Source organism: Helianthus annuus, chromosome 5 (genome assembly GCF_002127325.2).
Source record: "Helianthus annuus cultivar XRQ/B chromosome 5, HanXRQr2.0-SUNRISE, whole genome shotgun sequence".
NCBI lineage: Eukaryota > Viridiplantae > Streptophyta > Magnoliopsida > Asterales > Asteraceae > Helianthus > Helianthus annuus.
Window position 1 is genome coordinate 42,973,712 of NC_035437.2, and position 65,495 is coordinate 43,039,206.

General features: G+C 37.1%; 1 protein-coding gene and 1 long non-coding RNA gene across 3 annotated transcripts; one reads left to right on the plus strand and one right to left on the minus strand.

Annotated features, from left to right (window-relative positions):
- The first annotated feature begins 6,680 nt into the window (after positions 1-6,680).
- LOC110939915 lies at positions 6,681-9,442 on the plus strand. Of its 2 annotated transcripts, none has more exons than XR_002592599.2 (2): positions 6,681-8,432; positions 8,875-9,442. It is a non-coding gene; the product is annotated as an uncharacterized LOC110939915 (long non-coding RNA). The 2 variants fall into 2 exon arrangements; XR_004893765.1 differs by having other exon boundaries at positions 9,127-9,442.
- Positions 9,443-39,421: 29,979 nt separating this feature from the next.
- Positions 39,422-59,884, minus strand: LOC110942624. The gene is made up of 5 exons (XM_022184399.1): positions 59,742-59,884; positions 59,147-59,200; positions 56,741-57,872; positions 39,886-39,939; positions 39,422-39,580 (listed from the first exon to the last, which is right to left on the minus strand). The coding sequence occupies exons 3-5, from the start codon at positions 57,870-57,872 to the stop codon at positions 39,564-39,566; spliced, it is 1,203 nt and encodes a 400-aa protein (XP_022040091.1). The 5' UTR covers positions 59,147-59,200; positions 59,742-59,884; the 3' UTR covers positions 39,422-39,563.
- Between the last annotated feature and the right edge of the window lie 5,611 nt (positions 59,885-65,495).

Here is a 65,495-nt window from a genome sequence, read left to right on the forward strand (position 1 = left end):
TCGAACACACTAGCGAAAGAAACAAGTTATCGGAACAAAAACCAACTCACCGGAGTACCTACAACTCAACGGAAGCCGTATCGAAGTCGCCGGGGACATACGGAATTCGCGACGGAAACCGTGTAACATTCATGTTCGGTATACATTCCTTCCTCTTCTTCGATCTTAGTATTTACCTCTTATGTTAACTGTGAAAGCATATTAATCGAAAACATATTATATACAAACACTAGGTTCGATTTTTTGTTTTCATAAGAAAGAAGATGAACAGTTCTGGTATAAAAAGAAGAGGATGTAAATGTATTAAGTTGTGTTTAGATGGAAATGATGACTACTAATACTTGTTAAATGAATTCATAATCACAGTTTATGTATATGTTGTTTTTATAATAAAGCATATGAACTAAACATATGGAAACTATGAACTAAAAAGATGATCAATGCTACTGTCTTTTTTTAACCAATTCAATGACGAAGCTTTAAGCACTTGTTTATGTATAATACATACTTATAGCACAAGGTTTGAACATAGTTCAGTGGGTTTTGTTTTGTCATTGTTCTGATCCTCTGTGTTTGTTTGTAAAAAAAAAAAAAAGAGAAGAAGAAGTAAGTTGATCGATGTTCTATTTATTAAAAAGGAGGAACTGCCAACCTTTATATACAACTAATAAGAAATGGTTTCATCCCAATTAACAATTTTATTATTATTATTATTATTATTATTATTATTATTATTATTATTATTATTATTATTATAAATTCATTTTCCTTTATAATAGACCCATTTAAACTAAACTATAACATAAGTAATAAATAATTTAGTATGATTCTTTTATAAACACTAAATGTTAATTATTGATATAAAATTTTAATGTTTAAATAATTAGATTAAAACCTTCAATATTAGAAATTTTACTTAACCTTTTAGTAATCGCCTCTCGTGTGATATTTCACATCTAGGATAATCGCTCCCGCTCGTTCTCTTGGTTTATTCTTCATCCTTACTCGTGCGTTGTTTCAAGGAATTCTTAAACGCAGTCAATGTGAGTATACTCGATCCCTTTTTCCCTCTTTACATTTTGGGATGCAACATGTATACCTATTCAAAACAACTCTTATGCTTAAACAAAACATACTCTATCTATGAACGTGACATGAAACTATTGTGAATATTTGCTATGCTCGTATGCTCTATGAACGATTTGGAACGTTATATGCTCATTAACTTTGCTAGCTCACCTTAACAATTATAGCGCTATAGGATTAACGCCCCGCCCGCTATTCTATTGGGTATTGTTAAGTTAAACATTACCACCCCGCTAAACTATTGGGATTAGGCTATTTTATGCGTTGTATTCATGGGTTTGATCATATAGTACGCCAAAATTGCATTGCTAGTAAATTTATTCACTATGTAACATGTTGGATATGAGTTTTTATTCTATTATGCTATGTAGTCAAACTTGTATACTCGCCTTTGCTTTTGCATTGAACTCTATTTTAATACATGTTGCAGGTTAATTATTGAGATGATATTCAAGACGAAACAGGATTTAGGGTGGACTAGATACACACCTAGATTAATCTATCTTTTATTGTTATGTTATGTTATGAAACAATGTTGTTATTTCTTTTTGAATCTTGTATGACATTTAGTATTGCAATGAAATTTGAATTTAATTAAATATTGTCACATAGTGTTATGACGTCTCTAGCAATCTATACACACTTCGTCTCATCCCGATGTTTCCGCCATCGGTTGGGTGTGACATTTTTCACCTTTTTCCTCAACCTGTGGCTCCTCTGACTTTGTGGAGTCAGATTCATCGCCAGAAGATAGCTCCTCTGATTTTGATGAACCAGAATCATCGCTAGAACTATCACCAGATCTCTTAACAACCCATTTCTGGTTGTCAAGTTTTGCCCTTTTCTTGTAAAATCTGTTCGAACATTCACCAATTTCAAATTTTGAACTCTTGAAAAGTTTAGTTCTCCCGATTGGTGGTTCAAAAACAACCTCTTTATCTTTCAGTTTGCGAGACACTCCCTGTTTTGATTGAATTGCCTTAGAACAATCCTTGGCAATATGACCAACTATGTTGCATTGGAAACAGGTTCTCGTTTCTTTCATCTGAACAACTTTCTTCTTAATCTCTTCTTGCTTCTTTGCAAGGAATTCTCTGTTTGACTGTTTTCTGAATAGATTTTCTTTCTCTTCTTCAGATGATGTACCTGAAACAAATAACATTTTTGATTTAAAATCTCGAACATATTTTTCATTTTTCTGATTTTCTGGTGGAATACATCCTAATCCTTTCTTTTTGAAATTGCCGTTATGGTTTGGTTTCTTTCGATAACCAGAACCAGAACTGTAACCTTTTTTCTTGTTTTCTCTTTGTTGAACTCTTGAGGTGTATTTTTTAGGTTTTTCCAAAAGATTTACATCTTTTATTTCAGAAATATTAATTTCTGTTAGTTTGAAAATCTTTTTGATCAGTTCGGTTTTGACACCTCTTATTGGAAATTCCTCATCAGAATATAATTTGTCAGAATCATTCAAAGTATATGCCACTTTAAATGTTTCATCATTCAAATTAGATTTTGATAACAGGAACTCTTTATTGTATACTCTTTTTCCCTGTTTGTTAATTTGACTCGGAGGGCTGGACTCAGACTTTGACTCCGACATAGACTCCGACTTTGACTCCTCCGTTTCATCGTTATCTAACACATGATCCACCACTTTCTTCATTAATTGAGATTGTTGATCAGTGTCAGACGATGTGAACGTGACATCAATATTTTCTGGCAAATTGACTGAAGACTCTGACTCCCACTGTAAGTTTGTTGCCTTTTTGACTCTTTATGAATTTGGATTTCTTGGAGAATATCCATTTCAAGCGGGGGTGGACACTTGTTGTAACTAACACCTTGTTTCTTACCAGATGTCTTTACTTTAGTATCCTTCTTCTTTTCTTTCTTCTTTTCAAGAGTCTTTTCTTCAGAAACTTTCTGTTCTTCAGTTACTTCATCATCCTCAAATGCCTTCATGCCTTCAACAGTTGGATAAATCCTGTCAATGACATAAGAAGTACATGAGTAACTTTTTAATAAACGATTAACTCTTTCTATTTCAATTCTTTGAGTCTCCAGTTTTTGTTCTAGAGCAGCACACTTCTCGATGTAATTGTTCACAACTTTTTGCTTTATCATGAACGCTCCTTGAAGTGTCTTCATTGCTATTGCCTGTTCTTCACTTGTTTCATTGTACATATTCATGGCTTTGTTCAGCACATCATAAGATTCTTTCAACCTGTTCATGTTGTGAATCAACGTACTATTTTGTTTCTTTACAGCTTCACAGTTTTCACAAATCACTGGACTCTTCTTTGCATCCGCTTCTTCATCAATCTTGAAAGTTGGAACTTCTTTCACTTTTCTTCTAACCACCGGAACATCTTCATCATCACTGCTGACCGGTGTTTTGACATTCTTCTTTTTCTTTTTATCTTTCTCATCTTCACTATCACTTTCTGCCATCTGTTTCAAGTGCTTAGCCATTCTTTTAGCATAATAATCAGTACCATCATCACTATCTTCTTCAATCCGAGCAACAAAAGCTTTGTGACTTGAAGTTTTGTTTGGATCATAGTCATCCCAATTGAAATTTTCCCAGCTAAACCCTTCTAGTAATTTTTCATCATCTTGATCTATCAAACATGCTTTTCCATCAGCTGAAACATATTTGTCCCAATTGAAACTTGTTGAAGCTGTTTGATCATCTTGATTCACCAGACAAACTCTCTTTGAAGATTCTTCAATCACTTTTCTACCATGTGCCACTTGTGGTTCTTGTTGTTGTTGAGCAACTTGATGATATATGGCCTTCCGGTAGTAATCATTGTTGTTGAACGGATTTTGAGCTCCACTTGCTTCACGATTAGTGCATTCCCTCTTGAAGTGTCCTTTTTCCCTACAACGAAAACAAGTAACTTTAGATTTATCAAAACCTAAAGTAGAAACATTAGCTTCACGTAAATCATCTCTTCCTGTGATCTGCTTAAATTTTTCAGCTCGTCTTAACACACTTGCCAAACACCATTTAGTATCCATCAATTCCATTTCCTCAGCATCGATCTGATTGTAATCCTCTTTTGTAAGCATTGGATTCCCGATCCGACCAGCAACAAAACTACCATACGACTCCAACCACAGTTCCTAACAAAGAAATATGACTTTTGGCAAGTTCTTCATAATATTTCTGATCATTTTCAAGATTCAATACAATGTTGCATTGAAGCTTCTTGCCATTTTTCTTTGTTGAAATGTTCGGATCAAATGATGGATATGATGAAAAACTTGTGTTGATGTTTGATCCTTTGGATGATCCACCAGATGAACTCTTTGCATTGAATGTCGTTTCAACCTTTGGTGACATATTGGTAGATTTGTCATTCAATCCTGCTTTGTAATAAAGCCCAATGTCTTGCTCACCATCGAAATCTTTCATTCTTGAGATCTTTCTCTGCTCCATCTCTTGAGCCTCAATTTTTTCAATGAACTTGCTAAGTGTCAGATTGCTAAAACCTTTCTTGTTCCTTAGCATCATGAGATATGTGCCCCAAGTCTCGTGTGGCAACGCATCTGCTAATTTCTCAATCAACTCCTCATTGTCCTTATTGATGCTCACCCTCCTCGTGTTTACCAACAAATTGCAGTATCTTTCAATTATTTGTTTTGTACTTTCATTCTTCAAACCACGAAACAGATCAAACTCTTTTTTCAGAAGCGATTTCTTGTTCTTGATCATTTCTTGACTTCCAACAAACTTAGATCTTAATGCTTTCCAGATCGAATATGCACTCCCATTATGTTGCAATAATACCAAGATATCTTCTTTCACAGCTTGTTGCAATAGACTCAACATCATTTTTTCATTCTTGTATTTCTTTTTATCATCAGTACTCATATCTTTAATCGCAATTTCCTCTTCATCGTCATTCGTTGGTCTAACATATTTCGTCTCTACACATTCCCAAGCATCCAAATAATTTTCTTGAACCCAGTTTTCAAAACGTCCTTCCCAACCTTTATACTCCTCAATGTTCACGAGCTTAGGCAGTTTTTGCATCGTCCCTGTTTCATTTTCCAACATTGTCTGCTGAGTAACCGTGATCGGGGTAGCAAAGGCGTTATAAAATTCCTCTTCCATGTTACGGATTTTCAAATTTCACAAAACAGTTCTTTCAAACGGAATTACTCTCCAAACGAAATCACCTAGTCCAAACGGAAATAGCTTTGAAGCGAAATTACACAGTTCACACGAAATACCCTAATTTCGTTTGAGATGACACTTTTTCAAACGGAATTTCTAATTCCGTGCGGAATTATCAAACAAGATCAGACTTTTCAAGCGGAATTACTAATTCCGCGTGAACCAACTCAAACGGAATTATGTCACAGAAACGGAATCACTAATTTCGAGCGAAATTACCCAAACGAAATTACCACCAGAAACGGAATTACCTAATTCCGTGTGAACTTTCAAACGGAATTAACTTTCTGGAGCGGAATTAACCCTAATCTCGTGCGAAATTATGCTGATGTCATCCTCTCGAACTGAAAATTGTCAAATTGATCAAGTTATAGGCCGTTTTTAGTTCTGAAACTTTCTAGGGTTTGTTAAAACAGTAAAGCGCACATGATGTTCAAAAATCAAAGCATTTTGACCGTAAAAATTTGTTTAATTTGAAAAAGAAGGTGTAGAAATCAGAATTTGCAGCTGAATTGGTATGAACTCTTCCTCCTGAGCTCTGATACCACATGTAGGATCGTTTTCAGACCCGAACGAGTCGATCAGAAGAGTTTATACTCAAGACGAAAGGCGGAAACAATCGTTCTGAGGTCAATTCAGCACAATATACTCATTAACTGTCGTTTTTATTGATTTGATGACAATTTACAGCGAGACGACACTTCGGCAGCACTTCGTTGCACAAACCGGAAAAGTTCTATCTAATTTCGCTTGGAGGGGGGTATTTATAGCCCACTGATTCCGTTTGAAAGGTTCCAAGCGGAATTAAGATTCCAAGCGGAATTAAGATTCTGTGCGGAATTACCTATGCAACTTTCAAACGGAATTACATCTCTCAAGCGGAATTACATGTTTTCTCGAACTACGTGCCCTGATCTATCATTCTAAGACAAGACTCGATACAAGACGAAGTCGACAGACGCATTCACTAACAAGAATTACAATAAACTATAAATAGATATACATATAATTGGGATAACTAAGATGGTTAATTGGTTATATGACTGACTACATAGAAAACCGTGATAACCAATTAATACATATGTGTAATAACTATAATAAGATGATAAAATAACTCGTAACTGACTCAAGTTTTCTCTCGCATTATACATAGATAATACCACAAATTAAAGTTTTCTCTCACGTTATACATAGATAATACTAAAAATTCAAATGAATACACGATTCCAATTATTATTTTCTTATGAACCGTATCCCCTGTAACAAATATAGTTGGTCATAGATACAACTAATGGTAAAAAAAAAAAAAAAAAAAAAAACAAATACTGTGACAAAAAAAAAGGTAATTCAGTTGTAGAATGAGTAAACCCACTATAAAAAGTCATTATCTTGTTGCATCTAGGGTTGGGGCAAACACAAATAACTCAGACAACAAAGAAGAAAGGAGGCAACGGAGGGAAGGGATGTTCTCAAGGGTGGTTGAACCCTCTCCGTCGCCTATGATTTTCGATTTTGCCCCCTCTTTTAACCACCCTTTTCCTTTTTTTTTTTTTAACGGCAAATGTTTTAACTGCTACTACTACGCTTTGTTCTCCAGTCATCACTCATATTGGATCCTCCATCTATGTAATATCATCCTACTCGTACTACGGCAAATTACCTTAAGTGGTCCTTCGGATATGCTTTTATATATAGTATAGATAATAGTACAACCTTACATGAATTCATACATATACTCACCCAAGGAAGGGTAGGGTATGATCCTCAGGGACGAATTATGTAATTTACTCTTTATAATAAAAGGGGCGATGATGATGATGAATTTCTAGTTGTCTGAGTAAAATCGGTGCAGCCTTGAGATATTCCGAATCTTGGCAGGGCAATTTCATTATTGCAGCCATGGAGGTTTTATCCTATTTGCACTGGTTGATTGTTTCTACAGATCTGAGCCTCGTTCTTTTTTTTAACAAAATTGTTTTTAATTATTCACGGATCCGAGTCATGTTTGTCACATTTTTTTTTGAGTAAATTTATTTTTGTGTGTGTTTTAATGGTTTTAGTCACTTGAGTCTAAAATAAAAAAGTTTAACGCTCTGAGTCCCTAACCACTCATTTTATAATGTTTTGAGTCCAATTTGTAACATTTGTACGTTTTATTTTGGACTCAGGTGGTTAAAAGCGCTAAAACATAGAGACCCAAAACGTTATAAAATGATCTGTTAGGACTCGGGCCGTTAAACTTTTTGATTTTGGATTCAACTGGTTAAAGGGCGTTCCCCTTTTAACCTCGGATGGTTTTTGAAATGTAGTATTTATCATTGGGTTAGCAGTGTTATTATTCACTAGTTCTGTGACCGGAACTGGACAGGTAATTGACCGAACCAAGATACTTGTAACATTACCTATGGTTGAGGTGAAATTTTATATAAGACCCTGCGCTACTATGATTGAGGTGAAAGATACGTGTATCGTATCAGTAGGAAACAATATCATGGTGCTATTGCTATACATGATTTTTAATTAAGAGTTGTATTAATTCCCTAACCATAGAAAAATGCCTGAAAGCACCCACACCTGGCCTTAGTTTTCCTCATTGCATCAGGGGAGGGGAGATATTGACACAGGCTAAAGCAACCTTTAGGACGGCTAACATCTGGTCTGAAATGGCTGGTGATGTCCGACTAATGGTGGAGTCAAGTATTTGGTCAACCTTAGGTTTCTCTTTTGACTTGATAACGAATATGCATTAAAGATTCATGTGAAGTCTTTGAAACAAGAAAAGGTACCTAAAGAACATAACCAAAAGAAGTGCAAATAAGAAAGGTTTCATTTACTCTTTGAAAGGTCGATCTGACAATCACTTTTATATCTCCAATCTGAGGATCATTCAAGGAACTGAGCATAACAACTTTACAAGAAAAAGATCGAGGAAGAACATAAAAAAAGAGTTCCTTTCTTCGTTAATTCATACAATATCACTTGTCAAGGCATACAAGTAGGGTCAAGACATTTGCATTTTGTTGCTTATAGTTTATTTTCCAGCATTTTAAATCTAAGTTCTGTTATGATGAAGATTGAGAGGTGGTATATGCATAATGATGTGGGATCTGTGAATAACATGAGTGAGCTTGGTGAAGATCATACACTCTTGTAGAATGTAAGATTTCATTTTCATTTCACTGTAATTTATTCTTGTAAACATAAAATTTCTTTTGAGTTGTTTCTCTTTTACAATTCTGACAAGCAACACAGTATCTCAATTCTCCCTGGGATATAATCTCTTGCAATAGTTATTCATTTTTTTTTTTTTTTCAAAACTTGAGACCTTAATGCCTTGAGATTTGAGTCAAAGTATTTCAATTCATTGAAGTCTATTTGCAAAAATTACAGTAGAAGAGTTTTCTTGATGCGCCAATGATCATCTTTTGCATTTTCTTCTTGTTAGATTATTATATATAGTTCATCCTTTTAACTTATTGGGTACAAAACAACAATTTGGTAGTTACTCTGAACCCTAAATGGACTTATGACTTTCTCTTCTTTCAACTTTTCTACCACTTCAACATGTTAAGTCGGAAGGGCTTTCTTTGTTTTTGCAGGGTGATGATAAATATGTTCCTTCTTCACATAGTCAGCCCTCTTCAAATTGCGACTACTTTTTCAAAGTCGAAGCATTTTCTGCATCTATTTTTTGAACTACAAGAATTCGTTTGGAATATGAATGAAACCTATAATGTTCAAGTCCTTAAAAAAATTCAAATTTTGATCTTTAGCGTTTTGTTGAACAAACAATATTGAAATTAATATATTCTTCAACCAATTGAACATACACTTTATGGTGTTACTTTCAGAGGAGATATTCTTCATGAATCTACAGTAAGGCAAAGAGGCAGAGGCGCGATGTAACTGGTACACCATATAGTTGTAAATTGTTGCCTTTATCTAAAGGACTCATCTGGGAGTTGGGTTTGGCAATGGGAAAGATGTGTAGTAGACTCTTACCGACATGGCGATTTTGTCTTCTCTTGCTTGATTATATAAAACATAGCATTATAGCGGAACAACACAGATTTTTGAGTTTGGCTTTTTTAGTTTAAGTGGATTTGATCCATATCCTATTGAACACGGATGTATGTATGTTTATGGAATGGGTCGGGTTCTTGCTAACTTGGTATGGGTTGACCCATGTATGTATCAAACTATTTAAAATGTAATAAATCAAATTGATTGGATATTTAGTGAAATGACAAAGGGTTGATTGATTGAAGCAAGTTAATGGATGATGAAGAAGTGAGTCACGAGGGAAATAGCAAGTATTAAGTTATGTACAAGTCTTAAGGTGTGAATCATTCTAGAAATTATCTGTGATACGAATGCATTAATCAATTGAATATGACAACGACAGAAGTGGCACAATGAAGACTAGAGAGTTGATACAAGATCATTCTTAGACCAAGCGTAATGGGGCGTTTTTTTTTTTAAAAAATTGCCCGAAAACGCCCTATAACGCCCAACCCCCCATTACAGGGGGCGTTTTCAGGCGTTATTTTCGAAAAAAAAGGGGGCCGGTGTTTTAAAAATAACGCTTAAACATGTGGGGCCACCAAAAATCCGACCGTTGTTCAAACGGTAATATTCTTTATTATTTTTTTTTAATTTAAAATAATTCCCACTATATATATTTACCCCACATTCACACCATTTTTTATACAAAAACTCACTATCTCTCCCACTTTCTTCCAACTTTTATAAAAAAAACCCACTTTCTTCTTATTTTTATACAATCATGCATCCTTTCCGCCCTCCTTTTGGTGTCCCCGCTAGACCCGCAAACCCGAACACAACCCAACCGCAAACCCCATTCAACCTTCAAGAAATGGACCCGAGCTTTTTAACTTACGCGGCTTACTTAAGTGGCGCCCCTCCGTTTGTTCCTCCAACTTTCGGCTATGGTCAAGCCGGCGGGTCTCAACCGTCACAACCCGAAGCCGAACCCGATGTGGAAGTCGTACCGGAGACGCAACCCGAACCGGTGCAAGAAACATCGAAACGCGGCAAAAGGTCGCATAAGAAGAAAGATAAGGACGCACCGAGGCGTACATAAAATATAATCAAATGGACGAAGGAAGAGGAATACGCGTTGACTCGGGCGTATGTCGACATTTCGGAGGACGAAGAGACCGGTAACTATTTTATATAAATATTATTTTACTTACTTTGTTATTTTATTTTTTAACAAACAACTTATTATTATTTTTTTTTTTTGTAGCAAACTTTCAAACGGGCCCGGTTTTTTGGGATAGGGTTCGTGCACTCTTCTTTAGCACGTGGGGTCAAGGCGAACATCGGGACAAAGACTCAATTTCTAGCAAATGGACCGACATCAACAACAAGTGTCATGGGTTTCAAGAAGTCTTCCAACGTAACTACGATAATCGCCCGAGCGGTGAAGGTGACGTGGGGGTTTTAACGAAGAGTTTGGAGGAGTTCGAGAGGACAAAAGGCCCTTTCACGTACTACAAGTGTTGGGAGCTACTTCGAAAAAGTCCAAAGTGGGCGGTAGTTAACCCAATGACGTCTAGTAGTAGACGTCGGGCTAAAAGGTCAAAAACATCATCCTCCGTTGACCCGTCAACTCCGACATCGGATGCCCGCAATGTTGATTTAAACGAGGCGGTGGACGAGGGCATTCAAGAAGAGTTGGCCCGAACCGGCGGTAGAAGAAAGGGAGCCGGGAAAAAAACGCTCGAGTCGTCTTCCGATCTCGAGTTAAAGGATGATTTCGAGGAGATGAACCGTCGTCTCCAAGACATTCGAGATCTCGGCCACCAACGTTATGAAATTATGAAGGAACGAATGGCCGAAACAAAAAAAAATTAACGAGATGCAAGAGGCGAGGCAAATGGAAAAGGACATCGAGTTTTTGTCCAAACCTATCGACCACCTACAAGGCGATGCGTTGATCCTTGCGCAAATGCGTCGCCAAAAAATTAAAGAAAAATATGGACTCTAGATCATATTATTTTTTTTATGTTTTTTTTTATTTTTTTCAGTTTTTTTTCGTTTTTTTTTTATTTTCTGCTTTTTTTTTTTACTTTCGGTTTTTTTTAAGTTTTTTTTTTATTTTTTTTTTCAAGTAATGTAATTTTATTTTTAAATTAATGAAGGTTATTTTATGTTTTAAATTAAAAAAAAAATAAATGTGAAATGATTGTAAAATGATTGAATGGGGCATTATGGGGCATTATACCACTACACCACTTTTGCTATAATGCCCCCTTGCTGACTAGGACGCCATATGGCGCAAAACGCCCCATGGTGGGGGCATTATAGTGTTATACCACTACACATGGTTGTTACAAGCTGAACTTTAACAAGCGCAGAAAGAGAACATGATTATTATACATGAACTTGAGGTAAAAAGAAGTGAAGCAGCATCCACCAAATGAGGAAGTATATGAAGCATCCACCAAATGAGGAAGTATATGAACATGTGATGATGGGTAGTAAGGATGTGAGAAGCTATGCCCTCGAGTATGGTTGATGATGCATCTATGGCTTACATATTGAGAGTAATAAAAACAAGGGTTAGGATATAATAGGAAATTTATTTGGCTACGAAGGCTAGGAAGTAATCTTGACCATCCATTTAGTTAATCAAGTGCTAAGATTAAATGAGGGAAATTGAAGGGAAGAAAAGAGGAGCGTGGGTTTATTTAGGGGCATTCTAGTCAATCCAAGGTAATAGTTTCTCTCTCCTCCAATTCCCCCTCATTATTTAAACGTTAATAACTCTTTCATACGACATTAATTTTTTTATAAAAATTGCACCAAAAAACGAGCGTTTTTTATCTTTAAAACGAATATACTATTGCTATATTTTCGATTTTTTTTTAAAACCCAGTTACGTAAAACGCAATGAAAAAAAAAACCTAAAAAATGACATTTTTTTAAAACGCAATGCACCAAAAACAAAAAGAAATGTCTTATTTGTAAAACGCAATGGCCAGAAAACACAAAGAAATGTCTTATTTCTAAAACGCAATAGTCTAAAAACACAAAAGAAAGTGTACTTTCTAAAACGCAATGGACTGAAAACACATAAAAATATGTTTTACCTAAAACGCAATGCACAAAAAACACAAAGAAATGTCCTATTTCTAAAACGCAATGGCTAAAAAACACTTAAAATGTCTGTTTTCTAAAAGCAATGGACTGAAAACACATAAAAATGTGTTTTACCTAAAACGCAATACACCAAAAACACAAAGAAATGTCTTATTTATAAAACGCAATGACTAGAAAACACTTAAAAATGTCTCATTTCTAAAACGTAATGGCCTAAAAAACAAAAGAAAGTGTTCTCTCTAAAACGCAATGGACTGAAAACACCTAAAAATGTGTTTTACCTAAAACGCAATGACTAAAAACACTTAAAAAATGTGTTTTTCTAAAACGCAATGGCCAGAAAACACATAAAAATGTCTTGGTTCTAAACGCAATCCTAAAAACACCAAAGAAAGTGTTTTCTCTCTAAAACGCATTAAACCAGGACAATAGTTTTGTCTGTGAATTGTCTGAACCAGGAAGTAGGAGATCAAAAGACTGTCTACGAATGCAGTTTTCCAGAGACAATTTACAGAAAATTAAATTTCCTGATGCATTTTTATTAAAGCAATTTAATCGAAAAAATCAACCCCAGCCAGGGGCTCTGCCCCTTGGACCCCGCCAGGGGCTGCCGCCCCTGGGACCCTGCTACCTAGGGATGGCAATCAAACCCGAACCCGTTGGGTAAACCCGAAACCCGACATATTTGGGACGGGTTTGGGGTTAGTTAATCGGGTTTGGGACGGGTTTGGGAATATTTTTTATTTTTTTCGCGGGTTTGGGACGGGTTTGGGATTTAGTGATATACCCGTTTACCCGAACCAATTACCCGATAAAGTGTACCCGTTTACCCGATTGTATACCCGATATATTTTCTTTTATATTATTAAATATGTATATATATGATACATCCATTTTTACACAAATAGGTATTCTATTCCGTATACATTGTAGTTATTTGATTTATATTTTTATAATGACAATACAAAATGTAACCGGTTAGTAGTTACCCGATAGATACTCAAAGGGTTTTGAGATTAGTATACCCAATGAGTAATCTTTTTAAATTAACGGATTTACCCGAAACCCGTGGGTATACCCGATACCCGATGGGTATTTACCCACTAGAAACCCGACGGGTTTTGGGACGGGTTTGGGACAAGCTTATCTAACCGGGTTTGGGTTTGGGATTACCTAAACCCGTCCCAAACCCGACCCATTGCCATCCATACTGCTACCAGAGGCGCTGCCCCCGGGCCCCCGCCAAGATCGTAAAACGCAATGACTAAATCAAAAACCCAGATAATAAAAATGAAATTAAAGAATTTCTTACATGGATCGAAGTCGGTTTCTTCAACGATTGACGAAATTTGAATGATTGAAATACTTATCACAGATCGAATCGAACGGATCGAGTAATTATCTTCAAAATCACCGGAAAAAAAACGAGATTTTGTATGAAATTAAACTGGGTTTTCTTCAAAAAAAGCTGAAGAACACGTTGATCGGGTGTTTGAATCATTGATTGGTGACGAAAATTGCGCTATAATGTAGTGATTATTGAGATAGAAAGTGAAGAAATGGTTGAAGATGGTGAGTTTTGATGGTTACTGGGAAGAAAAGGAAGAAAGATTGACTAAAATACCATTTTTCTTTATTTTAAATTTTGTCACATGTCCTAATTCTATTGTTTTCTATACTTTCTAGCCAAAATAAACTTTTTATTTGATTCTCACTCATAAAAACAAACCAAAGAGGAGTGGTGAGAATTAAAGATAGAAAGGAGAAATATGTAATTAGTCATTTAATAAAATTAACGTAACATAGGAATTAATAAGAGTAATTTTAATGAAAATAGAAATATGTAATTCATATGGTTTAGGAGAGAGAAATATGTAATTTATTTTTTTATTGAAGGAAATATATAATAAATCCTTTTGGAAGGGGTTCATATGTAAAAAAACTCTTATTTATCTAAATTCAATTTTGTAAGCATTATAGTCTAGTGAAGAAATGATCGGGTGATTCCGTTGATGACACAATAATACTTTAGTGGTCCCTCAGTGATTCAAGTTTACCGTTTAAAAAGTAAAAATAAAAATATAATTAGTTAAATAAGATAGGGAGGTGATGGTAAACATGTAAATAAAATTAACAATAATGGCAAAACAGACATGATAAACTGAATATAAAAAACACTCATCTTGTTGAATCTAGGGTTTGGGGCGAAGAGAAAACCTCAGACGATAAAGAAATGAGGTAACGGAGGGAAGGGATGTTTGTGAAGGGTGGTTGAACCCCCTTCGTCGCCTATGATTCTCGATTTTGTCCCAACTGTTTTAACCGCCCTTCTGCTTTAGATTTACATCTATAAGAAATATATATTTTTTTTAACGGCAAATTTCTTTTAATCTATGTAATTTGTGGGACTATCTGTGTAGTTAACTCTTTATAAAAGAGGCAATGATGATGAATTTCTAGTCGTCTGAGTGAATCGGCAGTAGTTGAGATATACCGAATCTTGGCGGGGCAATTTTCCGGCGGTGGATATATCCAATGTTTTAAAAACCGGTTTTTATACTGTACGGGGTGGTTCAACGGGCTAGATACATTCGTTACCGCCGTGATTATTGCAGCCATGGAGGTTTTATCCTATCTGTACCGATTATTTTTACAGATCCGAGCCTCATTCTATTCAACAAAATGATTTTAATTATTCACGGATCTGAGTTTGCTATGTCCTGTTACTTTATATGGTTTTTGATCTGCTTTATTAATCAAAATTTTGATTAGGATTCATAGGTAGCAGGCTATGATATTGTTTTTAAGTTGGGTTTCTTGTACATATCCAAAACTTTTACCTGTGGTTGTAAAATTCACGATTAGTCTCCGATTAATCGTTAATTGGAGGTTTACTGATTAATCGTTAGGCGGTCAATGGCGGTTCTATTCTAGCCAAATTTTGACCAGATCCCAACCAAATTTCAACCAAACCTTATAAATTCCCACTGATTACTTAAAAAATGGGTAAATCAGGGATTAAAACATATCTATATTAAAAAAACTACATATAAAAATGTGAGTGTATATATATAACTAAAAATTATATATAAAAACCACAATTCGATTAATCGCTATTAATCCCGAATAATATTGACCGACTAGCGATTCTTACAACACTCCTTCTACCTAAACAATTATACTCAAATTTTAAATAACAATGTTAGTTTTGCTTGGTGACGAGGTTCAATGAATTTAATACACTTCGATGAATTTCTGCCTGTTTTTTGCTACACTTTCAAGTTTTCTTTCTTTTTGTACCAGAAATCTTTATGGTTAATACAACTTTATGTGATTTCTTGTTTGTTTTCTGTAAAATTTTTATTCATTGAACTATGAAAATGTTAGCTCTTCATTTGATCTTTGTAAAACAGATAGATGAAAACAAATATATTGATCAATTGCAGAGTGTAGCTTACTTATTTTGAGTTCTTGTGGTATTTTCAGGATTGTTGCATTTGGTCTTTGTAAAATAGATAGATGAAAACAAATATATGATGTATATAGAGTGTTACTTGGGTATAATGAAATGCTGTAGTTGTAATGAGCTAATCCCAGAATTTGGAAGGAATGAAACCAATTCCGCTCTCACCAACTCATCGTATTTCATTCTCCATGGTGTTGTTTAGCTGGTATGAAATGGAGATATGTTTTGATTCATAAGTAAAGTGTTTGGTTAATATGAACTTAGTTTACAAATCAGGTTTTAAACCTGTATAATTCAAAGGATGATCTAAACCCACCAAGGGATGGGATTAAAAATAATAATCTCATTTTAATTAAATCCTGTAACCTAGCTAGTCAAAATCACAGGCATTTATGCAACTCTTAATAGTTGTTTAACTTCCAAACCTTCTTATATATTTATTCTTTCTATAATGGCCTTTAACGTATTAAATCACTTCTCCTTGCTATTTTTTAGTGAACAATTTGAAGCAACCAATGTTATTCTATCGTGGATGTAATCGATGACTAAGTTATACACTGTGGGTGTGGATCAATGGTGTTTATGCCTTTCTATGCCGCACAAACCACACCTTCGACGACGTTTATTGATGGGGGTGCAATTCTCCACCGGCGTTGTGAATAAATGTGTGTCAACGTGGCGCGTTATGAATGTGGTGGCATATAGCCGTTGAACCACAACAATGTTATTTAAAAAAAAAAAGATTTTTGACTTAAAAAAAGTATTTTACCACATCTATATAAAAACTCAACACTTTTCACCATTTTCACCTCATTCTCTTATTCACAACCTTAATTATTATAAAAACTAGGTTATCACCCGGGTGCTACCCGGGTTGGAGAAAACTATTAAGATAAATATCAAGTGTATAAATAAAATAAAATACAAAGGTTGATGTTGCATAAATTAGTGATAGAGTGGATATACAATTTAAAGAAAGTCGAGTCCCTTTGAAGATGCATATCCTTCGAGTTACCAAAACCTTTCTCTTGGTAAATTGAGTTATCTCTACAAAAAAACAACCAAATTATAAGTGTTATATACGTTTGTGTTTTTTAGTAAGACTTTAACTTTCATATGTTATTTTACAAAAAAAAAAAAAAAAAAAAAAACGGGTTGACCGGCCCGGGTTCACCTAGGTTATCACCCGGGAACTTCCCGGGTAGGAAAAATTAATTTATATTAATCGAATTATGTCACGAAATAAAATAAAAACACATGTTTTCAAAACCAACTGGAAAAAAAAGGGGTAGATGCACGGTACCCCCGACCGCGGAAGTGATCCCACTTCCCAAGCTAGCGACCCGGATATATTCATCTAACTATTCTCCAAAACATGTATGTTGTGTTCACCCTTATATTAAATTTCATCCACAATACTTTTTTTCTTTGAACCAATAACCAAAACTCATCTTCTAAACAGTGCGCTAATCGAAAAGACGAACGCCACTATGCCATCTTTTCACTTCATACAGTTCATGCCATGCTTGTATTATCTCGTCAATGTCGAAACCTAATCCTGAAAAGAAAAAAATAACAACCTTCAAGGTCTAAAATTGCTTCCAAAATCTTTTTGAAAATTATTCTTATAAATACAGTTCTTGGGGCAGCTCCATATATACCCCTAAAAACGTGCATAATATCAAATTTACTCAACCCAAATAACTAATGTCGAAAATTCCCGTTCAAAATACTTCAAATTTCATATATACCCTATTAAATCAAAATCATAATATGACCATTATACCCTTCTCTTTCTCCTTACACTCCAAACTCTTAAATCCTAATGCAAATTCAAGGAAAGGATATATATATATATATATATATATATATATATATATATATATATATATATATATATATATATATATATATATATATATATATATATATATATATAGGGTAGGGCTATATAGAAAACCCTATATATATAAAAAACCCTAGAAAACCCAACCTTCCGACATTTTTTATACATGTTTTTAAGAGTTTTGGGCCAAAAAAATCAAAAAAGCGCCGAAGGGATGATTTAAAAAAAAAAATTCAGCAATTTCTGTCTTTTATGCCTAACACATGTTAGGCAACCAGACATTGCTGAAATTTGTTTATTTTTTTTTAAATCCCTTCGGCGTTTTTTTGTTTTTTTTGGCCCAAAACACTTTCAAACATGTATATTACATGTGTTATTTTTTTCAAAAAAAAAAATGTCGGGAGGTTGGGTAAAAATGGGGGGAGATTTGAGTTTCAAGAGTTTTCTAAAAATTTAAGGGTTTTTTGTCTAGCATTACCCTATATATATATATATATATATATGTCATAAATTTAAAAATTTTGAATATTTGATATTATGGATTTTTGTTGGGTAATTATGATATTATACCAAGTTTTGAAGGGGAAATATGAAATTATCCATTATCTTTGATATATTAAAAAATGTTGACAAATCAGCCCGACATGATTCGAGTAGTATAAAAATTTATCTATTTTGACCTGTTACCTAACATGCTCGTTTTGCCACCTATACCCATAAGAATGTGGTCAAGAGTAGTGTCCATTTTTATACAAAACCCGTAACCCGACCCGAATTTAAAGCCACTCGAACCAGAATTAGAGAATACCTGAAAAACCCAAACCCGACCAACCTAAACCTTCTGCTGGTTGGTTATCATTCCCAGCCAAAATCCCGTACAACCCGACCCTAAAAACCCAAAACACGAAACCCGAAAAATAACCCGAACATTTATTGTCTTTTTTTATAGATGTGTTTTGGTTTGGAGTCTCTAGTATTTAAAACATTCAATTTTGAGACTTCTTTACATTATAATATATTTGAATTTTGATGATATTTTGTAAAAAAAAACATTTATTTGCATTTTATATCTAAACCAGAAAACCAAACAACCCGAACTCGACCAACATACACTTTAAATTGGTCGGTTATCGGGTCACTTTTTCCTAACCCGAAAGAAAAACATAGAACCAAAACTATAATCTTCGGGTGCAACATCATGCGAAAAGTTCTCTTCAAAGTCTGCGCGTTTTCTCGCTTTCGACATGTGAACATTTCCTACATTAAACAACGCCAAGGCGGCCATTTCTTGAAACTTATCGGCCGCATTGTCGAACAGTTCTTGCGATTCTTCGCTTGTTATCGTATCTTCCATCGCGTCGGTGTATAGCTTCATACCGACTTCGTACAGGTTCGAATAATCGTCCGAATTGAACCCGACGTAATTCTTGAAAAGTTGTGAGAATTCAAGAATCCAGTCATCGATACAAGATGAAGATGTTTGAAGCTTTTGTTTCTGTTTTTGCCTTCTAACATGGTCGAAAAACGGATCTTGCTCCAGGTTGACTTCCACGATGTACAGTTTGACCGAACCCGTTTGACCCGACGCTGACTCGGTCCATCGTAACTCTTCGTTTGTGGTTACAGTCACCATATCGCCTTTTTGGTCTCGGTATTTCATTAGAACAGCCCTTGATAACGGAAATCGATCGGATATTATCCCTCTTAGCGATAAAACATCGCAGTTATAGGGGATTTTCGCCCATCTTATATCGTCCCCGTATACTAACTTAATGTTCATTTTCGGCCTGTTGTCGTTGCTAAACACGTTTATCTTCTCCTCCACAACCAACTTATCTTCAGCCTCTTTTTCGTCATTTTCGCCATTTTCGCGCTCGATTTCTAACTAATTTTCTCAATACTTTCACCAAAATCTTCCTTTTCATCAACCCGTTCGCGCTTTTCACTATGCTCTTCTCGTGTTTCTTCGTTGAATGTTTGAGTATTTGACTTTTCATTGGTCAACTCTTCCCCCATAAGCGGTTTCAATCTATTTGCACTCTCAATCGCTAAAACATTCTTCGGCTCCATATCCAACGCGACGGTAACGTCTTTCAAAGCCAAATCGACCCTATTTAACGCCTCGTAACACCTAGCACGTCTTAGCAATGCTTTACTATACTTCGGTGTGACTTCAAGTGCTAAGTTGGACTCGTGAATAGCCCTCGGGAATTCGGTTATACCCATTCGCATATAACACGCTGCAATGCTTCCATGAAGATTTATATGGTTTTTTGGAAGGAGTTTTAGAGCTTTTTCGTATTTTGATATCGTGCCTTGGTAGTATTTCTTTTGAAATAACTTGTTACCTTCTTCTTTGTGTTCTTGTTCCAAAAACCCGAATTGCAAATTTTTTTGCTCAAAATTGGTTATTCGTTGTGGCTTCAAATAAGACTATGGCTGCAATAGTGAAATAACAAATATGCAATCTCTTTTGCATCATGACAGCCTCCCAACGACCTAAGTGAATATGGGTTGGCCTGGTAATGGTAGAAATTACTGTTTAAATTTCATAAAATACTCCAACTTCATAAAAATTAAAGTATAATGTTACCTTACAAAATTGTTGAAGACCCTACTTCAACTCATGGTCATCATCAATATCTGTACGCAGAAAAACACAATCCAAGTATGCCCAAATACGAAACTGGTATAGATTCTATCAAATGTGGACATGTAATCAAAAGGTTTCTGATGAACTGAGTTCTCTTTAGAGGCTCTTGTCCTAATGGCTTTGGTTATAAATTTTGCTTATTAGTTTATAAGAATTATGATAATAGATTTTTTTAAATAAAATATATCAGGGAAAAAGGAGGATTTTAATGGTAGGGGCCTATGTGAAAGCGTACTCAATACTACACAACTTCGTAAATATAAGGTTATCATGGAATACTTATATAGGAATAAGCACGGTACCCGTTCGGTACCGAAATACGGAGAAAATTGGTACCGGAACAGGTACCGAATATACCCGGTACCAAGTGCTCATCCCTATACTTATATCTTTACAAAAACCATACAAAAGTCCAGATAACATACGAGTTGAATCTCCATTCAAAGAAGTGATTTGTCCTGTCGACACCAGGTAACAAACTTCCATTGCTAATCGGCGAATCTATTTTTATCATTGTTAGTATGAGATTAAAATATGCACATGATAAACTACTTGTAAACAAAAAAAAAGTACCTCACAGTAATGGTATATGCATAATCACCTTCATCTCCCAGTCTTAATAATCAAAATTAAACCCCTAGTAAAACTTAAAATTCCAATCAAAATTTAAACCAATTACCACTACAAATGTATCTAAAATCAACCAGCATATTTTACCTGAAGTTTGCCATTGTTAAGCAACACTATAGTGGTGTACTCTGCAACAATACGACAACGTTTGCATCAATCCGGTCTCTCTTTTCACGCTCTCATCGGTCAATATACTGAGTGTGAAACCAAAGAATAACTGAATTAGACATGATAATGTTGCCACTAATGAGTAAAAATTAACAAAACATATACCGTCAAGCATCCGAACACGAATAGCTTTATCTAAAGATAACACTAAGCATAACTATAAATGAACTGTTCGTGGGCTGTTGGACTTTTGATCCGAAAATGCAGTGCCAACTCTATCTGATATGGCGCCTGCCAATTTTGAGATGGATTTTAACATACTCGGTTCAGGATATAATCTTTAGAAAAAATATGAGGGAGTTAGATGAACCTTTATAGTGGAAGAAAGGCTCTTTCTTTACAATAAACTATTCACTGATGAACGACTCAACATTGAATGGGCTTAACATTGAAATTGTGCATCACATATAGATAACTTTTTTTCTAAAAAAGTTTTTCAGAAGCAAAGAGCCCTGAATATACAAATATATAAATGTGTGTGAAGAAGTTTATGGTATAAAAAAATGTTAGTAGACAATTACCTCCACATTGGTACATCGTAAGCTATCCCTCAAGAACTGTTTGATGCCGTCTCATGTTGTGTCGCATCCTGTTCTCATGAAATACAAAACTACCAGTTTTACAATAGGAATCTAGAGTTTACAATAGAAATATAGAACCTGATACATACACATCAAGCCAACTATTAGCTCAATACATAAAAAATTTTGTCGTTTCTGTCATTTTGCCAGCACTTTTCATCGGAGTATCTATTTACAAAGATGTAACACAGCCAATTCATAAACCAAGCAAGTAGGCCTTCATATTTATGCATATGCCAGACAAAGTTTCAAAGTGACATCTTTATTGAATCTACGGATTGAAATCACTCACAAATTACATAACACTTCAATCAACTATTACCCTCATCATCTTCTTCACAATCAAGAAGAATGCACAAATATCCAAATGGATCATATTGATAAATAGGGATTTATTGTAACAGGTGAAGTTGTGCACAACAATAAGAACATGAAAGGCATACATATACAAACATGAGAATAACTTACAGGTGAATTTGTTGATTAATCGAGTTGACCACCACCTAGATCAACAATGTAGGGAGTTTGAATATTTGTTCACAATTCTTATCATCCATAATGTAAATCATTCCAATGCAATTCAACGTACAATAAAAAAAAACTAACCTCAGTTTTGAGCTTCAAGTGTTGTTAAGAAGTGGCATTCACTGTCCTTCTCATCACTCTACATCTAAAAGTTACAGAGGGTTCAAGGTTCTACATGATTAACAAAACTAACTTCAAGACTCAATTTATCGTCATAGTAAACAAAATAAACCCTATATTCACCATGGTGATTGATTTTAATGCATAAAAAAACATTTTGATCCTCCTGGCTCGAACACGAGACTTCAAACTCTAATTGATAAAATGAAAACAATAGGAGGGAATAGAATTTTAGGGCAGTGGAACGAACATACCTGATTTAGATTCATTTAAATAATTGTTACCACTGTAAGATGCATCAACAAAATAATTGCTATTGCTATTGTTATTATTGTAATTGTCAACAACAGCAGGAGAGGTAGAGATATCCGGAGCAGAGGCAGGTGATGTCACGACTCACGACAGAGCGAAGGCGTTGATGAGGCGGCAAGATAACCATGATTCAAAACCCTTCTATCCATGGGGGTTCTGTCTTCAAAAACTGCAGCAAAACACAACTGCATAAACAACAAACTACACGAATCACACACCATGAGCAAAATTAACAAAAACCCAACTCAAGATTCAAATAATTACATAAACCCATGATAAAAGTTGCAGAATTTATGAAAAAACCACATAAACTTACCAAAAACAAAAAACTACAGGGTTTAGTGTATTGCTTTATCTTCGCTGCTAACTCCATCTGTTTAGTCTCTTCCTACTTCTTCATTAATTCAAAGACCGAAAAACACAAGAAACCACATCATAATTGAAAGAGTAAACTGCAATTTTACCCCATGAGGTTTAGGCCAATTGGCACTCTGACCCCCTTACGAAATAATTGCAATTTTACCCCCCAACATTTGGTGTTATGTCGCAAGTTTACCCCCCCCCCCCCGGCGTCAATTTTGTTAACAGATCTGTTAACTATAACTTGAAATGACTATAATGCCCTTTCATATTACCCCTATGTTTTGTTCTACTTTGTAATATTACCCCTGCCACCACTACCACCACTGCCACCTCCAGCCACCACCCTCAAGCACATCCAGCCCACTCTTTCTCTCTCTTCCAGATTTATCTCTCTCTCTCTCCCTCCCCCCTCTCTCTCTCTCTCAATTATTTCCAGCGCGACTCTCTTGTTAACTTCTGTCAGAAGCATGGAATTGCAGTTACAGCCCACACTCCCCTTGGTGGCTCCTTGGCTAATACAGAGTGGTTCGGTTCGGTGTCTTGCTTAGATGACCCAAATCTCAAAGTAAGTTTGATTTTCAGCTTGAAAATTGATTGTGATTAGTTAAGATTTTGAAAAAAAAAACGTTAAATGAGGTAGATGCAGCAAATACAAGTTGAAACCGTCAAAAGTGATTGATTATTGTCAGCTCAATCTACCATTTTTTAAAATCATTCTTATAGCTACAGGCCAGAGCTTTAGTTGAACCCCTGTTTTTTAAATTTATACCAGATCATAATATTGATTTTAATGAAAGACGATGGCTTCAATATTTGTAAGCACCATTTCTCTCGATACCCATGACTCATATTCTAACAATGATGGTGGTATTGTAAAATTGTTTATTTTATTCAAGAAAATGTGATTAATTTGGCAAAATAGGGCAAAAGCAGAGGGAAAACAAAGTAAATACAGAGCATATGCCAATTTACAACATAAAATTCACAAGATAATGTCTCTACAGTTAGCGGCGGAACCCTAATCAAGGTCGTCAAAGTCGTCACCGCTATGGTTAGCGGCAGAACCCTAGTCACGTCGTCCCTTATACATCAGACAAACATGAGGGTGACTTAGGGTTGGGGCTATGGTGTTCTAGGGTTGAGGTTTTGAGAAATGGAGAAGATGAAGATCTTGATTTTAGTAGAGAGAGAGAGAGGGGGGAGGGAGAGAGAGAGATAAAACTAGAAGAGAGAGAAAGAGTGGGCTGGAGGTGGCAGTGGTGGTTGTGGTGGTGAATGGCGGTGGCAGTGGTGGCAGGGGGTAATATTACAGAGTAGAATAAAACACAGGGGGTAATATGAAAGAGCATTATAGTCATTTCAAGTTATAGTTAACAGATCTGTTAACAAAACTGACGCCGGGAGGGGGGGGGGGTAAACTTGCGACATAACACCAAACGTTGGGGGTAAAATTGCAATTATTTTGTTAGGGGGTGGGGTCAGAGTACCAATTGGCCTAAACCCTAGGGGGTAAAATTGCAGTTTACTCTAATTGAAAAGAAAAACCAAGTTTAAATTATCATGTGAGAAGCAATTCATTTCAAATACTATAAAATAGAACAAAACAATAAGATAAATAAAAATTAGGTTAACAAATAAACCTAATAAAAAACCCAGATTCAAATGAATTAGTAATCACATGTATTCAAAAATAAATTAATATTAAATCTAGTTATCACATATACTTAAAGTTTGCCAGTAGGTTTGGAGAATAACATGTCAATCCGTTCGGATGGTCATCCGATCTATGTAATATCATCCTACTCATACTACGGCAAATTACCTTAAGTTATAACTGCTACTACTACGCTTTGTTCTCCAGTCATCATTCATATTAGATCCTCCATCTATGTAATATCATCCTACTCGTACTACGGCAAATTACCTTAAGTCGTCCTTCGGATATGCTTTTATATATAGTATAGATAATAGTACAACCTTACATGAATACATACATATACTCGCCCAAGGGTAGGGTATGATCCTCAGGGACGAATAATGTAATTTACTCTTTATAATAAAAGGGGCAATGATGATGAATTTCTAGTTGTCTGAGTAAATCGGTGCAGCCTTGAGATATTCCGAATCTTGGCGGGGCAATTTCATTATTGCAGCCATGGAGGTTTTATCTATGCATAACGCGAGAGAAAACTTGAATTTGTGGTATTATCTATGCATAACGCGAGAAAATAATAATTAGAATCGTGTATTCATTTGAATTTGTAGTATTATCTATGCATAACGCGAGGGAAAACTTGAATTTGTGGTATTATCTAGAGTAAAATGCACGGATAGTCCCTGTGGTTTGGTGAAATTTCACCTTTAGTCCCCAATTTTCAGAATTACACTCATAGTCCCTGTGGTTTGACAAGTTCAGGGCTTTGATGCACCAGTTTGACAACCCATGCAACCCCATCTGTCAAGAACCATTGCTTGGTAAGTTTTAGCTCCGGCAATTGCGCGTATGATTCAATTATGTCACGCTCGCACCGAATCAGCATCCCTTTTGCTTCGTCAATCGTTGTTTTGTGCGACTCGATCTCCCTGTCACGAGCTCTTTCTATTTCGTCTTTAGCTACAAAGAAACGACGTTCAAAAGGATCAATGATAATAATATACAAAAAAAACAAAAAAAAAGGAGAAGAGAAGGCTGTGAACATACCATCAACTAAGCGATGGTAATCAGCCAGAAGTTGATCATGAGATGCCTGCATTTCCTTCAGCTCGGCGGCATGCTTCATCTCTACACCGGTTAATTTTTTCTCCAAATCAGCAAATTTCGACTTAAAAGTCTCCAAATCTTGAAGAGCTTTATCTCGAGCCTCATAAGCGGCCGCAGCCGAAGCTTGGGACGACTTGTTAACCTCCTTGGCTTCTAAGTTTTGCTCCTTTAAACGATCAACCTGAGCCCGAAGAGAATTCAGTTCTTGCTTCGTTTTCGAACGAACGTTGTCCTCTTTCTCCAAATTAGCAACCTCGCGTCGAAGCTTGTTGCAATTCGATTCCGACTCAATCCAACGCTTATACACTTCCACCACCAACGAATTGGACTGAGCCTGATTCACCATAAGGGCATTTCCAAGCTCCGGGCCGCTCATCTTTCGATAATGAGAATGCTCCGCTGGAGTCCCAAAATGGAATAACGCCATTTTCGCCGACAAAGCATCCACAATCCGATCCTTGTTCGTCAACGACCATTCCGGGACATACTTCTCCAATGCCCGAGCCGAATCCATGTCCTCAATGCCGCCCAAACCTAACTCCCGTGATAAGAAAACAGCTTCAGTGTTAAACCATAAAGGGGATGAAGAGGCACTATCCCCACCATCAACAAGCTTGGGACTCGACCTTGACACATTAGAAGCAACCCCCGTGGTGAACTTACCCGAAGGAGAAGGCTCGATTCTCTTAGGATCGGAGGTGCGAACATCAGCAACAACTTTAATGCCTCCTCCTCCAAAGGACATTGGGCTCGATGGAATATTTTTCGGATGGTCCCTGGGGGTACGACCCTCATGAAGATGCGCATCCAAATTTTCTAACACACCCCCAGCAGCAGAGAATCCAGTAACTTGGTCATCGTCGTCGTCCAGAGTAATAGTTTTGAAATCCATCTTCGTTTTCTTCTGTTTAAGCTTCGGACCAGATTTAGACGAAGCTCGCTTCCTTTTCAAAGTAACCTGAGGCTCCCCACCTTCATTCTCTTCCTCTTCATCACCATCATCGCCCTCCTCCAAGTTCTCGGCACGTTCTCCTTCGTCTCCCACCGACAGGTGAATTCCCTCATCCTCAATCACAAACTTGGAGCCCGATCCCTTCGATCCGATCGAGACACCCCCTTTCTTCTTACCCTCACCACCACCGGTCGCCATCACAATCTGAGCTGAAGCAACATTCGCTGTCGGTACCGAGGGGTTCGGACATGACCCCCTTGGACGTTTAAACTCCCTTGATCATCCAAAGCTTCCGGTTCCCGGATCTGATAAAGATTCTCGTTCACCACGGTTAGATACGGAGGATCGCTCTTCGGCGTCCTCGTGGCTCGGATCTCAAGCTCTTTAGAATCGAAGGACTTCAATCTTAACGCCTCTCTCAAACCCATAACTGCAAAAAAAATAAACAAGCAGCATCCGAAGTCCGGTACAGTATAAAAAAAAAGAGCAAGAGAAAATTATGCAAGAGACGCGGCAAGCGTCGCGGCAAAAAGTAAGAAGCGTGACTAACCCTCTCCGTCCCACCTAAGGGTAGGATACCACGCCAGCTCGGACCAAATCGTGCTGATCCGTCCCATAACAAGAATGTGTTCCGGATAACTTTGAATGCGACCCGCTTCCTTAATCAAGGTTGCGTATAAGGCTCTATTAAAATCGAAGTCTTTGGGAAGAGAAGACGGGAGTTTCATTTTCTTAGTTCTCGAGACCATGAACTCCGGAACGCACCGGTCATCAACGTAGAAGAATCGTTCTTTCCAGTCCTTTATGCTAGTGGTAATCCATGTATAGCAGCAGGAGTCCTTATCTCTGACTTCAAAGGTATACCAGTTACCGGACTGATTCAACTTGTAAAAAGCCCGGAACACATCCAAGTCCGGGTCGGACCCCAAGCCACGACAAGCCAGCTCAAAATGACACACCTTGGCGAGGCCAAAGGGGTTCATCTGAGAAATATGAACCTCGTGGAACGTAAGGACCCCGATCAAGAACTTCGTCAGGGGGAGACGGTAGTTACAGTAATCAAACAAACGTGTGTATACCCCAATCTTCCCCGGAGGAAACGGAAAAATAGGTTTATTCTTTTCGGGGAAGACAGGGTGCAGAGATGCAGGGATTGCATATCTTTCTATATACCAGTCTAAACCGTTTTTAGTTAAAGTATTAAAACAACCGGACAGGTTGTTTTTCGACGCCATGATAGGAAGAAGCTAACCTGTATTGCAGACCGCTCGTTTCAGAGAAGAAGGAATGCAAAAGGGTGAGGAAGATGAAAAGTGAAAGATGAAAAGTGAAAAATAGAATCGAATTACTTTTCCCCCTTTATATAGGGATAAGGGAACCGACTTCGAACCACCAATCAGACGGTGACACGTCATGATAGATGACGTCCATCAGCCATCACATCAGGCGGGAAACGTAAAAATGACTGTCGGTTACTCAACTAGGGTCACCGCCTAAAAATTTAAAATTCAAAATATCTTTACAAAACAGCAAATCGAAGACGCTAAACCGCCAAAATCACGCCGTCATAGTTCGAAGCTGTTATCTAAGAAACACAACGAACTAGGGGGACTTGATGAGGATACGTCCTTGACCGGACCGAATCATCGCCATAAGCAGAACCGAACCACGGCGTACTAAGATCGGACCGGACCTCACATCATAAAACGCGCCGGACATTACGATGGTGCGTTATAACTGACTGGGCCCCACCTCCATAACCGCTATGATAGCGACTGGTCCGACTCTAACTAACTTTCCACATCAGCACACCCAAAAGCTATAAATACCCAGCCAAGGCCTCCAGCAATGGGTAATCGCTACTCTCTCTCTCCCTGACTTATTTCCTCCTCACAAATACTTATTCTCACGCCCGAGCTTGGTCACAGAGAGGCCCCCCTCCCTGTGACGAGGCTAACGGCGTGCTTGTCTCTTGTGATCTTGCAGGTCTCTTGCCGGGTCATCTGAAGCTATACTCTGGCCAGCTCGTATCAACTGGTTTTTGAGTCTTCAGATATGCTTAAGTGGTCCTTCGGATATGCTTTTATATATAGTATAGATAATAGTACAACCTTACATGAATTCATACATATACTCACCCAAGGAAAGGTAGGGTATGATCCTCAGGGACGAATTATGTAATTTACTCTTTATAATAAAAGGGGCGATGATGATGATGAATTTCTAGTTGTCTGAGTAAAATCGGTGCAGCCTTGAGATATTCCGAATCTTGGCGGGGCAATTTCATTATTGCAGCCATGGAGGTTTTATCCTATTTGCACTGGTTGATTGTTTCTACAGATCTGAGCCTCGTTCTTTTTTTTAACAAAATTGTTTTTAATTATTCACGGATCCGAGTCATGTTTGTCACATTTTTTTTGAGTAAATTAATTTTTGAGTGTGTTTTATCCTATTTGCTTTTGATACTTTTGGTTTTCTGGCGCCAGAGGCTGTGGACCTACTTAGTCGAGTTCAAAGGGTCATGCATAGTAATATTATGACCTCGAGATCTATGGACGTAGTTTTTAAAAGGCTTAGTTTTGCTATTCAAAAAGGGGTAGCGGCGCAGCTTGTTGCCCGTTTACCAACTATCTCGATGTAATTTCTTTAATGTTTTAATGGTTTTAGCCACTTGAGTCTAAAATAAAAAAGTTTAACGCTCTGAGTCCCTAACCACTCATTTTATAACGTTTTGAGTCCAATTTGTAACACCTGTACTTTTTATTTTGGACTCAGGTGGTTAAAAGCACTAAAACATAGAGACCCAAAACGTTATAAAATGAGCTGTTAGGACTCGGGCTGTTAAACTTTTTGATTTTGGATTCAACTGGTTAAAGGGCGTTCCCATTTTAACTTCGGATGGTTTTTGAATTTGCCCAATTTGTAGAATTAGGGTTTTTTAGGAGAGTGCGATTGTGTGTGCAAATGAGGCTGATAATCATTTTATACACAGGTAAGATGTTAACCAGCCACGTCAGTCCACACATGTTAAGCCACATCAGCAATATTTTAACTTAGTCAGTGTTTTTTTAACGTGGGAGTATTTTACAAACAAAAGTGAATAGTTCGGATTATTATTGGTGATTAAATGAGTTGGGATTATTATTGGCCAATAACAGTGAGTTGAGATTATTTATTTCCAATTTGCCTAATATAAAACATAGCATTATAGTGGAACACACATTTTTGAGTTTGGCGTTTCTAGTTTAAATGGATTTGATCAGTATCCTGTTGAACACGGATGTATGTTTATGGAATGGGTTGGGTTCTTGCTAACTTGGTACGGGTTGACCCATGTATGTATCAAACTATTTAAAATGTAATGAATCAAATTGATTGGATATTTAGTGAAATGAGAAATGGTTGATTGATTGAAGCAAGTTAATGGACAGTGAAGAAGTGAGTCATGAGGGAAATAGCAAGTATTAAGTGTTGCATTAATCAACTGAATATGATGACGACAGGAGTGGCACAATGAAGACTAGAGAGTTGATACAAGATCATTCTTACAAGCTAAACTTTAACAAGCGCAGAAAGAGAACAACATGATATTATACATGAACTTGAGGTAAAAAGAAGTGAAGGAGTATGCACCAAATGAGGAAGTATATGAACATGTGATGATGGGTAGTGAGGATGTGAGAAGCTATGCCCTCTAGTGTGGTTGATGATGCATCTGTCTTACATGTTGAGAGTAATAAGAAGTAACCAAAGAGGAGTGGTGAGAAAATATCCTAAACATGATAAGTGGATAGTTTTGTAAGAATTAAGGATAGAAAGGGGAAATATGTAATTAGTTATTTAATAAAAATTAACGTAAAATAGTAATTAATAAGAATAATTTTAATGAAAATGAGAATATGTCATTTATATGGGTTAGAAAGGAGAAATACGTAATTTATTTTTTTATTTAAGGAAATATATAATAAGCCCTTTTAGAAGGGGTTCATATGTAAAAAACTCTTCTTTATCTGAATTCAATTTTGTAAGCATTATAGTCTATTGGAGATGGATATGATCGAGTGATTTTGTTGATGATACAATGATACTTTAGTGGTCCGTCAGTGATTCAAGTTTGGCGTTAAAAAAAATAAAAATAAAAGTATAATTAGTTATTAGTTAAATAAATACAATAGGGAGGTGATGGTAAACATGTAAATAAAAATAACAATAATGGCAAAACAGACATGATAAACTGAATATAAAAACACTCATCTTGTTGAATCTAGGGTTTGGGGCGAACAGAAAAACTCAGACGTTAAAGAAATGAGGCAACGGAGGGAAGGGATGTTTGTGAAGGGTGGTTGAACCCCCTTCGTCGCCTATGATTTTCGATTTCCTCCCAACTGTTTTAACCGCCCTTCTGCTTTAGAGTTACATCTATAACAAATATATTTTTTTAACGGCAAATTTCTTTTAATCCATGTCATTTGTGGGACTATCTGTGCAGTTTACTCTATAAAAGGGGCAATGATGATGAATTTCTAGTTGTCTGAGTGAATCGGCAGTAGTTGAGATATACCGAATCTTGACGGGGCAATTTTCCGGTGGTGGACATATCCAATGTTTTAAAAACCGGTTTTATTAATCAAAATTTTGATCAGGATTCATAGGTAGCAGACTATGATATTGTTTTTAAGATGGGTTTCTTGTTCATATCCAAAACTTTTTCCCTTTGTTGTAAAAATCCCGACTAGCCTTTGATTAGTTAATCGGAGGTTTACCGTAATCGTTAGACGGTCAATTGCGGTTCTATTCTTGCCAAATTTTGGCCAGCCGACAAATGGGTCAATGAGGGATTAAAACATATTTATATTAAAAAACTATATATAAAAATGTGTGATTGTATATATATATAGCTATAAATTATATATAAAAATCACAATCCGATTAATCCCGAATAATATAGTGATTCTTACAACACTGCTTTTACCTAAACAATTGTACTCAAATTTTAAATAACAATGTTAGTTTTGCTTGGTGACGAGGTTCAATGAATTTAATACACTTGGATGAATTTCTGCCTGTTTTTTTCTACACTTTCAAGTTTTCTTTCTTTTTGTACCAGAAATCTTTATGGTTAATACAACTTTATGTGATTTCTTGTTTGTTTTCTGTAAAATTCAAAGCGTTTTATTCATTGAACTATGAAAATGTTAGCTCTTCATTTGGAATTTGAATGAAACTTATAATAAGTCCTTACAAATTGTATATTTTGGTCTTTTTCTGGTTTGAAAATGACAAGTCAGTTTTGAAGAAACTTTTGTGAATCTTTTAACTTTTCATTGAACAGACAACTTATGGTGTTGGTTTTAAAGAAGATATCATTCATAAATCTACAGCAAGGCCAAGAGGCAGAGACGCGACGTAACTGGTAGGCGTAAAATGTTGCCATTATCTAGAGGATGCAATTGCAATTCATTGAACAAGTAGTTGCATCATCTATGAATGTGTTGGGACTGTTTTATCATTTTTTCCCAACTGTAAAGCCATATGCCAGTGTGGAAACAATTTATTGATCAATTGCAGAGTGTAGCTTATTGATTTCTTGTGGTATTTTCAAGATTGTTGCATTTGGTTTTTGTAAAACAGATAGACGAAAACAAATATATGACGTAGATAGAGTGTTACTTGGGTATAATGAAATGCTGTAGTTGTAATGAGCTAATCCCAGAATTTGGAAGGTTTGTAATGAGCTAATCCCAGAATTTGGAAGGAATGAAACCGATTCCGCTATCACCAACTCATCGTATTTCATCCTCCATGGTGTTGTTTAGCTGGTATGAAATGGAGATATGGTTTGATTCATAAGTAAAGTGTTTGGTTAATATGAACTTAGTTTACAAATCAGGTTTTAAACCTATATAATTTCAAAGGATGATATAAACCCACCAAGGGGATGGGATTAAAAATAATAATCTCATTTTAATTACATCCTGTAATCTAGTCAAACTCACAGGCATTTATGCAACTCTTAATAGTTGTTTGACTTCCAAACCTTATATATTTATTCTTTCTATAATGGCCTTAACGTATTAAGTCACAGGCATTGGCACCGCACTTTGCCCATTTGGGTCGTGCTTCCCTTTTGCCTATTTGGGTTGAAAGTGTGTTTTAGTGAAGTTTATTTTTCAAAAAAAAAAAAAAAAAAAATTAATTGAAGCAACCAATGTTATTCTATCATGGATGTAATCGATGACTAAGTTATACATTGTGGGTGTGGATCAAAGGCGTTTATGCCTTTCTATGACACACAAATCACACCGTCGACGGTGTTTACGGATGGGGGTGCAATTCTCCACCGGCGATGTGAATAAATGTGTGTCAACGTGGCGCATTATGAATGTGGTGGCATATAGCCGTTGGACCCCAACGATATTATTTAAAAAAAATTGACTTGAAAAAAATATTTTACCACAACTATATAAAAACTCAACACTTTTCACCTCTTTCTCTTCTTCACAATCTTAATTATTACAAAAATTATCTCAACTTTTTATAAAAAATAATGTATCCACACAACCGCAACTTCGATCCAAACACCATTTCCACTAAAAGTTGTTCCTCCACTAATTGCTCGGATGCTTGTACCGAGTTTGAAATCAACTTTAGACGATGATTTTGAAGCAAAGCGCACACCTGGTAGAGATAAATAAAAAAGAGGGCGCAAAATCATACACTACGGGTGATGAAAGAAACCCCGTGTTGGTCGGCATGAAAGATCAGATGACAACGTTTAGGGGGGCAATTCTTGACACGACCCGCCAACCTGACCCAAACCCAACACGAAAAAAACAGGTTTTGGTAGACTAACACGACCCGTTTAACGGGTTCGGGTCGACCTATATTAAAAACGGGTCGGGTTTGGGTTGACCCGTATAAAAACGGGTGACCCATTAACCCGTTTAACTATTTAGAAAAAAACTTCTATATTTTTGTTTTTGTTTTTTCTGTTTATATTATACTTGGTTAGTTATAATAATGTTAGATTTAACATATTATATTATGGGGAAATGGACTGTATCACCCCCAACTAAACAAAATTGGCCGTTGCCAGCCCAACTTTCACTTTGGCTCCCACCACCTCCAACTGGATACTTGGGTTGCTGTGTCACACCGTCGTTAACCAGACACTAACGAGGTTAGTTTTTTTTGCTGAGCTGGCTAATTTTTGCTGAGCTGGCTAATTTTTGCTGACATGGCATGGCTATGTGTAAAAAAATTAGTTTTAAAAATCAAGAAAACAATATTACTTACACACACAATACACACATCTGTTCCAAACCCCTTTTCCCTTTCTCTCTCTAACGCTACCACCACCATCACCTCCACCAACCACCACCATTATCACCTGCCACCACCGCCACAAAACACCACCTACCATCATCACTCTGTCGTCTCTTCACCACGCACAACCCTCCATTTCCATCCTTCTTCGTGATTTGTGACCGGATTTCAAGATAGCGTTGCAAATAAATCCGCTTCCAAAACTGAATTGTTTTTTTCCATTATCATCTGAAACAGAGAGATGGAGTTCCGGCTACGGAGAGTCTGAAACAGAATTGAAAGGAGGCAATGATGGCTGGGTCCAAATATTCGGTGAGATTGTGCTTCAATCTTGGCTAGTGACGGTGATGGTCTCTCTCCCATCTCTCTCTCTAGGGTTCGTCGTTCAGATCTGAAAGGAAGCGGCGACGGCTGGGTTTCAATCTTGATTTTAGGTTGTGTTTGTTGTTGAATTTGGGTTGTGTTTATTGTTGATTTTGGGTATTGGTTGTGAAGGTTGGAGGTTGTTGCAGTGGTGTGAAGGTTGGAGGTTGTTGCAGCGGCTCGAGGTGGGAGTGGTCGCCGGAGGTTGTTGCAGAGCAAAATCAATCGGAGATTTGAATTGATTGAAATCTGAGTATTTTGTTCATAACTCATCACACTTATCGATTTGAATTGAATTACAAATTATTTGAGCATCATGTTTGAGTTCAGATCTGAACTGATTCTTGTTTGATTGAGAGAACAGATGACGAAAAAAATCATATCTGAACTAGAGTTGTAGAAAATCGAGTGTCGTTTGTTTTGATAATTTATTTTGGTTTAGCAATCAAAAGAAAAGATTTTGAAGTGTTGATTATCATAAACAGAACATCCATATGTGTATCAGTTGAAAAAGAAGTAAATTTGCAGGTTGTGAATTGATAAAGACAAAGCGAAGGAATATGTGTTTGTGTTGAATTAGGTTTTTATATTACGTTTACAGAGATGTTAAATGGTGAGTCCACGTAGGCTGTCCACCTCATCATCCCCATGACACGTAGGATTAAAAACCTAACTGAGTTAGTGATTTTTTAACGAAGGGGTGACAGTGACACCAAGTTGTCGAGTAAAGGGTGGTGGGAGCCAACTTGAAAGTTGGGCGTGTTATTGGCCAATTTTGCATAGTTTAGGGTGATACAGTCCATTTCCCCTTATATTATTTGTTTGTAACACTCATACTCATCATTACACATGTTTCGATAACCCGCTTAAAACCCAACAACTCGTTTATAAGTCGTCAACTTGTATGACTCATTATAAAATACGGGTTAAATGGGCCGGGTTCGGTTGAGCCGAATTTATATGGGTCAGGTTAGGGTTGAAATCTTTGACCCGAATAATAAGATGGGTCGGGTGCAGGTTGAAGTTTTCAACTCACCAACCCGCAACCCGCCAACCCATCAACCCGACACGATTGACACCCCTAACTACGTTCAATATCATTCAACACAAAAGAAGCACCCAAAAAAAGGAAGCCATCAAGATGTTCAAGCAAAAGGAAAGGAAATCAGATATGAAATTTCGTGCTATGAAGATCGATCACCTAGATGACGAAGAGAGAGAAATATACAAAAAACTGAAAGAAGAAATAAAGGCAAAATATAGTACTTAGTTCGGTTTTTAGCTTTCCTATTGTTTTTTTTTTCAATGAGTAAACTGCCATTTTGGTCCTTGAGGTTTGGTTACTTTTGCCACTTTAGTCCAAAACTCAAACCTTTTGCATCTGGGTCCCTGTGGTTTCAGTTTTATTGCCATTTTGGTCCAAAAATGAAATCAGGTCATATTTGTCTTATAAAATCCTGCAATTTTGTCATTTTCCTCAGTGGCAAATCAGGTCATATTTGTCTTATAAAATATGGTATTTATTTATAAAAAAGAATGATTATTTTGCTCCTGCGGGAAATGACAAAATAACAAAATTTTATAAGACAAATATGACCTTATTTCATTTTTGGACCAAAATGACAATAAAACTGAAACCATAGGGACTCAGATGCAAAAAGTTTGAGTTTTGGATTAAAGTGGTAAAATTGACCAAACCACAGGGACCAAAATGGCAGTTTACTCTTTTTTAATTTATGTAGTTTTTTATTTAAATTATGTAAACGTTTTTTTTAATTTATGTATTTTTTATTTACATTTTCTATTTTTTATTATTGTTAATTATTATATAGGTATTTAAAAAAATATATATACACATTTATATAAAAATAATAACAAAAAATAGATGTCACGTGTCGAATAACGCCACTATTCCACGCCCCTTCCCACACCCCGCGTTTTGGTACAATCCCCCGTTTCTTACGCGTGCTGATGTGTCGTCTACATGTCGAATAACACCCACATTTCAAACCCTCCACACCGTATGGTCTAAAGAATATAGGCCAGCGCAAGAGTTTAAACAGACTCATTAAAGTATACGGTGTGTGTGTGGGGGGGGGGGGGCTTGAAAATGTGACGTTGTGCGACATGTGGATGACATGTTAGCACGAGCCAAAAAAGTTGTGTGGTACAAAAAACGGGAGGAGTGGGATGGGGCGTGAAAGAGTGACGTTATTTCACACGTGACATCCAATTTTTGTTATTAATTTATTATTCAAAATTATATAAAAATCTTTTTAACTTTTAAGAAAAACATTAATACTAATTAAACACATAACATTAATAATAAAACATTACATAATTTAAAAAAGAGGTAACTTTGTAGAATAGTAACCAAGTTTTAAAAGTATTCCAATTAGGTCACTCAAGTTTCAAAAGTGTTCCAATCATATCAATCAACATTCATTTTTTTATTAAAATTAAGGGTTTTTTCATCCATTTCATAGGTAAACGTGGTAATATGGATATTTGTTTCTTTTTTCGCTTTTATTTGATGCTAACGTCAACTGATGACGTGGATTTTAACTTATTTTTTTTATTTTAATGCAATTAATGTGTTTTTATTTTTAATAAATATAATTTCATATATTATAATAATCTTACCCTAGCATCTTATGCTCCATTTTTCTCTTGACACATGGAAAAAAGGACAATGCTCGATTTGAATGTTAAGTTATCTAATTAGGACAAAAAGGATACGGTTGACCTAATTAGAACACTTTTGAAACTTGGTTAATATTATGTGCTAAAAAAACAAACCTAAAAAAAACACGAAAAAAACTAAAAAAAAAAAAAAAGATTACATACTTGAAATAAAACGTTAAGCCAAAACATAACTAGATATAAAAAATCTAATTATCTGTCATGCTAAAACGTGTTTGAAGTCACGGTTGTAGGCGTGCCTATAGTTGATGAGGGCGACTTGTATGATGTCTTCCGCAAGGTCACAACCCTCGTTTTCCACCGCATTGTGCACCGTATCAAATCTTTCACTGTCCAAACAGATAGTTCTAAAACGAGAAAAAAATGCATCCACTATTCGGGTAGTGTCACCGCTATAAATGCAAACGTGTTGGAAATTCTACCCCAAAACGGACAACTAGAGTGATTACGAGGTGTGTAGTGGGTTATCGTTTCAACCCACGATCATACAACGTGATGTCTTCTTCTTCGGTCCACGGAATCGTTACCACTTGGAATTTTTTGAAATGGAATTGTAAAAGTTGAGAGGAAATTAGATGAGTTGATAAGAGAGTTTACAAAAAAATGGATGAAATGAGTTTGTTTATATAGGAGATGTATAAGTTATTTTTAAAAGTATTTTTTTTTTTAAATTTACTGTTGGCACACGATGGCTATAACCCACGACCAATAAAAACGTGTCACTTCAACCCACATAATACCTCCACGCCGGTGGAAAACTTACCGCCTCAAGCCCCACGCCGTTGGCGGGCCAGTGTGCACGGCATGGAGAGGCAACCACACTTGTTTTCCACGCCCACACCATGTGGTCTAATAACACCATAAAAAGTTGGGGATGGTCTTGCATCTTCTCAAATCAAGTTAGTAACGGTAAAGGTGTGTTAGAATGCAGCGAGGAAGTACATTATGTGTAATATAATGTCATACATTAAAGCATCTAATATGCAGATTCTCATAAATGTCTAAAAACGTACCTCGTTACCTACCAAATCAACAATGTATCCATCTTTCAAAAACACTATATACTCTTCAATCCATTTTTCTTTATAAACATACTAACATTTCCACATCACCATCACCTTTTTATGTTTATGTTTCATCTTTTAAAACCACTACTTTGTTATCCTTAATATATCCATTTAGAGGTTTCATATCATTTTGCATGGAAATACATAATAATGCCACTAATTTAATGTTCTAAGCATATTAGAAAATTTTCAATTGTTTATTTACCGGGTGATCACCAATGTTCGTTTCATACGTATTTACAACTACATGATATGGTAAACACTATCGGTTACTAAATGCAAACCTATGTATTGAAATGAGCTTCGCTAGACTTTAAAGAGTTAAATTAATCATGATTAATTCTAGGCAAATTAGAAAATAATAATCCCATCTTTCTGAAATTGTCCGACAATAATCCCAACTCAGTTATGAGCCAATAATAATCCGACCTCGTCCAATTTTTTTGTAAAATAGACCGCCGTTAAAATAAGCTTAACGGAGTTAAATTTTTTTCCGAATTACAAACCGATGTTTTAGGGCCTTTGATCAGAATGAGGATACGAGTCGATTGATGTAAAACTTACCTCGAAATTGTGTTCGAAATGGCTTGAATTTTGTTAATTGGAAGTTAAACACCCGAATTGAAGCACCGTTTTCGTGGGTTGGGGGCAGTATTTCGAGGTAAGTTTTACATCAATCGACTCGTATCTTTGTTCTGATCAAAAGCCCTAAAACATCGGTTTGTAATTCGGAAAAAAACTTAACTCCGTTAAGCTATTTTAACGGCGGACTATTTTACAAAAAAAAAATGGACGAGGTCGGATTATTATTGGCTAATAACTGACTTAGGATTATTATCGGCCAATTTCAGAAAGATGGGATTATTATTTTCCAATTTTCCTTAATTCTAAATGCATGTAATTAATGTAAACTCGCTTGATTAGTATGTACAGATTAACATGATTAATTGTTGTCACATTACAGGTATGTTTGTTTTTGTTGTTGTAACGTCCATAAATTTTCTTTTTAAATTATTAAATAACAACGTACTTTTCTAACGAAATTTGGGCATGACCCGTTTGAAAAACGAGCGGTCCCCTGTTTTACATAACCCAAAATCATTCAAAAGACACACATACACGTCAAAACATACCATGTTTTACTTGCAAAACCATTAAGTTTATGTACGTACTTACGACAAGTTTTCCAAAAGACAAACATAATAAAATCTAGGTTTAACTACTAGACGAAAACATAAGTGACAAAGTACTAAACATTGACTTTTACAAAATGCGGAACGCTTGACGGGCTTGAGGCGTGTTCGAACCGGGCGGAGCTTGATAGCTAGACATGAGATTTACCTACATGACCACAACATCAAAAACTCATTAGAACAAAATTACTTTCTTTAACCCAAGAATCTAACTTACGGGCTAGAAACAAATGTGACATTCACAACTTGTTCTTTGCTACATTCTTTCATCCTTGCACGGTAATATGTTCCAACGGAACTTCATACCATTCCTTCTAAACTTACAATAACATCATTCGACCCTTTCAAGAGAAGGGTCTATACATACATCCTTCTCCATATTTGATTCGAATTAACACATTATTGATAAACACATATCTATAATGAAACCAAAAATTTGTACAAGAAGCGTACCTCGGTCTTGATCCCCTTGTTGCTTCACTTGACTCGAACTTTCTTCCTTAACGCCTACATATAACCATTCATTCTTTTAATTCATGTTTCATCCTCATTTACACATATCAATCGATAAAACATCATACAATTTACTCATGCTTCATAAACATGTTCAATTCACACAAAGTTTATGGCTTATATGACTAGCATTTTCATTGAGGCATTTTGTCAAACACTTGATGTGCACATTATCAACAAAGCACAACGTACAAGTATTTATTGCATAACCCTACTTATTCACCTTCTAAACTAACAAGAATCAATCAAGTTCATAACTTTCTTTCATCCTACACCATCTTAACTAATTCTTCTATCTCTATGCAAGATCATGTATAAATTTTCATCTAATAGCTTACATGCAGAACATTGGGTTTATGATTTCTTCACAACAATTGGGTAATACACTTAAATCATTCAATCATTCAGAATTCAAGCAGAATTTTCGAATCATTATGAAACCCTAACTCTTACTTGTACATAATTTCCACATAATTTCATGATTGGGTCAAAACCCACTTTCTACAATTAATCCAAAACAGAAAATTTGTGACAACCGTTAATTTTGCATGCATCCGTACAATTAATTAATTTTAATTATGAGCTTAATGACTGTGCTTGATTACAACTGACACTTTAAACTGCTTACTGATTTAGATTACAAACATACATGTGCATTCTTACATACAGTCACTTCAATTATTTCATACAGACTCTTAGTGACAACCTGATGCACAAAGCACAGTTAGTACAGTGAGCGAATAACTCAGACAGATGCTGACAATGCCAGCACATAGACAGACACTATTTTTAGGCCAGTATGGTCCAGGGATAAAACACTACACCAATATGGAGTGTAGGGAAGTGAGGACCATAAGACTATGTCACTAGGTGATAGTTTGAGTGCCGGAAAGTGCCTAAAACGCAATTTAATTACAGAATTCCGCATTTTCAGTAACAATTCAGCTTTTAGCACACTCATATTATACAGAGTATTGACTAAATGGTCCTGGACACTTTCCTAAGTGTTGGAATTAAATTCGTTACAAAAAGATGCACAAAAGACGCTTTACGGGTCAATTAAACGCTTTAACGGAACGATGCGAAACCGAACAACCAGACATTACCCGGGACATGAAAATATTGTTAGAAATATTATTTTATTATTTTAAATTAATCATGGTCACAAAAATCCCTATACACCATGTAAACATGACATACACCCACTATACTTGTAAATACCCTTAACCTTCTAACCTACTACCTTCTAATTAACAAGATTTACACATTACCCCCCCCCCCATAACCGAAAATCTGCCCACATAATTAGAGAATATTTTGTTTAGATCTTGTGTAAGGCAAATCTCACTTCCATTGGCCAATAGGATGGGTATGATTACCCTAACCCCTATTAGTGCACATTTCCAAGGATTACCCATCATCACAAAGATTGCAACCAATCTCCTCCCTTCTCTCTCTTAATTTTCGGTTCATACCCCCCCCCCTCTCTCCACAACTGAATTCCATCACTACCATACATCAAACCTCCATTTCTTCTCCATCAAGCTCACATTCAAGTGGTAAAGATCCTCCATAGAAGTGAGAAGTTGGAGTGCTCTCAAGAAGCCTTGTTCAAGCTTTTCTCACCATCATTCTTTATCATCTCATCCTAAGATTTCAACCCTAGCCTTGTGCTAGTAGTAAGTCCATTCATACTCTTGTTCCACTTTGATTCTTGTTCGATTGTTGAATGTTCATCACACACAAAAGCTTAAACAGCTTGCTGAGTTGGATTTCCAGCCAACTTCAACAGGCTGTAACGGGATCATTTTGAAACGAAAAACGGAATTTCTAAAGCCTAAAATGAGTATTTTGGAATAACTAAACAAATGGCGCTGGAATCATAATTTTTCGAGACCGTTTACTATTTTTAAAAGGTTATTTTTGGACAGCAGCTCAAGCTGCATTTTTACTGCAGAAAAAGTATGTTATTTTCAGAGTCACAACTTAAAACCTGAGTAAAATCAACTCATGAAATTTTTACAGTAGATAGACACCATTGTCAGGACGACCCTCCAACTGGAATTTCGTCAAACGGACTTACGGTTGATTTTTAGTGAATATTACCGTAAACTGCGATCAGAAGGTAACAAATCTGATTGCAGTCGAGAAAATGATTTTCTATAAAATATGGGTAACGAATTGGACTTTGATATTTTTACACAATAAACTCTGGAACATGTATGACATTCTGTGAAAATTTGGTAATTTTTAGAAAAGGTTAACTATTTTATAAAAATCCTCGAAAACAGTCTGGTTTTGAGTAATAAAGCTGAAATAAAGTAAGTAACGTTTTGTTTGACGATATGTCGGTTTGATGATTGAAAATGAACTATTGGATATATAAAAAAGAAAATGATATGCTATTTAAGCATGGACACCTCTATTTACAGAGGAGACTCTGCCGAAATTTTCCGAGAATCCGAACACTTAGTAAAACATTCGAGAAAATAAATACGAAATAGTTGTCTAACTATTTTTCTAATAAAGTTAAAATAATTATTATTATTTTAACAACATAATACCAAAGTAACGTAATTCAAAACACTAAACTCTAAGCCAAGGCACGGCCCGTTCGTCTAATAGACGTTAGACCATTGTAGGTAGTCGTGTTTGCTGAGGAGATTTGGGTTACGAGTACCGAAGACGCAATACTGTGAGTTCATGTCCCCCTTTTCTCTTAACCGTTTTCAGTTTTATACTTCGGGGGTGAAATACATGTTACAATTATTACAGACATTTACAGACTTTTACAGACATTTACAGACATTTACAGACTTTTACAGACATTTACAGACATTTTTATACATGGTATGATTAGCTAAGGAACTTACTGTTAGATCACGTGAATGGATAGGCTATTATCGTAAGACCATTAATCCTTGTATAAGGACCGAGAGGCATGAGTGATAGATCTATTGGGTGTTGCGAGCCCCACACATGGGCCAGCGTGTGGCTGCATGTGGTGACTATGTCGTTCCGCCGGAAGGACCGGTATGAAATACGCGTTACAGGTTTGAGTGCTTCCTAGACCATGTCACTTATTAATGTATTAGCTACACATTAATTGATCTGTTTTTCCTTATTGCTACATACCAAGGACATACATTTTTACAGACATATTTCACAATCTATACAGACACACATTAATGATTTATACAGACTCACATACACATGAACTCGCTCAACTTTTGTTGATGTTTTCCAAACTACATGTATTTCAGGAAATTAAGTATGGATCTGGCGGGCGTTGGAATTTCAAGTCATGTTAAGTATAAAGATGTCATCCATGGTTTTTGGGTTTGGCCAGTGTGTCTTAATCCTGGACGAGACACGTCTTCCAAACTTGGATTACAACTATTATCTTTTGATGAGTCCTTAGCGAACTTTTACACAATTCATACGGTTTGTAAAACTTAAATTTTGAAGTCTACGTTTTAGACAATGTTGTTATGTTTTAAACTCATTTTATGGATGACAAATCTTTGGTATTATCATATAGATTGTTTGATATGGTTGAATGCAATGATAACAAGTAAGTCACCCCATAATCACGCTTCCGCAAAAGTCAGGGTGTGACAGCTTGGTATCAGAGCTTCGATCGTAGCGAACTAGGATTCATTCTCGAGTCTAGACTACGATCAATAGGGCTCTCACGAAAACGCTTTTACAAACATGTTTTCATTGCATACACAAAACGCCCAGATCCAGGGAACAAACATTTTTACAAACAAAAGGCACAAATACACATTCCAAAATATATGTTTATAATTCAGTCTTAGAGACTGAGGGATTCAATCTTAGAGATTGAGGGAGGTTCAGCCTTAGAGGCTGGGGAGGTTCAGTCTTAGAGACTGAGGGGATCAATCTTAGAGATTGAGGAGGTTCGGTCTTAGAGACCAGGTAGTTGGTTTTAGGACCAGGGAGTTGGTCTTAGTGACCAGGGAGTTAGTCTGAGAGACTAGGGAGTTCGGTCTAAGAGACTGGGTGAGATAGTCTAGGGAAGACTAGGATGGTTACTTGCTTACATTGCTATCGCATACATGCTTAATTGTTGATTATTGATAAACGTGCATATGTGGAAACTGTTTTAATACATACTATGACTACCATGCATCGATACACATGTCGCCTTGATCAAAAAGCGAGTTGTCAAGCATTGACGACCCTACCGCCACCGCCACAGATGATGAGACTGTACCTGCGCCAGAGATATTTACCTCAGACACTGAGAATGACCCTGACATGTTGACCAAGAACGAGGACGACTGCCAACCATCCGCGCTGCCAGACCCTGGTGATGAATTACCCTTGCCGATGGCTTCCTTGACAAGAAACTTCCTGTCATCCTTGTTTCGGCCCACGACCACCTCCTCATTTGGACACTTCGATGACGCGCACATCGTGACTCCGATTCTCGACGCCGTGCCGCTCATGATTATTTTCCCCAAGAATCTACCTCTTTGACAAATTGTTTGATGACGACGTTAATCTGCTTATTGATGATCCTTCCGTTGATACCCAGGATGATGGAAAGTTAGATGAGGACGTTGTTACTAACTCTACGTTTTGGGATCCCTCTTATCAATCTATCCTCTGATTCTAGTATACACTCGATTTCAGACTCCTCTGAGTCTGTGACATTTACAACCTTATGGATGGTCAGACTGCAACTTTCTACTACTGACACGGATGACGACGCCGTTATGACTGCTGCACTATCACTTGCTCGAGGCACCACACCGTTACATGACCCGGAGACTGCCCCTGAGCTAGCTTCTGCACCTTTGTGGGACAACTTGATGTTGCACCTGCTGAACCTGTTTAAACATGATATTATTTCTTTTGGACTACCATACCTTGCACTCCTCTTACCAGACCCAGTACCTGTACCTATTAATCTTCTTTTGTTGAGACATTTCTACCACACCTGCACCCGCTGATGTTGCACCTATGAAGACCGACGTCCATTGCACCGACATGCCTACCGCTCTCTTTCAAGACGTACCCGCACCCCGGGAAGGCGCTCCAGGTCAGCACCCGCATAACGATTCTTCTGCTACAGCAACATTTTTCCTAAACTTTACAAGATGCGCCGTTTGCTACATTCACCTCTACAACGCTGGACAAGTCATTTCGATGGATCCCTATGCTACACTATGTTGATTTTAGACCCTTGTCATCCCTCACATTATGGAGGCTACACACAGGATGAGTACACCTGTCACATGAGCTACAGTTTGAGGATATGATTCGCAGAGTGTTGGAGCTTGAGCTGACACCACATTTGGTAACTTCAAATGCAAAAACATTGCATAATTGAAAACATGATTTAAGTATTTACATCACAAGACAGCATATTGCCTGAAAAGTTTATGTAACACACCACGCCCTCCACCCTGTCTATTGCCAGTACACATTGAACCTCCACATATATCAAGGTTCCTTTTGCGCTCTCGACCGTTGCTATCACACCGTTCCCAGGATTCTGATACTCATTTCTTTACTATCGAGCAGCAGAGCAGACAATTACTTCGACGTGTACACAAGCCCGAGGAGGAAGTCCACGCGTGTTAATGGTTTACTTTCTTTTCCTCCTCTTCCTCAGTCACCAGTATAGTTGGTTTCTGGATTTATGCGGATTGCATTACACTTGGGTAAAGACACCAATAATAAGCCGGGATTGCGAAGACTTTTGAAGACCACTTCTGACTACGTAATTTTGATACACTAATATACGTGTTGGACAAGGGTAGGGTGACCCTGTGTCCTTCCTGATGTGATACATTATGTAAGACACAGTGATTATGGCCGGAGGATAACGAAAGCCCAATCATCTTTAACCATGCGACAATACTTATGACTAATAACTAATGAAAAACTCAGTCGCTATGTTCCCACTAAGCACGTTGTTGATCAGTATATTTGTGCTATAACTATAATGCTACATGCTTACTTGTTACGTTCCTATTTACAAGTTGTGCAATAATTGTGATGATACGTGATTGACTGTTACAACGACTGCGTATATACATATATGTAATATATCTCTGAGGTCCTATTCGTTAAATAGAGACTTGTGTACTCGTGTCCTTAACAAGACCTGACCTAACCAACATTCTTCTAGGAAGATGTCGACTCCAGGGAACACCGATACCAACAACCCTCTGCCGACTACAGAGGCGGAATTTCAAGAACGCCTCTTACAGGTCATCGCTCAATACGAGGCCCTTCGCTCTGAGCGCAGCGGAGGTACCTCGGGAAATAACCCAGCCAACGGCTGTACCTACAAGCAGTTCTTAGGCTGCCAGCCCCTACTTTTCGATGGCACTGGGGGTGCCGTAGCTTTCATGCGTTGGATTGAGAAAACGGACACTGTTTTGCGTGCGAGCAAATGCGCCCCAGAGCACCAGGTCACGTACATTTCCGGACTGTTCCAAGATGGGGCTTTGTCATGGTGGAAACTCCAGGTTCAGACGATGGGCGAGACTACTGCGTATGCTTTATCATGGGACGAGCTGAAAGAGCTAATGCATAAAAAGTACTGTTCGAGAACAGAAAGCCAGAAGGTGGAAACTGAGTTCTGGAACTTGAAGATGGAAGGTCCAAAAATAGCTGAGTATGTGGAGAAGTTCCAAGTTCTGTCGCGTATCGTTCCTTACATGGTAGACCCAGAGTTTAAGAAGATTGAGCGTTTCATTTGGGGATTGGCACCCCAAATCATGAGCATGGTGACGACATCAAAGCCTGCAACGATCGCTGAGGCCATCAATCTAAGTGTGGCCTTGACTGAAGAAGCAATCAGGATGAACAAATTTTCAACCTCTGAGGAGAAGAAGGAGACTCATGTGGAGTCATCTGGAGACAACAAGAGGAAGTTCGCAAACTTCAAACAGAGTACTCAGACGAATAGCAACAACAAGGTCAAAAAGAGAAAAGAGAAAAGAGTACATGGGTAAACTACCTAAATGCGACAGGTGCCGACGTCATCATACCGGGCGATGTAAAAATGGGAAGTGTGACAGCTGTGGCAAAGTGGGACAACAGGGAAACGTGTTGGAGTGAGACGAAGCGTGGAAAGAAAGGAAAGAGGAAAGATAAGGGATGTTATACCTGCGGGGATATGAGGCACTTTAGGAAAGATTGCCCAAGGGAGATTAAGCAAAATCATTGGAAAGATGTCTAACACCGGAGCCGGAGAAGCACGCCAGGAATCCAAGCATGGATATCGGTACGTCCCATACTACTCAATGTTATGCATCTTTATTACCAAATATTGTTGCAAATTCTACGATTCGCACCTCTAAGAGTTCGAGAGTATAATTGGTTTAAGCAGCGAGTAAGTAGATATTCCAATACCCATTAGAACTAGCTTAGGGGAAGCTAGTGGAAGCCAACACAGTAACTGGAATCGGCAAGATAGAACACGGGAAGCGTAAGATTACACTTGATCTACTGCCAATGAATTGGGAGACTTCAACAAGGTAGTTGGAGGGATTGGTTGACAAATGATCAATAGGAGATTGATATCCGCACCATGATGGCGAACGAAGAAGTGATCTTGACTCATGAAGCAGGATACGCCTCTGCAAATTACAAATCGCTTGAAGGCACAAAGAATGTTACGAAAAGGATGGGTTGTTTTATGGCTCATGTCGGGGACAAGGGAGCCGAAGAACTAAAACTCGAAGATGTCCCTGTGATAAAAGAATATCCTGAAGCCATCCCCGAAAACTTGCCAGAATTATCTACTCAGTGACAAGTCGAATTTTGCATCGATCCGCGCTTGCAGCCAATACACCTTGGCAATTTACACCTTCAGACATGCAAGGATCGACAGTGTAGCTTCAGTAGCTGGTAGAGAAGGAAGATAACAGACCAAGTTTCCCATTTTGGGTAATCCAGCTCTGCTCATCAAGAAGAAGGATGTGACTTTCAAATGAGCATCAATTACTAGGAGCCGAACGAGCTAACCCACGAGAGTCGGTGACTCTCGCTAAGGATTAACGAATTACGTATTTAACTAACTGTGAGGATCCAACTACTATTACATGACTGTTTGACGATCGAGTGTCGTTAGCGATGAATTCAGGGAGAAAGTATACCGGGGAAATCGTGGGACGATAACTTGTCTTTAGACGCACACAAGATGGTGTTTCCAACATAATGCACAAAACCGAGTTACACAGAATATGAAACCTTGAGGATCTAGAAAACATATGATTAGGACCCTTGGGAACCCAGGTCCAAACGTGTAAAGGTTGTTACTTAGACACCATATCTATTAACTCAATCGAACACCACTAACCTGACATATATGCCATTTCAGTTAACAGAATAGAAAGTACTTGAAAATTCTTTCGTTTAAATCTTCATTTTTGCTTCTAGCCGAGTAGATGTTTGCATCTCTACTCCCCTTAAAGTAGTTGTATCGCTTTGATTTTCTTCGCTGAGAGCGAACACACATTTGCTTCGATATTTGGTCATTACCTCATACTCCTTGTGTCATTACTTGAAAACTCACATATTACGCATGCACCTTTTGCTACGCGTGCGGTTTCATTTCGAACGCTTCTTTGAAATTCGAATATTATGTTGCTAAATCTAACTACTGGTTTGTGATTCGAATGGCCTACATTATTGTAACGGTTGACTCTTTGCTATCAGGTCAACACACCTTCTCGAAAACTTCTTTTGTTTCAAGATACATTAACCATGCTGAGATTTCCCTTGTTGATACATACGTTTATTGTCGGGTTACGCTAAAAATAAGTTCAATTGCTTGAACTTCTCCATTTCGCATATTTGGTTTAAGACGTCATATGATGTATTGAGAGCATCATATTCAAACATTTTTGCAAAGACTCTTTCATTACGAGTCGTAGTAGATTCGGTTGATCTATGACTCCACTAAATCGTTTGATTGACTTCGACACCTTGAGGTGATATTTTCACAAAATTGAAGCTTGTGCTAATTGGATTACGCACCTCATACACGGATTTGATTATTTATTAACTTGCACTAAATCCGTTTTGTTTATCATGATTAAAGCAGTCTCAACACAGTTGTGTGTTAAGGCAATGGTACATAGATTCATTTCATAAGCCCAATGTACCTCCTGACGATACTTTCATTGACAAATCGAATACCTTGTGGTATTTAATATTTTTTTTCACCTTCGATCAAAAACAGTGGCTCTTTGATATTCTTTGTTCAACTGGAAACTTTACGACATTGTGTAAATCAAACCTTCAGGTTGTCTTTGTACACTTTCATTTGATTTCAGGCACGATGAACTTGTTCAGTCACCATTATTATCTCTCGTCATTTCAACACCTTGTGGTGTCATTGCAAACTTGCAGCTTGTGCTAATCATGGTCGATCGTTTTACACAAAACTACATATACTTTTGTTTGAACTAAGTCATTTAAACATTCCTGATGCAACTACGAATCAAGACAATGATACACCAGATTCACTTGTATTTCATTCAGTGTATTTTCGCAATTCGAGAATGTCAGCACACAAATTCTTATCATTTACTCATTCGAAAGCTGACAGGTCATTTTCATCTCCAAGTTGTTGATTTTGAGTTCATGTAGCGGATGCTATGGTTTGTGAAAATTTGCATACTATAACCAATCATTTGAGAATCCTATTAGACAAAACTCCTCTTTTGTGAAACCCCTGTTAACTGGATTACACTAGAGTATGCGTCGATACGTCTTGTACCTTCGACGCCAAATGCTAAAAGCACATACCTTTTAATTCGTGATATTATATATATTCTTGGACTCACTTGATGTGAATAGGGTTTGATTCGATTTGGTGATTATCTACCTCGGTACTATTCATATGCATACATACATAATGAAACCCTAAGGAGTTAAGGTAGTACAAATTTCGAGGACGAAATTTTCTTAACGGGGGGAGAATGTGACAACCGTCAATTTTGCATGCATCCGTACAATTAATTAATTTTAATTATGAGCTTAATGACTGTGCTTGATTACAACTGACACTTTAAACTGCTTACTGATTTAGATTACAAACATACATGTGCATTCTTACATACAGTCACTTCAATTATTTCATACAGACTCTTAGTGACAACCTGATGCACAAAGCACAGTTAGTACAGTGAGCGAATAACTCAGACACATGCTGACAATGCCAGCACATAGACAGACACTATTTTTAGGCCAGTATGGGCCAGGGATAAAACACTACACCAATATGGAGTGTAGGGAAGTGAGGACCATAAGACTATGTCACTAGGTGATAGTTTGAGTGCCGGAAAGTGCCTAAAACGCAATTTAATTACAGAATTCCGCATTTTCAGTAACAATTCAGCTTTTAGCACACTCATATTATACAGAGTATTGACTAAATGGTCCTGGACACTTTCCTAAGTGTTGGAATTAAATTCGTTACAAAAAGATGCACAAAAGACGCTTTACGGGTCAATTAAACGCTTTAACGGAACGATGCGAAACCGAACAACCAGACATTACCCGGGACATGAAAATATTGTTAGAAATATTATTTTATTATTTTAAATTAATCATGGTCACAAAAATCCCTATACACCATGTAAACATGACATACACCCACTATACTTGTAAATACCCTTAACCTTCTAACCTACTACCTTCTAATTAACAAGATTTACACATTACCCCCCCCCATAACCGAAAATCTGCCCACATAATTAGAGAATATTTTGTTTAGATCTTGTGTAAGGCAAATCTCACTTCCATTGGCCAATAGGATGGGTATGATTACCCTAACCCCTATTAGTGCACATTTCCAAGGATTCTCCATCATCACAAAGATTGCAACCAATCTCCTCCCTTCTCTCTCTTAATTTTCGGTTCATACCCCCCCCCCTCTCTCCACAACTGAATTCCATCACTACCATACATCAAACCTCCATTTCTTCTCCATCAAGCTCACATTCAAGTGGTAAAGATCCTCCATAGAAGTGAGAAGTTGGAGTGCTCTCAAGAAGCCTTGTTCAAGCTTTTCTCACCATCATTCTTTATCATCTCATCCTAAGATTTCAACCCTAGCCTTGTGCTAGTAGTAAGTCCATTCATACTCTTGTTCCACTTTGATTCTTGTTCGATTGTTGAATGTTCATCACACACAAAAGCTTAAACAGCTTGCTGAGTTGGATTTCCAGCCAACTTCAACAGGCTGTAACGGGATCATTTTAAAACGAAAAACGGAATTTCTAAAGCCTAAAATGAGTATTTTGGAATAACTAAACAAATGGCGCTGGAATCATAATTTTTCGAGACCGTTTACTATTTTTAAAAGGTTATTTTTGGACAGCAGCTCAAGCTGCATTTTTACTGCAGAAAAAGTAGGTTATTTTCAGAGTCACAACTTAAAACCTGAGTAAAATCAACTCATGAAATTTTTACAGTAGATAGACACCATTGTCAGGACGACCCTCCAACTGGAATTTCGTCAAACGGACTTACGGTTGATTTTTAGTGAATATTACCGTAAACTGCGATCAGAAGGTAACAAATCTGATTGCAGTCGAGAAAATGATTTTCTATAAAATATGGGTAACGAATTGGACTTTGATATTTTTACACAATAAACTCTGGAACATGTATGACATTCTGTGAAAATTTGGTAATTTTTAGAAAAGGTTAACTATTTTATAAAAATCCTCGAAAACAGTCTGGTTTTGAGTAATAAAGCTGAAATAAAGTAAGTAACGTTTTGTTTGACGATATGTCGGTTTGATGATTGAAAATGAACTATTGGATATATAAAAAAGAAAATGATATGCTATTTAAGCATGGACACCTCTATTTACAGAGGAGACTCTGCCGAAATTTTCCGAGAATCCGAACACTTAGTAAAACATTCGAGAAAATAAATACGAAATAGTTGTCTAACTATTTTTCTAATAAAGTTAAAATAATTATTATTATTTTAACAACATAATACCAAAGTAACGTAATTCAAAACACTAAACTCTAAGCCAAGGCACGGCCCGTTCGTCTAATAGACGTTAGACTATTGTAGGTAGTCGTGTTTGCTGAGGAGATTTGGGTTACGAGTACCGAAGACGCAATACTGTGAGTTCATGTCCCCCTTTTCTCTTAACCGTTTTCAGTTTTATACTTCGGGGGTGAAATACATGTTACAATTATTACAGACATTTACAGACTTTTACAGACATTTACAGACATTTACAGACTTTTACAGACATTTACAGACATTTACAGACATTTTTATACATGGTATGATTAGCTAAGGAACTTACTGTTAGATCACGTGAATGGATAGGCTATTATCGTAAGACCATTAATCCTTGTATAAGGACCGAGAGGCATGAGTGATAGATCTATTGGGTGTTGCGAGCCCCACACATGGGCCAGCGTGTGGCTGCATGTGGTGACTATGTCGTTCCGCCGGAAGGACCGGTATGAAATACGCGTTACAGGTTTGAGTGCTTCCTAGACCATGTCACTTATTAATGTATTAGCTACACATTAATTGATCTGTTTTTCCTTATTGCTACATACCAAGGACATACATTTTTACAGACATATTTCACAATCTATACAGACACACATTAATGATTTATACAGACTCACATACACATGAACTCGCTCAACTTTTGTTGATGTTTTCCAAACTACATGTATTTCAGGAAATTAAGTATGGATCTGGCGGGCGTTGGAATTTCAAGTCATGTTAAGTATAAAGATGTCATCCATGGTTTTTGGGTTTGGCCAGTGTGTCTTAATCCTGGACGAGACACGTCTTCCAAACTTGGATTACAACTATTATCTTTTGATGAGTCCTTAGCGAACTTTTACACAATTCATACGGTTTGTAAAACTTAAATTTTGAAGTCTACGTTTTAGACAATGTTGTTATGTTTTAAACTCATTTTATGGATGACAAATCTTTGGTATTATCATATAGATTGTTTGATATGGTTGAATGCAATGATAACAAGTAAGTCACCCCATAATCACGCTTCCGCAAAAGTCAGGGTGTGACAAAATTCGACTTACCGCTTGTTGTACTAGCTTAGATAGTTAAGGTTTCGAGTTCATGCATGTGATTTGGCCTTGGTTTCCTTTTCAATTTAGCTAATTTGCAGAATTTAGGGTTTCCCCCTTGCTTTCCCCTTCTTGATCGATTTCCAGTGAACACACGTATGTGTGTTTTAGTTTTTCATTAATTCTTATTTACTAGTAATCATAAAACTTCCATCTTTTAACAAGTTTAGTCCCCCTATTTATTTAATTTGCTCATTTATCATTTAACCTTCCTTCAAATCAATTACTAGTATAACTACTTAACTAGGTTAAATATAACATGTCTAGACATTTCAAATAACATAAATAAATTGCATATTTTGGGGTGTTACAAGTCTACCCCCCTTAAAAGAGGTTTCGTCCCCGAAACCTTAATACGTACCAAATAATGTCGGGTAGAGCTTCCTCATTTCATCTTCTAACTCCCATGTAAGGTCTGATCCTTTCCGATGTTGCCATTGCACCAAGACTTGCTTTATAGTTTTGTTCCGAAGGTGCGTTACCTTGGAATCCTTGATAGCTATCGGTCTCTCAATATAATTCAATTTTTCATCCAATACAATATCGTCAAGGGGCACATATGCCGTCTCATCCGCTAAACACTTTCTCAATTGTGACACGTGAAATGTGTCATGTATTCCATCTAAAGTTGGCGGTAATTCTAACCGATATGCTACTTTCCCAACCCGGGCTAAAATCTTGAATGGTCCTATGTAGCGGGGACCTAGCTTTCCTCGCTTACGGAAACGGATTATACCTTTCCATGGGGAAACCTTTAATAACACATAATCACCTATTTGAAATTCGATAGGTCGCCTCCTTTGATCTGCATAGGCCTTTTGTCGATCTTGAGCTGCTTTTAAACGGGCTCGCACAAGATCGATCTTTTCGTTAGTTTTAGCTACTACCTCATTGGGTGCAATTTCTCTCTGCCCCACCTCTTCCCAACAAATTGGAGTTCTACACTTCCTTCCATACAACAATTCATACGGTGCCGTTCGAATGCCGTTATGGTAGCTATTGTTGTATGAAAATTCCACCAATGGCAAGTGGTCATCCCAGCTTCCCCCGAAATCTATCACACATGCTCGCAGCATGTCGATGAGTGTTTGAATGGTTCGCTCAGATTGACCATCCGTTTGGGGGTGGTAGGCGGTACTGAAATGTAATTTTGTACCCATACTTTCATGAAAACCTTGCCAATATCGAGATGTGAATCGGGTATCTCGATCCGACACAATAGATACAGGAACCCCGTGTCGTGATATTATCTCGTTAACATAGATCTCCGCCATCTTTTCAGAAGAGAAAGCTTCCCGAATGGGTAAGAAGTGTGCGCTCTTGGTGAGGCGGTCCACGATCACCCATATAGCATCGTGACCTTTCCTTGTCTTAGGAAGCTTGGTCACTAGGTCCATCGTCAATTCTTCCCATTTCCATATCGGAATCTCTAACGGTTGCAACCTCCCGTATGGTTTCTGATGTTCTGCCTTCACTTGCAAACACGTCAAACATTTTGCAACATACTTGACGATATCACGTTTCATACCGGGCCACCAATAACTTTTCTTCAAGTCCAAATACATTTTTGTAGCTCCAGGATGAACCGAGAATCGGGATTTGTGAGCTTCTTCGAGTAATACACCCTTTGCTTCGCTAAACCGAGGTATCCAAATACGACCATACATGGTTTTAATTCCATCGGATCTTTCTTCGAATTTATCCACAAACCCCTTTGTTCTTTCCTTTTTAGAATCCATTCCGCTTAGTGACTTGATTTGGGCTTCTTTAACCATTTCGAGAAATCGAGGTGTAATTACCATCTTCATGGACTTTACTTGGATTGGAGGCGGGTAATCCTTTCGTCTCAGGGCATCGGCTACTACGTTAGCTTTACCCGGATGATAAAGGATCTCACAATCATAATCTTTAAGAAGTTCAAACCACCTTCGTTGCCTCATATTTAATTCCCTTTGCTCGAAAAAGTATTTAAGGCTTTTGTGGTCAGAATAAATAGCACTTTTCGTACCGTATAGATAGTGCCTCCATATCTTCAAAGCAAACACTACTGCAGCTAACTCCAAATCATGGGTTGGATAATTACTTTCGTGTGTCTTCAATTGCCTAGAAGCATAGGCAATGACTCTACCCCTTTGACTCAAAACACATCCCAACCATTGGTGTGACGCATCCGTAAACACCACCAAGTCTTCCGTTCCATCAGGTAAGGTTAGTACCGGGGAACTAGACAGCTTTTCTTTCAAGGTTTGAAACGCCCTCTCTTGATCTGCACCCCATGAAAACTTCTCATCCTTCTTGGTTAACTTGGTCAACGGCAAGGCCAATTTAGAAAAGTCTTGGATAAACCTCCTATAATAGCCTTCTAAACCCAAAAAGCTTCTTACTTCACTTGGGTTCTTGGGGGGTACCCATTTCATAACGGCTTCCACCTTTGACGGGTCTACTAAGATACCATCCGCATTAATCACATGACCGAGAAATTGTACCTCTCTAAGCCAAAAAGTACACTTGGAGAATTTCGCGTACAATTTCTCCTTGCGAAGTACTTCAAGAACTTCACGTAAATTGCATGTATGTTCGGTTTTACTTCGGGAATAAACCAGGATGTCATCGATAAAAACTATAACGAATTTGTCTAACATGGGCCGACAAACTCGATTCATAAGATCCATGAACGCGGCAGGCGCGTTCGTTAATCCAAAGGACATTACTAAGAACTCGTAATGCCCGTATCGCGTTCTAAAAGCCGTTTTCGCCACATCCTCATCTCGCACTCTTAACTGATGGTACCCAGACCGCAAATCTATTTTTGAAAACCAACTTGCCCCTTGTAACTGATCGAAGAGATCATCGATTCGGGGCAATGGGTATCGGTTTTTCACCGTCAGCTTGTTCAACTCTCGGTAATCGATGCACATGCTCATCGAACCATCTTTCTTTTTGACAAAAAGTACAGGCGCTCCCCATGGCAACACACTCGGGCGTATAAATCCCTTGTCGAGCAATTCTTGTATTTGTACCATTAACTCCCGCATTTCAGTTGGGGCCAACCTATAAGGAGCCTTGGCTACAGGTTTGGCATCGGGATACAATTTAATCTTAAAATCTACTTCACGTTCCGGCGGAAGCCCCGGCAAATCTTTCGGAAAAACATCGAGAAACTCGTTCACGACTTCAACCTCTTCTATATTAGGGGTATTCTGCTTAGTATCCACCACATAAGTTAGAAATGCCTTGCTTCCATTTCGTACGTACTTGTATACTTGGACTATAGAACAAAGCTTCAAATTGATATTCCTTTCCCCTTGTATGCTTACTCGTTTTCCTCCCGATGTTAACACATGAATCACCTTCTTCTCACATTGAATTTCGGCCTGATGTTTAGCTAGCCAATCCATGCCAACTATAACCTTAAATTCCCCCAATATCATGGGAATAAGGTCAATGGAAAACTTCTCGTCTTCAATGATTATTTCACAATTTCTACAAACTTCGTGCAACAAATAACTCTTACTATCGGCTATCTCTACTTCTAATGGTACATGCATTCTTTCGATTCTAAAAGAGGGGTGTGACACTAGTTCACTGGATACAAACGATCTAATGGCACCAGTATCAAATAACACGTACGTAGGCATCGAGTTCAATGAGAATATACCTGATACAACATTCGGGTGGTCCTTCGCTTCTTCGGTTGTGATCTGAAACATCCTCCCCTTAGCTCTTGGGGCTTCCTCCTTTCTTGCTTCCTTATCGGTTTTCTGTTGAAGCTTGGGACACTCAGCCTTAATATGACCCGGTTGGAAACAGTTGTAACACGTTCTGGAAGGATTTGGACACCTATAGTATGGGTGTCCCTCTTGACCACAATTGTAACAACCCTTCTTCCCTTTCAAACACTCCCCCGTGTGTAACTTTCCGCACGTTTTGCATTTCGGAATACTACCCTTCGCCTTATCCTTCTTGCTTTGATCTTGAAATTTTGGTTTCTTTGAAGGGCTCGAGCTGGAAACATTCTCAGATACTCTCTTTTCACCTCTTTCTGCCTGTCTTCTTATTTCAATCTCCCTATCTCGGGCCAAGTCAACGAGCTCATTCAAATTTTCACATTTAGCGGGAATTATGAACTCCCGATATTCAGCCTTCAACATACCGTAATAACGGTTTATCTTCATTCTTTCCGTTCCTGCTATATCTTTACAGAACTTCAGCTTGTCAAGGAAAACGTTGGTGATTTCATCAATGGTTTCATCTTTCTGACGAAGATGTAAGAAATCTTCTTGGATCTTGTCAATGGCAGATTGCGGACAGTGGTACTTCAGGAAAGGTTCCTTGAACTCTTGCCATGTCAAGACTTGAACTTTTTCTTCCCCAAGCTCTTTACTATAAACATCCCACCAATCCTTAGCTCGGAGTTGTAGCAAACCGGTGGCGAACATCACTTGATCCTCCTTTTCACAATGACTCCTTATGAACACCGCTTCCGTACTTGCAATCCACCTTTGACATGCTATATGATCAATTTCTCCTTTGAATGGTAACGGGTTGCACGCCATAAATTCTTTGTATGTGCATTTGCGAGTTCCTTTCCTTCCTTGCACTTCACTAATCATTCCCTTCAACTCGTCCATCTTACTCGCCATCATTGATTCTACCACTTCCAACACATGACCCTCTACTTCTTGGGCTAAATGGGGAATACTTGCTTGCATTGCCCTTCCAATCTCTTCCGAGATCATAGTTTTCAGCTGTTCTTGTCGTGTCGCTTCATCCTCATTCGTATCCGTCATCTACACATAAGCATCATTCCTTATTTCAAACATTCAATCATCCTTTCCATCATATAATCATTCTAATAGTACATAACTTCCTTTGAAAGTTAACATTCATGCATACTATCATTCTTTAGAGTCTTCTTATAACGCTTACAATACTTCACGTATGATAGAAAACATTAAACAAATCATCACAATTGATATAGGCTGAAAATAGTCTCCACCGTAAGTTACGGTGTCACCGTAACTTACGGTGGCATTATTTTTCTTACGGTGCAAAGCTACTGCTTTACGGCAGAGGAGTTTTGTCCCAGTGTCTACCATAAGCTACGGTAGCCACCGTAGCTTACCGTGACGCCCAGCATACTATGATAAATTTCTCATTTTGCAGCCATCTTTCCAACCCGTTTTAACCCGTACCAGTCAGTTTCATCCCAAACTTTTACACATCATCCCATAATGATTTTCCTATCATTCCCTAACTAACTCATTCATAATGCAAAATCAACTTTAAAGGTACTTACTTGCTTCGCGCCGCGGATCGAACACACACTTCACATGAGCTTCTGGTTTGAGTTCAAGCATTTGATGCTTGAATCCCTCAAACCTACGCTCTGATACCAACTTGTAACGTCCATAAATTTTCTTTTTAAATTATTAAATAACAACGTACTTTTCTAACGAAATTTGGGCATGACCCGTTTGAAAAACGAGCGGTCCCCTGTTTTACATAACCCAAAATCATTCAAAAGACACACATACACGTCAAAACATACCATGTTTTACTTGCAAAACCATTAAGTTTATGTACGTACTTACGACAAGTTTTCCAAAAGACAAACATAATAAAATCTAGGTTTAACTACTAGACGAAAACATAAGTGACAAAGTACTAAACATTGACTTTTACAAAATGCGGAACGCTTGACGGGCTTGAGGCGTGTTCGAACCGGGCGGAGCTTGATAGCTAGACATGAGATTTACCTACATGACCACAACATCAAAAACTCATTAGAACAAAATTACTTTCTTTAACCCAAGAATCTAACTTACGGGCTAGAAACAAATGTGACATTCACAACTTGTGCTTTGCTACATTCTTTCATCCTTGCACGGTAATATGTTCCAACGGAACTTCATACCATTCCTTCTAAACTTACAATAACATCATTCGACCCTTTCAAGAGAAGGGTCTATACATACATCCTTCTCCATATTTGATTCGAATTAACACATTATTGATAAACACATATCTATAATGAAACCAAAAATTTGTACAAGAAGCGTACCTCGGTCTTGATCCCCTTGTTGCTTCACTTGACTCGAACTTTCTTCCTTAACGCCTACATATAACCATTCATTCTTTTAATTCATGTTTCATGCTCATTTACACATATCAATCGATAAAACATCATACAATTTACTCATGCTTCATAAACATGTTCAATTCACACAAAGTTTATGGCTTATATGACTAGCATTTTCATTGAGGCATTTTGTCAAACACTTGATGTGCACATTATCAACAAAGCACAAAGTACAAGTATTTATTACATAACCCTACTTATTCACCTTCTAAACTAACAAGAATCAATCAAGTTCATAACTTTCTTTCATCCTACACCATCTTAACTAATTCTTCTATCTCTATGCAAGATCATGTATAAATTTTCATCTAATAGCTTACATGCAAAACATTGGGTTTATGATTTCTTCACAACAATTGGGTAATACACTTAAATCATTCAATCATTCAGAATTCAAGCAGAATTTTCGAATCATTATGAAACCCTAACTCTTACTTGTACATAATTTCCACATAATTTCATGATTGGGTCAAAACCCACTTTCTACAATTCATCCAAAACAGAAAATTCGACTTACCGCTTGTTGTACTAGCTTAGATAGTTAAGGTTTCGAGTTCATGCATGTGATTTGGCCTTGATTTCCTTTTCAATTTAGCTAATTTGCAGAATTTAGGGTTTCCCCCTTGCTTTCCCCTTCTTGATCGATTTCCAGTGAACACACGTATGTGTGTTTTAGTTTTTCATTAATTCTTATTTACTAGTAATCATAAAACTTCCATCTTTTAACAAGTTTAGTCCCCCTATTTATTTAACTTGCTCATTTATCATTTAACCTTCCTTCAAATCAATTACTAGTATAACTACTTAACTAGGTTAAATATAACATGTCTAGACATTTCAAATAACATAAATAAATTGCATATTTTGGGGTGTTACAGTTGTTGTATCATATTGAGCTTATGTTTACTCTAAAACTCAATGTATTGATAATCGGTTCAAACTGACAGGTATTGCCGGTTGTACTGTCTAGTGGAGACATAACCAGTACAACAGAGCCCGGTTTAATTAGGGTACTGGTTCAGTTATCAAACCACTGAAAAATTCGGTATTACCGGTGCATACCGATGAATTAGTTTACACCCATATTCAATTTGAGTTTTAAACTCCCCATTATAACCTATTGTACGAAACTCCAAAGCGACTTTCCAATTTTTATTGTTCAATTGAAGTTCCATCGTTCCAACCCGTACGTTAACTCAATGTTCCATCATTCATATCCGTATCAATCTTCAACCAACTATCGGCATTCAGGAACCGGCTTCTCAAACACAAAATTACTTGTTAAATATGTTACTTATCTTTTGTAATTTTGGTATATTATGATTATTGGTAACTAAAACTTCCGAAAGAAATTGATAAGGTTAATGTTAAATTATTATTTAATTGAGATGTGTAAGGCATATGATATATAATGACCACATTGATGCTACTAGCTTGAAAACTCAGAAAAAAATGAAATAATAAACATAATAAACTTTGTTGGCCAAATTGCCATGGTAGTTAACCGACGGATTTTTACTCTTAAATTACTACATGTATAATTGATATATTCTTATTCGTGTGTTCGGTTTTACTGTTGAATTACTATGTTTATGTTTATGATTGATATTTTCTTCTTTGTGTTTTGTTATTATTTAGTAGAGATCTTTAAGGCATAGATAAACAACATTGATGCTACGAATAATAAACCTAATGGAAATACTATACAATATATCACGAGAAAATTGATAAACCAATGTAAAATGAGTACGATGTTGTAAATTATTGCCACCGCCACATCGCTGGTTTTCTACTTGTGTGTGTGTACACACACATGTATTCCTATATATAGGAGAAAGATAAATTGGTTCACTTGCGTTGATCAAACCCTGAAAAAACCCCTATGTTAGAGCATTCACATCCCACCCCCTTAAACCCTCTTTATTTACGTCTTGATATAAAAGTTATCGAAATCGATTTGTGAGTAGTAATGTACAAGTTAAAGAAACACAAACGAACATGTTGTGAAAGCCACCTTACATTTTGTTTTTTTTTTTGTTTATTATAATAATATTATAATGCTTACTTATTTTCCGAGTCCGGTAAAATTTTTGTTGAAAACAGAGTTATATTCGCAATAGAGTGTCTTTTTATATTGTAATCTATTGGTCGAACAACATTGGCGCCGATATCGGTATTTCAAAATTGTTAATGATATTCGCTTTACACATCTTGGTATCCTTTTGTGCGTATAACTACTTTATTTACTGGGTTTTATCTTTTGACTATTATAACGAGTGTCGATGATATACAACTAATTTAATGATACGAATCGATAGCGATAGTAATTTCGTTGAGGAAATTCCACTAGTAATTTATTAAAAAGAAAAAAAAAACAATAACTTACGAATTAATAAAAGTCACAAATGGACTATATCACCCTTGGCCTACATAAAACCATTACCCGCATATAAAGGTCAAAAAAGTAATTACCCAAAAGCAAACAAGCAAGCTCAGTTAGAAAAACAGAGGTTTCGTTAAGAGCTAGGGTTTGGGGCAAACAAAACAAAAAAAGAAACCTCATACAACATAGAAATGAGGCGGCGGGGGAAGGTTTCTGAAGGGTGGTCGCCGCCCTACGTCGCCGATGACTCTCGTTTTGCCCCCAAATCGACAACCCTTTCTGTGTGTGTGTATATATATATACATTTTGACTTCAACTGCCATCTTAAATATATAAATATATATGAGTGAATTGCTGTTTGCTTCCCTGTGTTTTAGCCAGAATATTTGGTTCAGACTGCCTTTTCTGTTTCTGTGACTCAGGGGGTGTTTGGCCTAGCTTTTATTTTTTTTTTGGCTTATGCTTATATTTTAAAGTTGTTGGGTATAACAATAATAATAGTAATAACAATATGAGGCGGTGATGATGAATTTCTTGTTGTATGAGTAGATCAGCCAAGTTTGAGACTGTCCGTAGCTTGGCGGGGCGACTCTCTGGCTGTTTCTATCACTGATTCAACCGAGATTGTTGCAGCCATGGCGGATCTGTCCTCTTTCATCTGATTCTTTACCGATCTGAGCCTCTTTTTTAAATTATGTTTTCTTTGTAAATGGTTTAAATATATTTTTCGATTGTTTATATGTCTGTGACAAATGTTTGTCATGCTCAGGATTTGGTAATTTTTATATATCTAACATATGGAAAATACATATAGGGGAAAATACACATAGGGGGTGTTTGGGTTAGTTTATTTTGGAGTAACTTATGACTTATTGACTTATAAAAGTTAATAAGTTGTTTTTGTAGTGTTCGGATTAGCTTATTTAAGAAGGTTTTGTATTTTGAGAAGTTATTTTTGAGAGTTAACTGCCATTTTCGTCCCCGTGGTTTGGTCACTTTGGCCATTTCAGTCCATTTTTCAAAAATGCGTCATTTTCCTCCCCGACGTTCTGGAAAGTTGCCATTTCCGTTCAAAAATCATAACCCAGTTCAGTCAGTTAGTAAATAAGGACTGATTGTGTAAATTTGTAACATAAAGGACTGATTGTGTAAATTTGTAACACCACCACCACTAGCCCTGCCACCACCACCACTCCGCTGCCACCACCACCACCGCCACCACAGCCACCACCGCCACCACTGCCACCACCACCACCACCACCACCACCGCCACCACAGTCACGGTCACCGGAACCTGCAACTTCACCGGAACCTGCAACTTCATCCGAATTCAGGCATATCGACCACTTCCATCGTCTGCATCCTCCATTGATGTTGGTTCCACAAAACGACTGATGTTTCATTGATGTTGGTTCCACGAATTTCGGATTGATTTCGGACTAAATCGAATGATTTTTGGTTGAATTTCAGACTGATTTGTTTGAATTTCGATCAAATATTATTCGTTTAAAGAAAAAAATTGTTGTTTAATCACATATTGTTGTTTTTTTTTTCAAAGTACAGATCTGTGCAGAATTATTTTGATCGCTGAAATCAGTCTGCAGAATCTGCAGAGGTGTTCGGTCATTGCTGATTATTAGCCGTATAAACAAATCTGCTGTCATTGAACAATTTGCTGAACAGGAAACATATCTGCTGTCGTTATATAATTCGTTCAGAACAGATTTGCAGAATTATTAGCCGTATAAATCTATTTGTTCTGCTGATCTGCATCCGAAAAACCCATTCGCTGCTGAATTACATCCGCAGAATCATTAAAATCGCGATGATGATGATGAAGATCGCGATGATGATGATGAAGGTCGATGATGATCGATGATGATGATAACAGATGATGACGATGATGACGTTGATGGTGGTGGTTCCGGCGGCGGTGGTGACCACCGGAGCTCCGGTTTCGGCGGCGGTGGTGACCACCGGAGCTCCGGTTCCGGCGGCGGTGTGTATACATTATATATATATATATATTATATATATTTTATAATTATATTAATATTTATACATTTTACTTAAATGGTCCTTTATGTTACAAATTTACACAATCAGTCTTTATTTACTAACTGACTTAACTGAGTTATGATTTTTGGACGGAAATGGCACCTTTCCAGAACGTCGGGGAGGAAAATGGCGCATTTTTGAAAAATGGACTGAAATGGCCAAAGTGACCAAACCACAGGGACGAAAATGGCGGTTAACTCTATTTTTGAGAAGTTAGAATTTATAACTTCTCACTTATGACTTAAGTCAATAAGTCCTTATTAGGAATCCCAAACACCCCCATATTTGGGATGAAAGTTATGGAATTGATGCTTTACAGGTTATGTAGTTTAAAATTTTCATTCATCGTCTTAATGTCGGTTTACATAAATGAATTGTACTACCATAACAGAAAACACATGTATCTAACATTGTAAAACGTAGGGCTAATTATCTTGAGATTTCTTTTATACGAGTATGATTCATGTTTTATGGTTTAAAAGGAGCTTATTCCGACGAGTGTGTGATCACCGGAATATCCTTGTCGGTGTGAACCCTAGGCGTGGAGCCTTAAATGTGATACAAAAAATGTTTGGAGTAAATGTGTAGTGAATGTGTAATCAATGAAGTTGGAATTGAAAATGCTTACCTTAAACAACCGTCGACCTCAGTTATATAATGCAGATCACTTATCTTCCCTGTGAGAGCATCAATGCCATCTAACGGCTTTGTTGGGTCCTTGGGAGACTCAGACATGTATCTGATCCCCATCGGCTTGATACCTTGGTCATTAAATGAAGCCAACTGCTTCATTGTACTTTTCCGGTGATAACTTCCTCTTGCATAAGGGCAATTAATGTTGCCTTCAAGAGATAAGACGTCCTCCTTTCCCGCCATTTCTTTAGTTCTCTTTTAGAAGACATAAAAGCCACCCTTTGGGCTTGCTAAGAAGCCTAGATAAGAGGGGAGCCCAAGACGAGGCAACATAACACCAAGTGGGCCTCGTCGTCAAGTCATCTCTAGCCCCAGGTCACAAGGCCCGAGACATGTGGGCTTGGGCTGAAGTTTCGTGGCGCCTCAACTGTAGAGGTGGGGCCCCTTTGTGATGATAACAGTCCCTGACGACTCTCGGTATTGATAAGGCCTCCTTGATCCGACAGCTAGGGTCTTTAGTGTCACATCCCGACCAAGTAAAACAACAAAACGTGGCGGAAACGTCGGGGAGTGTTGTAACAGAATCATTGTTTCACAACCGTGGATTAAACAAATTTCGTTTTATTGAATTAAATGAGTTACAATGTCTTAACAATAAAGAAACATAACAAAATTAACTAGTCTTGCATCTTTTAATGTCACTAAGGCCTCGTCCAATCCTATGTGAGCATGCATCAATATCATCATCAAACATCATCAACTATTGTATCTGAAACACATGTGAAAGTACGTCAGCATAAAAATGCCGGCGAGTACATAGGTTTTATGAAAAATAGGATTCATGACTTAGTTTTCAGAAAATGTTTAATAAAAACTTGTCATGAATCCAGTTTAAGTGTTTGCTTTTATAAGACGTTTGAAAATCGATGATAGATATGTATAGTTAAAAAGAATGATGTAAGGTTAAATGAATAACCAAGTAAAAATGAGTTTGTATAAAACAAACTGTTTTGTAAAACAATGTCTTGTGAAAAATATGTTATTTATGTAAAAATGTATAAGTCCACATTGAATGATTTAAATAACGCTACGACATGTAATATAATACAAGCACTTATATATAGGAAGTACCAGCGGCGTATCCACCATGCTTGTATCACATTACACACGCCTCGCTACTTAAACCACTTACCCAAA

What these genes read in the sequence shown, in the direction of transcription:
- LOC110942624 (XM_022184399.1), bottom strand. Translation starts at nt 57,872, where the DNA reads ATGACGGATACGAATGAGGATGAAGCGACACGACAAGAACAGCTGAAA. An exon ending in CCACCCGAATGTTGTATCAG is followed by an intron (nt 39,940 to 56,740) that starts GTATATTCTCAT and finishes GGTTATATGTAG; the next exon opens with GCGTTAAGGAAGAAAGTTCG.